The 71,103-nt window shown below is 45.7% G+C and overlaps 2 protein-coding genes across 4 annotated transcripts; one reads left to right on the top strand and one right to left on the bottom strand.

Annotated features, from left to right (window-relative positions):
- The first annotated feature begins 20,347 nt into the window (after nt 1-20,347).
- KRR1 (KRR1 small subunit processome component homolog) lies at nt 20,348-44,019 on the top strand. 2 transcript variants are annotated; one of them, XM_029078558.2, is made up of 10 exons: nt 20,348-20,561; nt 24,032-24,210; nt 25,449-25,583; nt 33,678-33,803; nt 34,092-34,175; nt 38,610-38,666; nt 39,355-39,525; nt 40,212-40,289; nt 40,402-40,495; nt 43,289-44,019. In XM_029078558.2, the coding sequence occupies exons 1-10, from the start codon at nt 20,480-20,482 to the stop codon at nt 43,426-43,428; spliced, it is 1,146 nt and encodes a 381-aa protein (XP_028934391.1). In that variant the 5' UTR covers nt 20,348-20,479; the 3' UTR covers nt 43,429-44,019. The 2 variants fall into 2 exon arrangements, with proteins under 2 accessions (XP_028934391.1, XP_028934392.1); XM_029078559.2 differs by lacking the exons at nt 33,678-33,803; nt 34,092-34,175.
- On the bottom strand, nt 43,989-70,882 carry LOC114816415 (glioma pathogenesis-related protein 1-like). 2 transcript variants are annotated; one of them, XM_029078564.2, is made up of 5 exons: nt 70,169-70,882; nt 52,127-52,372; nt 51,606-51,718; nt 50,731-50,816; nt 44,024-44,173 (listed from the first exon to the last, which is right to left on the bottom strand). In XM_029078564.2, the coding sequence occupies exons 1-5, from the start codon at nt 70,364-70,366 to the stop codon at nt 44,052-44,054; spliced, it is 765 nt and encodes a 254-aa protein (XP_028934397.1). In that variant the 5' UTR covers nt 70,367-70,882; the 3' UTR covers nt 44,024-44,051. The 2 variants fall into 2 exon arrangements, with proteins under 2 accessions (XP_028934398.1, XP_028934397.1); XM_029078565.2 differs by lacking the exon at nt 50,731-50,816 and having other exon boundaries at nt 43,989-44,173.
- Nucleotides 70,883-71,103: the final 221 nt, after the last annotated feature.

Raw genomic sequence — 71,103 nt, 5'->3', positions numbered from 1 at the left:
ACTCTACCAAGGACTTGGGAGAGCACATTATAACAATATAAAAGACACACTGAGGCCAGGCTGCTTCTCAGTTGTGACCGACCTCTGAATGCCTAGGGCAGGAGCAGTTCCCTCCGGGTGCCCTTTACAGGCAGACTGTTTGGGCACTTTTACCTTTCTCTTCTTCTATGTTGTTTCTGTATTTATAGGATTTTCTCTTTCCTAGTGTATCTATCATGGAACTTGATTCTTAGATTCTTAGATTGAGGGCCCCTGAAGGCCCAGAGACTGTGGCTAATTCTCATCCCTGTCGTTTTTTTCCCCAGTCCTGAGTACATTATGCTGCCCGAGAAATTCTACCGCTGTTATGCTATTGAGACGTCTTCACTCCCAATCAATTAATCAGTGGTATTTAGGGAGCATTCACTGGGTACCAAACACTGTAGTCAGCCGGTCAATCTATCGTATATTGAGTGCTTACTGTGTGCAGAGTACCATACTATGTTCTTGGGAGAGTAATAATAATGTTGGTATTTGTTAAGCGCTTACTATGTGCAGAGCACTGTTCTAAGTGCTGGGGTAGACACAGGGGAATCAGGTTGTCCCACGTGGGGCTCACAGTCTTAATCCCCATTTTACAGATGAGGTAACTGAGGCACAGAGAAGTGAAGTGACTTGCCCACAGTCACACAGCTGACAAGTGGCAGAGCTGGGATTCGAACCCATGACCTCTGACTCCAAAGCCCATGCTCTTTCCACTGAGCCACGCTGCTTCTCCAATATACAATATAATAGACACATTCCAGGCCCAACATGAGCTTACAGTCCAGAGGAGGAGAAAGACATGAAGATAAATAAATAAATTACACATCTGTACACAAATGCTGTGGGGCTGCGATGGGGCATGAATAAAGGGAGCAAGTCAGGGCGACAAAGAAAGGATTGGGAGAAGAAGAAAGGAGGGCTAAGTCAGGAAAGGCCTCTTGGAGGAGATGTGCCTTTAATAAGGCTTTGAAGGGGTGGGGAGAGTAATTGTCTGTAGGATATGAGGAGGGAGGGTGTTCCAGGACAAAGGCAGGACATGGGCAAAAGGTAGGCTGTGATATAGATGCTGAGAAGCAGCATGGCTCAGTGGAAAGAGCACGGGCTTTGGAGTCAGAGGTCAGGGGTTCAAATCCCAGCTCTGCCACTTGTCAGCTGTGTGACTGTGGGCAAGTCGCTTAACTTCTCTGGGCCTCAGTTACCTCATCTGTAAAATGGGGATTAAGACTGTGAGCCCCATGTGGGACAACTTGATTCCCCTATGTCTACCCCAGTGCTTAGAACAGTGCTCTGCACATAGTAAGCACTTAACAAATACCAACATTATTATATAGATGAAGTTGGGGTACGGTGAGAAGGCTAGCATTAGAGGAGCCAAGTGTGAGGCTTGGGTTGTAATAAAAAAGTAGCAAGGTGTGGTAGGAGGAAGCAAGGTGACTGAGTACTTTAAAGCCAGTGGTGAGGAGTTTCTGCTTGATGCTGAGATGGATGGGCAACCACTGAAGGTTCTTGAGAAGAGGGGAAACATGTCCTGAATGTGTCTGTAGAAAAATGATCTGGGCAGCAGAGTGAAGTACGGAGTGGAGAGGGGAGAGACAGGTGTCTGGGAGGTCAGCAAGGTGGTCGATACAGTAATCGAGGCAGGATAGGATAAGTGATTGGATTAACATGGTAGCGGTTTGGATGGAGAGGAAAGTGTGGATTTTAGTGATTTTGTTAAGGTCAAACCTACAGGATCGGATGGATTGAGTATATGGGTTGAATGAGAGAGAGGAGCCAAGGTGACAGATATTAATACAAATAAATAAATTACAGATTTGTACATAAGTGCTGTGGGGCTGGGAGGGGGAAGAACAAAGAGAGCAAGTCAGGACGATGCAGAAGGGAGTGGGGCTTAGTCAGGGAAGTGGGGCTTAGTCAGGGAAGGCCTCTTGGAGGAAAGGTGCCTTCAGTAAGGCTTTAATAATGTTGGCATTTGTTAAGCACTTACTATGTGCACAGCACTGTTCTAAGTGCTGGGGTAGATACAGGGTAATCAGGTTGTCCCAAGTGAGGCTCACAGTTAATCCCCATTTTACAGATGAGGTAACTGAGGCACAGAGAAGTTAAGTGACTTGCCCACAGTCACACAGCTGACAAGTGGCAGAGCCAGGATTCAAACCCATGACCTCTGACTCCCAAGCCTGGGCTCTTTCCACTGAGCCAAGGCTTTGAAGGGTGGGGGGGCAGGGGAAAGCAATTGTCCTCGGATTTGAAGAGGGAGGGAGTTCCAGGACAGGGGCAGGGCATGGGCGAGTGGTTGGCGGCAAGATAAATGAGATCGAGGCACTGTGAGAAGGTTAGCATTAGAGGAGAGAAGAGTGCATGCTGGGCTGTAGGAGAGTAGCGAGGTCTCCTCCCCCTCTAGTCTGTAAGCTTGTTGTGGGCAGGGAATGTGTCTGTTTATTGTTATATTGTACTCTCTCAACGCTTAGTATAGTGGTCTGCACACAGTAAGTGTTCAATAAATTTGATGAATGAATGAATGAATGAATGAATGAATAATAACGCCAAGGTTACGGGCTTGTGAGAAAGGAAGGATGGCAGTGTTGTCTACAGTTATGGGAAAGTCAGGGGGAAGGCAGAGTTTTGGTGGGAAGATAAAGAGCTCTGTTTTGGACATGTTAAGTTTGAGGTGACAGAAGGACAGCCAAGTGAGAGATACCTTGAAGGCAGGAGGAAAGGGAGAGAGAACCAGGCCTGGAGATGTAGATTTGGCTATCATCCGCATAGAGGTGGTAGGTGAAGGCCTCGTGAGCAAATGAGTTCTCCAAGGGAGTAAGTGTAGATAGAGAATAGAAGGGAACCCAGAATTGAACCCTGGGGGACACCCACAGTTAGGAGGTGGGAGACAAAGGAGGAGCCCGTGAAAGAGACTGAAAATGAGCATACAGAGAGATAGGAGGACATCCAGGAGAGGACAATGTCAGTGAAGCCAAGGTTGGATAATGTTTCTAGGAGAAGGGGGTGGTCAGCAGTGTCAAAGGCAACTGAAAGGTCAAGGAGCATTAGAATGGAGTAGAAGCCATTGGATTTGACAAGAAGGAGGTCATCTGTGACTTCTGAGAGGGCGGTACAGGTGTACCAGCTGGATCAGGTACCACTATAATCTACCACTGTACCAGGTGCTTGGGAGAGAACAGGAGAGGAAACTCTTTCCATTGGATCACTCAATCAATGTATGGTACTTATGGAGTGCTCAGTATGTGCGGAGCCCAATACTTAGTGTTTGTGAGAGTCCATACAACAGAAGCAGCAGACAGGTTCCCTGTCTAAAATGAGCTTTCTGTCTAGAGGGGGAGACCAACATTAACATGAATACATAAGTAATTTATAAATATATAATTTAAAGACAAGATTGCCATGGGGTTGGGGATGGAAGAATATCCAATGTGCAAAGTCACACATTCAAAAGCCTATTGGTTTTCTCTTGTGTTGGGGAGGGAACATAATGTACTCTCCCAAATGCTTAGTGCAGTGCTCTGCACCCAATAGCGCTCAATAGTGTACTGGATTAATTGAGCTCCATCAAGAGAGAACTATACGATGGGATTTTCTTCAACTAACCACCGCCCCCCAAGTTTTTAAAGTTAATCAATCTGTTTTAACTGAACTGCATTTTTTATCTTGTCAGTATCCAGCTAAGTCCCAAAAAATTAAACTTTAGAAATGTCACTGAATCTCTTGTTCATAATCATTTCTTTTATTCCCAATTATGCCATTCTAACCACATATTTTCAGTTAAAAAAAATGGAAAAATTGCTTTTGCTAGTTCTTTTAGGTGGGACTTCATCAACTTTAAGCACACCTGCTAGCCTTTTTCTCTTTTTTGTGGTGGATTCTGCTAAACTCTCAAGATTTTTTCCCAATGATGGGAATTCATTGCAGAAGGAGAGCAAGCTAGGGAAAAGAGGGCTTAATTGGGGAAGGCCTCTCGGAGAAGATGTTACCTCAATGATGCTTTGAAGGTGGAGAGAGTGGTTTGTGGTCTGGGGTAAAGGAAGTGGGAGGGAGTTCCCTCTTCTGTCCACTCTCCCCCATGACACATTAAGGCTTCATCAGTGGTTTGATCCTGGCAGACTAATTTAAATTCTGTAAATACTGAAAGGCGGTACAGGGAAATGAAGAATTTGTCCATTGACGTTCAAGAAATCGTATGGCATCAGTTCGCCCTCTAGTGACACACCTCTGTAAAGCTTTTCTTTATTGAAAAGTGCATCTTTGTCAGACATTTGAATTAAGGATTCGTTATGCAGCAATATCAACAGTAAAATAGGAAGAAGTTGCTCTGAACTTTCTTTATTCCAAACCTTAAGAAATGAGATTCCGAAGTGCCTTTCATAAGAGAGGTGTGACTCAACCCACAGTTTATGGTCTACTACCACCGTCTATGGCCATCCTGATCCTATCTTAAATGAAGAGGAGTTAAGGTAAAAGAGCTATTGACCTTAAACTGAGGAAGATTAGTAAAATGGAGGCTGGTAATAATCGCGTCCATTTTAGATACTTGCTTGGGGTTCAGCTCCCATAAAAGCAAGAGTTAGAAGAAAGCACACACCGCCCTAAACTCATGTTTCAAAGAATGTTTAGAGAGAGGAGTACTGACATCTGCTCCCAGCAACTTTATGGCCTCTCAGCATAGCTCCACAGATGCATCTGCAAACCTCTCAAGATTTAATTTTCTCTTCATTTCACCAAGATGCCTTCCCGTTCCCTCAGTACGATAAAGACAGAGAACAAAATGCAGTTCTATTAAACAAGAAAATGGCCCCCCTTTGTCAGCACAGGCATTACATTGTTCACATCCATTTAAATAGCATTCTTTTCCCTCTGCAGTTTACGTGGCTGTGACAGGCCTTGAATCCAAGGGAACAGTGGGTGGTAGCCCTCGGCAGGCCTCGGCTGCATCTGTGACAAGCCAGATTGATGGCCGACACACCCCAGGATGATTCTCAGATCCAAAATGTCTAAGAGCTAAAGCACCTTAAGTTTGCAAGTTTCATCAGCTACCACTACCTAATGCCACGATACGGTCTCCCAATTCAGCCAAGATGTTCTCAGTAAACATTGATCGCCACTTCCAATAGCGGATTCAGTAGTCACAGGTAAATTTGAAAACTGACTAGTTTTATAATGATAATAATAATAATTGTGGAATCCGTGAAACACCATGTTCCAAGCACTGTTCTAAGCACTAGGATAGATAAAAGGTAGTCAGGTTGGATCCAGTCCCTATCCTACGTGGGGTTTACAGTCTTATGCTGTTGAGTAGTCTCCGACCTGTGGCGACTCCATTGACGCATCTCTCCCAAAAAGTCTCACCTTCTTCTGCAATCATTCTGATAGTGTATTCATAGACTTTTCTTGGTAAAAATACGGAAGTGTTTTACCACTGTCTTCTTCCACAGAGTAAATGAGTCTCCATCCTCAATTCTCTCTCATGCCTCTGCTGCCCAGGTAAGTAATTACGATTAATATTTACTAAAAGCACAAATTCTACTGTGCTAAACAGCTTCACTGCTAAGGAGAAGAATCAAAATATTAAATACAAAAATCCCCACAGACTTTCTTGACTCTGGATTCTTCTCTAAACTAGGTTTACAGCATTTTGGTAGACTTGGTATTCTGGACACTGATCGGACAATGCGGTCGTTTCACTCACCGAACACACGACCACAACATCCTGACTAGCAAGATGCCTCAGAGTGCGTAATCTATATTAGTCATGGGAGTACAGGTGCATCTATGTTGCTAAGATGCAGGCTGCAGAGTGTGGCTGGAAAGAGATAGAGAGATGGGAAACATGTGCTAGTAAAGCAGAGACAAAAGTCATTAAGATGAGGAGAAAGCACAACAATACCTAATCTTCTGTGAATTTATTGAAGGCTGTCAATCAAGCAAGCAATTGTATTTATTGAGTGCCTACTGTGTTCACAACACTATAATAGATACTTAGGAAAACACAATACACTGGAGTTTGCAGACCTAATCCCTACCCTCAAGGAGCTTTCAGTCTACAGGGGAAACAGGTATTAAAATCATTACCGATAGGGAAAGGAGTAGAATATAAGGTTGGGGGTGTCATGTGTATCTTCTTATCTTCTCACCCAAACCCTGTCCTCCTCCTAACTTTCCCATCACTGTAGACAGCACCTCCATCCTTCCTGTCTCACAAGCCCGTAATCTTGGCATTATCCTTGACCACTTTCTCTCATTCAACACACGTATTCAATCCATTACAGAATCCTGTTGATTCCACCTCCAAGATAATGCTAAAGTCTTCCCTTTCCTCTCCATCCCAACTGCTACCACATAAATCCAATCACTTATCCTACCCCACCTTGATTACTAACCTCCCTGCCTCCTGTCTCTCCCCAGTCCAGTCCATACTTCATTCTGCTGCCTGGATCATTTTTCTATAAAAATGTTCAGGCTGCGTTTCCCCTTTCCTCAAGAAACTCTAATGGTTACCCGTCCACCTCGACATCAAACACAAATTCCTCACCATCAGCTTTGAAGCACTTAATCACCTTGCCCCCTTCCACCTCACGTCGCTCCTCTCCTACTATAACCCAGGCCACACATTTCGCTCCTCTAATTCTAAACATCTCACTGTACCTCGATCTTGTCTATCTTGTCCCCAACCTCTCTCCCACCTCTTGCCTCTGGCCTGGAACACTCTCCCTCCTCAAATCTGACAATTACTCTCTCCTCCTTCAAAGCCTTATTGAAGACACATCTCCTCCAAAAGGCCTTCCCCGATTAAGCCCCCCTTTCCTCTTCTCCCTTTCCTTTCTGCCTCACCCTGACTTGCTCCATTCATTCATCCCCCATTCCCAGCCCCACAACATTACATACATATCTGTAATTTCAGAAACGCTCTGGGTATGTCACTACCCTTCTTAAAAACCTCCAGTGGTTGCCTATCAACCTCCACACAAAACAAAAACTTCTCACTCTAGGCTTCAAGGCTCTCCATCACCTTGCCCCCTCCTACCCCTCCTCCCTTCTCTCTTTCCACTGCCCACCCCGCATGCTCCGCTCCTCTGCCGCCCACCTCACCGCCCCCGTTCTCGCCTATCCCGCCGTCAACCCCTGGGCCACGTCCTCCTGCGGTCCTGGAATGCCCTCCCTCCTCACCTCTGCCAAACTAATTCTCTTCCCCTCTTCAAAACCCTACTTAAAGCTCACCTCCTCCAAGAAGCCTTCTCTGACTGAGCTCCCCTTTTCCCTCTGCTCTCCCTCTACCCCTCCCTTCACCTCTCCTCAGCTAAGCCCTCTTTTCCCCCCTTTCCCTCTGCTCCTCCCCCCTCCCTTCCCATCCCTTCAGCATTGTACTCGTCCACTCAACTGTGAATATTTTCATTCCCCTATTTATTTAGTTAATGAGATGTACATCACCTTGATTCTATTTATTTGCTATTGTTTTAATGAGATGTTCATCCCCTTGATTCTATTTATTGCTATTGTTCTTGTCTGTTTGTCTCCTCCGATTAGACTGTAAGCCCGTCTAAGGGCAGGGACTGTCTCTGTTACCGATTTGTACATTCCAAGTGCTTAGTACAGTGCTCTGCACATAGTAAGTGCTCAATAAATACTATTGAATGAATGAATGAATAATTTATTTATTTATACCTGTCTCCCCCTCTAGACTGTAAGCTCACTGTGGGCAGGGAAAGTGTCTGTTTTTGTTGTATTGTACTCTTCCAATTGCTTAGTTCAGTTCTCTACATACAGTAAGTGCTCAATAAATACAACGGAATGAATAATTGAATGAATGAATGAGTATCTAAGTGTTTAAAAGTTATGGATCTAAGTGAAAAGGCAACACAAAGGGATGAATAGAGTGGGGAAAATGAGGAGTTAGTTAGGGAAGGCCTCTTGGAGGACACAGGATTTTAGTAGAGCTTTGAAGATGGAGAGAATGGTAGACTGTTAGATATAATAATAATGTTGGTTTTTGTTAAGTGCTTACTATGTGCAGAGCACTGTTCTAAGCACTGGGGTAGAGACAGGGTAATCAGGTTAGTAGTATTTAGTATTTATTTAGTATTTATTGAGCGCTTACTATGTGCAGAGCACTGTACTAAGCGCTTGGGATGAACAAGTCGGCAACAGATAGAGACAGTCCCTGCCGTTTGACGGACTTACAGTCTAATCGGGGGAGATGGACAGACAAGAACAATGGCAATAAACAGAGTCAAGGGGAAGAACATCTCGTAAAAACAATGGCAACTAAATAGAATCGAGGCGATGTACAATTCATTAACAAAATAAATAGGGTAACGAAAATATATACAGTTGAGCGGACGAGTACGGTGCTGTGGGGATGGGAAGGGAAAGGTGGAGGAGCAGAGGAAAAAGGGGAAAATGAGGGTTTAGCTGCGGAGAGGTAAAGGGGGGGTGGCGGAGGGAGTAGAGGGAGAAGAGGAGCTCAGTCTGGGAACGCCTCTTGGAGGAGGTGAGTTTTAAGTAGGGTTTTGAAGAGGGAAAGAGAATCAGTTTGGCGGAGGTGAGGAGGGAGGGCGTTCCAGGACCGCGGGAGGACGTGACCCGGGGGTCGACGGCGGGATAGGCGAGACCGAGGGACGGTGAGGAGGTGGGAGGCAGAGGAGCGGAGCGTGCGGGGTGGGCGGTAGAAAGAGAGAAGGGAGGAGAGGTAGGAAGGGGCAAGGTGATGGAGAGCCTTGAAGCCTAGAGTGAGGAGTTTTTGTTTGGAGCGGAGGTCGATAGGCAACCACTGGAGTTGTTTAAGAAGGGGAGTGACATGCCCAGATCGTTTCTGCAGGAAGATGAGCCGGGCAGCGGAGTGAAGAATAGACCGGAGCGGGGCGAGAGAGGAGGAAGGGAGGTCAGAGAGAAGGCTGACACAGTAGTCTAGCCAGGATATAATGAGAGCCCGTAACAGTAAGGTAGCCGTTTGGGTGGAGAGGAAAGGGCGGATCTTGGCGATATTGTAGAGGTGAAACCGGCAGGTCTTGGTAACGGATAGGATGTGTGGGGTGAACGAGAGAGACGAGTCAAGGATGACACCGAGATTGCGGGCCCGAGAGACGGGAAGGATGGTCGTGCCATCAACGGTGATAGAGAAGTCTGGGAGAGGACCGGGTTTGGGAGGGAAGATGAGGAGCTCAGTCTTGCTCATGTTGAGTTTTAGGTGGCGGGCCGACATCCAGGTGGAGACGTCCTGGAGGCAGGAGGAGATGCGAGCCTGAAGGGAGGGGGAGAGGACGGGGCGGAGATGTAGATCTGCGTGTCATCTGCGTAGAGATGGTAGTCAAAGCCTATGTGAGGCTCACAGTTAATCCACATTTTACAGATGAGGTAACTGAGGCACAGAGAAGTTAAGTGACTTGCCCACAGTCACACAGCTGCCAAGTGGCAGAGCGGGGATTCAAACCCATGACCTCTGACTCTCAAACCTGGGGTCTTTTCACTGAGCCACGCTGCTTGGAATGCCAGGCCAGAGGGAGGATATGAGCATGGGGTCAGTGTCAAGAAAGGTGAGATGGAGGGTCAGTGAGTAAATTGGTCTTAATCTGATCACTACAGTTGCTCAAAATGCCTTCAGTTTGGTCTGAATCTTGATGCTCTGCTCTCTACAAATTCAGTTTTGGAATTTTCCAGGGAACACAGTGTTGTTGATTTGCCCCCCTTTCTCCATCCTTCTCTATCCTTCAAACAATAGACAGTGGGCTCTCCAGGTGACGGAATTCAGTGAGAGCAGTTAATTCACTGTAGCTGATAATTGATCCTCAGTTGTGCATCAACCCACGTCTCTCTAGTGATTCGGAGATGTGACTCAGAACCATCTGACCGTCTTCTTTGCAAATCTGCTTCCAGAGCAAAATAATCAGGGTAGCGGAAGGCCTGCAAGAGGGACTCAAGCTGACTGAGTTGAACTTTGAAACCCGTGAGGACATTTTTTATTCTTCTGTAAACCTGAATAATATTAAACTCTAATTTCTTGGAAATAGTGTTTATTTTCAGACAAAAAAAATTGCCACCTACACTCTGCCTCTCTGGGATCGGTTCCAAGAGGAGAAGCTTGTTGCATTCCAGGCCAGAGGAGTGTTGCTTGGGAAACACTGTTAAGATGCAGCTGGAGGAGTTTCAGAGCTTAAATTCTGCTCCTCTCGTATAATAATGGACTAATGAAAGCATGTACAACAAAGAAGAACTCTTATTCCCACACTTAATCTGCATCTCAAAATAATATATTTAATGTAAATGGATTAAAATGATTTAAATACATCCACTGAATAATTCATTGCATGGGTACTAATCTACTATCCCCTACCTGCCCTTTCCTCTCCATCCAATCTGTCACCACATAATCCAAGCACTTATCCTGTCAGTCCGTCAGTCAGTCAGTCATATTAATTGAGCACTTACTGTGTACTGTACTGTGTACTGTATTAAGCTTTTGGGCAAGTACTTACAACAATGTAACATAATAATGATAATTGTGGTATTTGTTAAACTGTACTAAGCGCTGGGGTGGTTACAAGCAAATCGGGTTGGACATAGTCCCTGTCCCACGTGGGGCTCACAGTTTCAATCCCTATTTTCCAGATGAGGTAACTGAGGCCCAGAGAAGTGAAGCGACTTGCTTAAGGTCACACAGCAGACAAGTGGTGGAGTCCGCATTAGAACCCAGGACCTTCTGACTCCCAGGCCCGTGATCTATCCACTATGCCATGCTGCTTTATACACATTCCCGGCCCACAGTGAGCTTACAGTCTAGACGGGGAGACAGACATTAATATAAATGAATAAAATTATAGATTTGTACATAAGTGCTGTGGGGCTAGGAGGGGGGGTGAATAAAGGGAACAAGTCAGGAGTGGAAGAAAAGGAAAAGAGGGCTTAGTCAAGGAAGGCCTGTTGGAGGAGATGTGCCCTCAGTAAGGCTTTGAAGCAGGGAGAGTAATTGTCTGTGAGATTTGAAGAGGGAGGGCGTTCCAGGCCAGAGACAGGACATGGGTGAGAAAGAGGTCGGTGGTGAGATAGATGAGTGGGTTGGTTTTAGAGGTGCAAAGTGTGCGGACTGGGTTGTAATAGGATATTAGTGAGGTGACGTTGGCGGGGGCAAGGTATTCGATTGTTTTAAAGCTGATGGTAAGGAGCTTCTGTTTAATGCAGGGGAAGGTCAAATCCTGGAAGTTCTTGAGTAGTGGCGAAACATGGACTGAACATTTTTGTGGAAAAATAATTCAATTCAATCATATTTATTGTGTTCAGAGAACTGTACTAAGTGCTTGGGAAACTACAATACAGCAATAAAGAGAGACAATCCCTGCCCACAACGAGCTCACAGTCTAGAGGCGGGGAGACAGACATTAATACAAATAAACAGACATTAATATAAATAATAAAATGATAAATATATATATACTATATATATATAAGTGCTGGAGTGGGGAGAGGAGGAAGAGCAAAGGGAGCAAGTCAGGGTGAAGCAGAAGGGAGAGGGACATGAGGAAAAGGGGGGCTTAAACTGGGAAGACCTCTTAGAGGAGATGTGCCTTCAGTAAGGCTTTGAAGTCATTGGTGGATTTGAGGAGGGAGGAAGTTCCAGGCCACAGGCAGGACATGGGCCACGGGTCAGCGGCGAGAGAGGTGAGCTCAACGTGAAGTGAGAAGGTAAGCACCAGAGAAGCAAAATGTGTGGGCTAAGTTATAGAAGACAAGATCTGAGGTGAGGTAGGAGGGGCAAGGTGATGGAGAGCTTTGAAGCCATGAGTGAGGAGTTTTTGTTTGATATGGGGGTGGATGAACATCCTCTAGAGATTTTTGAGGAGGGGGGTGACATATCCTTAACGTTTCTGAAGAAAGATAATCCAGGTAGAGGAGTGAAATATGGACTGGAGTGGGGAGAGGCAGGAGGTTGGGCAGCACTTTGGATGGAGAGGAAAGGGTGATTTTAGTGATGTGAAGGTGAGACCAAAAGGATTTGGTGACTGACTGGCTATGTGAGTTGAATGAGAGAGTGGAGTCAAGAATAATGTCAAGGTTCCGGGCTTGTGAGATGGGAAGGATGGTTGTGCCATCTAAATGACGGGAAAGTTCGGGAGAGGTGATATTAAGTTTGAGGTGATGGGAGGACATCCAAGTAGACGTGTCTTGAAGGCAGGAGGAGATGTGAGTCTGGAGAGAGGGAGAGAGATCGGGGAGGAGATGTAGATTTGGGTATCATCCATACAGAGATGGTAGTTGAAGCTGTGGGAGCGAATGAGTTCTCCAAGGGAATGAGTGTAGATGGAGAACAGAAGGGGACCCAGAACTGAACCTTGAAGGGGCTCCCACAGTTAGAGGGTGGGGGGCAGAGGAGGAGCCCATGAAGGAGGCTGAGAATGAATGGCCAGAGAGATAAGAGGAGAACCAAGAGAGGACGGAGTCAGTGAAGCCGAGGTTGGATAACGTTTCCAGGAGAAAGGGGTGGTCCACAGTGTCAAAGGCAACTGAGAGGTCGAGGAGGATTAAGATAAAGTAGAAGCCATTGGATTTGGCAAGAAGGAGATCATGGGTGACTTTTGAGAGGGCGGTTTCGGTGGAGTTGAGGGGATGGAAGCCAGACTGGATGGGGTCCAGGAGAGAGTTGGAGGAGAGGAATTTGAGACAGCTGGTGTAGACGACTTCTTAAAGGAGTTTGGAGAGGACTGGTAAGAGGGAAATGGGGCGATACCTGGAGTGAGCTGTGGGGTCAAGGGTGGTTATTTTAGGATGGGGGAGACATGGGTGTGTTTGAAGGCAATGGGGAAGAAGACTTTGGAGAGTGAACGGTTGAAGATGGCTGTTAAGGAGGGAGGGAGGGGATGGGTAAGAGTTTTTATAAGGTGTGACGCAATGGAGACCGATGCACATGTGAAGGGGGTTTGCATTTGAGAAGAGGCAGGAGACCTCCTCTGGAGATACTGCTGGGAAGGATGGGAAAGTTGAAGAGGGGGCCGGGAGGATGGGGGACTGAGGGAGGGAGCTCACATCTGCTGGTATTCATTTTCTTAATAAAGTAGATGGTCAGATCCCTGGGGGCACGGGACAGGGGAGGCGAAGGGACAGGGAGCCTGAGGAGAAAAATGATCCAGCCAGCAGAGTGAAGTATGGATTGGAGTGGAGAGAGAGAGAAGGCAGGGAGGTCAGCAAGGAGGGTGATACTTTAATCAAGATGGGATAACATGGATTAATGTGGTGGGAGCAGTTTGGAAGGAGAGGAAAGGATGAATTCATCATCATCTTCATCATCGCTATTCTAATTATTATTATTATCATTGTTATGAATTCCCTAATTTTTATTAAGGATTGTTTATTAGCAAAGCTTGATAAGAGTCAACTTCACAATTCAGTTAACTTCCCTGTTTCTCAGTTTTCCTCAACTGGAAAATGAGAATTCAATACCTGCTCTCCCTTCTACTTAGACTGAGAGCCCTGTGCGTCAAGGATGTTTCCAACCTGATTAACTTGTACCTACCCCAGTACTTTCAGCAATGTTTGACACATAGTCAGTGCTTGAAAAAGAGCATCACAATGATAACAGATGTCTCTCTCGTTGTGGTCTAACCAGGGGACAGGAATTAGGCAGGAGATCTGCTCCAGGTGAGTACCAAAAACAGCAGGTATCACTTGAGAAAAGGGGAAGAGGGGGAGAAGGAGCCTCAATGAACTTGCCCCTTCCTACCTCACCTCATTACTCTCCTCCTACAACCCAGCCCAATACTTCATTCCTCTAACGTCAACCTTCTCACTCTACCTTGATCTCGTCTATCTTGCCGCCTTCTTGCCCATGTCCTGCCTCTGGCCGGGAATGCCCTCCCTCTCCACATCTGACAGTGACTCTCCCCTCCTTCAAAGCCTTATAGAGGGCACATCATCTCCAAGAAGTCTTCCCTAACTAAGCCCTCCTTTCTTCTTCTCCCACTCCCTTCTGCATTGCCTTGACTTGGTCCCTATTTATTCATCCCCGCTGCCAGCCCCACAGTACTTATGTGCGTATCTGTAATTTATTTATTTATATTAATGTCTGTCTCACCCTCTAGACTGTACACTTGCTGTGGGGAGGGAATGTGTCTGTTATATCGTACTCTCCCCATCACTTAATACAGTGCTCTTCACTCAGAAAAGGCTCAATAAACACATTTAGCATAAAGCTTTCGTGCACATCCTAGGTGGCAGAGCATGTTTATAAATACAAGTAGTAATTATCATCTTTATTATTGTTGTCATTGGTATTATTATGATATTATTATGGCATTTGTTAAGAGCTTATTCTGTATTCTAAGCACTGAATTAGAGGTACGATGAAGCCAGTGTGTCTTTATAAACAGAGATCCTCCTATCTGGTGAATTTCTTAAAGACTGGCTGGCTTTCCCTGCGGCCGCCTCCACAGGCAGATTTGCCCACCAATCAGATCCTGCCTTGGGGGAAACCAATCAAATGAGGGGGCAGGAGGGGTGGCTCATCAAGCAATGGGGTAACTGGAGGCAACCAAACAATAGAGCACTCCCACAAGCCTTTCAGATGAAAAGGGAGTCACAGATCAGCAAACCGCGCACCCCTTTCATGTCCCTCTGTTATTGTGTGCCCATATCAGGAAACTGAGGCACGGAGAAGTTAAGTGACTTATCCAAGGCCACCCAGGAGACGAGTTACAGGGCTAGGATTAGAATCCAGCTCCCCTGACTCCCGGGTTATACTCCTTCCACTAGGCCCCGCTGAATCTTACCCTGTTTTTCCTTTAAAACAGGCCATTCCTCTAGGCTCTAGGTTCCCTCTAGACTGTCAGCATGTTGTGGGCAGGGAATGTGTCTCCAACTCTGCTGTACTGTACTCTCTCAAGCACTTAGTACATGCTCTGCACACAATAAATGCCACTGTCTCATTGATTCCTGAAACAAGGTTCAGCTGTGAATCCACTAGGGGTCATCCTACTCAAGTGAGATACCACTGGAAGAGAAAAAATCCCAACTTCAATCCAGCTTTTAAAAATTATTTTAACCATGATTTTTGGATGTTTACCTTTAATTGATTGCTTACTGGATTATTTGAACGATGGGGAGATTTGTGGTCCGTCGGATATGAATGGGGAGGGAGCTCTGGACCCGAAAGGAGGACACGGGCGAGGGGTCGGCGGAGAGACAGATGAGATGGAGGTACAGAGTAGTTTGTTCATTCACCTACGTTGTCATCCCCACAGCCATTTTCCCTCCATACTGCCTTACCCATGCCCTCCTTAGCCCCCTGGACACCCCTACAGCACATATGTACTTATCCTCATTCTCAATTAGCTATGTGATGACCAGTTCCACTCGCCTCTACACTTAGGAGAGGGAGGAGGAAGCTAGGTATCCGGTTCCTAGGGAAGTGTAAAGACAACCAAGTCAATCAGAGAAAAGGATTTGGGAAGGAGTAGCCAGATACATGAGGAAGACCCTCTGTCACCTTGAAGGTGACAGACCACAACTCTGCCCACCTTCAAAACCCTCCTAAAATCACATCTTCTCCAAGAGGCCTTCCCTAAGTCGTCCTTTCAACAACCCATCCTCTCCTTTGCATCACCTGTACATTGGCTCTGTACCCCGTGGCGCAGTGGAAAGAGCACGGGCTTTGGAGTCAGGGCTCATGAGTTTGAATCCCAGCTCTGCCACTTGTCAGCTGTGTGACTGTGGGCAAGTCACTTAACTTCTCTGTGCCTCAGTTCCCTCATCTGTAAAATGGGGATTAAGACTGTGAGCCCCACGTGGGACAACCTGATTCCCCTGTGTTTACCCCAGCGCTTAGAACAGTGCTCTGCACATAGTAAGCGCTTAACAAATACCAACATTATTATTATTATTATTACCCCTTAGGAATTTGACATTCACCCCACCCTCAGCCCCACAGCACTTATGTAATGGTTTGTACCATTTTCCCCAGCTGCAATTTGTTTTCATATACCCTCTAGACTGTAAGCTCTTTGTGGGCAGTGATCATGTCTACCAACTCTATTGTTTTGGACTCTCCTAAGCACTTAGTACAGTGGTCTGCACTCAGTCAGTGCTCAATGGATACTATTCACTGATTTAGAGGTAGCAAGCTGGGTGTCTGGGAGAGCGGGGCACAGGGAAACTTGTGCTGTGGACTCAGGGCAGACTATGGGGCTTAGGGAGGGATTGGAGAGAATCCTGGATTTGGATTGGGATACGCTGCAGTAAATCTCCTGGATCTGCCACTTGCCTGCTGTGTCACCTTGGGAAAGTCACTTAACCTCTCTGGGCCTCAGTTTCATCATCTATAAAATGGGGATTAAGACTGTGAGCCCCATGTGGGACATGGCCTATGTCCAATCTGATTAATATAGGATAGCACTTAGTATGCACTCAACAAATACTGCCTCCCCCCAAAAAGAGAGTACTGGGGTATATGCACATTGTAGCTCTCCCAAATCCATGTGACTTAGTCAACCCTCCCCCAAAATGCTGCAGTCCTAGACCAATCCAGTGGAGCCTTCATGTCAAACCAACATAGCAGTTCAAGAGCGTATGGTGTGGAAAGGTCACAAGCATGTGAGTTTGAATCAAGCTTTCTATTAATGTTGAGAAAAAAGGGCAATTCCCATATGTGCTGCTTAATTCCTTTCCCAAATGCTTGTTTAGCTGCACTGAAAACATGGCTCAGATGTTTCTTTGTATTATTACTTTTAAATTTTAAGAATGTGAACTCTTGGGGAAACATAGACTTTTTTATTGTCTTTATATGGCATCTAATAAAATGCACCCCAAATCCAGTGCGCACTCAGGTCTTTAATGAATTTTATTTTGATTAATTTGATTGAGCTGCAGAGGAAAAGATTTAGGTTAGTTAAAAAGATCTTTCCGTGTTAAACACCGGATAGGGTTCCTGAGAGGATATAGAATTTCTTTTCCTGGAAAATCATATTTCATTTATTCGTTCAATCATAGTTATTGAGCGCTTTCTGTGTGCAAAGCAATGTACTAAGCACTTGGGAGAATACAATATAACAACAGACACATTCCTGCCCACAACGAGCTCACAGTCTAGAGGGGGAGACAGATATTAATATAAATGAATAAATTGCAGATATATACATATGTGCTGTGGGGATGGGAGGATGAATGAATGAAAGAGCAAGTAAGAGTGGCAAAGAAGGGAATGGGAGAAGAGGAGGGCTTAGTCAGGTAAGGCTTCTTGGAGGTGTGCCCTCGATAAGGTTTTGAAATAGGGGAGGGCAATTATCTGTCTGATATGAGGAGGGAGGGTGTTCCAGGCCAGAGGTAGAATGAGGGCGAGAGATCAACTGGAAGACAGACGAGATCAAGGTACAGTGAGGAGATCAGCATTAGAGGAATAAAGTGTGTAGGCTGGGTTGTAATAGGAGAGAGTAGCGAGATGAGGTCAGAGGGGGCAAGGGGACAATGGTGAGGAGCTTTTGTTTGATGTGGAGGTGGATGGGCAACCACTGGTGTTTCTCGAGGAGTGGGGAAACACGGTCTGAACGTTTTTGAAGGAAACTGAGTTGGGCAGCAGAATGGAGTATGGACTGGAGTTGGGAAAGAAAGGCAGGGAGTTCAGCAAGGAGGCTGACACAGTAATCAAGGCAGGACAGGATAAATGCTTGCATTAATGGGGTAAAGTTGGGACAGAGAGGAAGGGGTGGATTTTGACAGTGTGGTGAAGGTAGAACTGACAGGATTTAGTGATGACTTGAATATGTGGGTGGAGCAAGAGAGAGGAGCCCAGGAAAATGCCAAAGTTAAGGGCTTGAGAGACAGGAAGGATGGTGGTGTCACCAACAGTGATGGTTGAGCATTTATTGAGCAACAAATTAGTGGACATGATCCCTGCTGTCAAGGAGCTTACAATGTAGTGGGAGAGATAGGTAGTAAAACAAATTATAGAGAGGAGGAGAGAATAGAGTATGAAGATATATACAGAAATGCTACTGGGGGTTCTGAGTACTGCATGAAATAATATTAATTGTATTTGTTAAGCGCTTTCTGTGTGTCAGGGACTGTACTAAGCGCTGGAGTGGAAACAAGCAAATCGGGTTGGACACAGTCTCTGTCCCACTTGGGGGTCCCAGTCTCAATCCCCATTTTGCAGATGAGGAAACTTCCTCATGAGGGAGATGGGGCAGTAACTGGATGGAGCCATGGGGTAAAGGGAGGGTTTTTTTTAGGATAGAAGTGATATGGTCCATGATTCTATTTATCTTGATGTTGTCTTGTTTTGCTTTGTTCTGTTTTACTTTGCTGTCTCCCCCGTTTCGACTGTGAGCCCATTACTGGGCAGGGATTGTCTCTATCTGTTGCTGAATTGTACATGCCTAGCGCTTAGTACAGTGCTCTGCACATAGTAAGCGTTCAATAAATACTATTGAATGAATATGGTCTTTTTAAAAGCAATGGGGAAGAAGCCATTTGAGAGTGAAGAGCTGAAGATGGCAGAGAAGGGGTGTCTTGATGAGATGTGAAGGAAGGGGTCGGATGCAGAGGTGGAGGGGGTGGATTTTGAGAGATTTGAGATTTTGTGTGTAGCGAATATGTCTACCAATCATACTGTATTCTCCCAAACGCTCAGCACATAGGAATAAATACCACTGCCTGATTGGTTGATTGACTCCAAGATGCTTCGAGTTTCTCTGCTTACTATTAATACCAAGGAAAATGGTGTGGAAATGATAATCCCATCACTTTTCTTGCTGTATTTCTAGGGAATATATCAAAATAACATAAATACACAATTTATGGAAAGCCCACTAATACCATTCCTGAGAGCCTGTGGAGCGCAAGGGCAATATCATGAGTAACTTGGGAACCTAGAATGTAGAATGAGTGTGGTATTTGTTAAGCGCTTACTACGTGTCAGGAATTGTACAAAGTACCGGGGGGAGGGGAATACAAGCCGACTGGGCTAGACACAGTCCCTGTCCCACATGGGGCTCACAGTCTTAATCCCCATTTTACAAAGGAGGAGAAGCAGCGTGGCTCAGTGGAAAGAGCACGGGCTTTGGAGTCAGGGCTCATGAGTTCGAATCCCAGCTCTGCCACTTGTCGGCTGTGTGACTGTGGGCAAGTCACTTAACTTCTCTGTGCCTCAGTTCCCTCATCTGTAAAATGGGGATTAAGACTGTGAGCCCCACGTGGGACAACCTGATTCCCCTATGTCTACCCTAGCGCTTAGAACAGTGCTCGGCACATAGTAAGCGCTTAACAAATACCAACATCATTATTATTATTATTATTAAAGGAGGAAACGGATGCACAGAGAGGTCGAGTGACTCACCCAAGGTCACACAGCAGACAAGTGGTGGGATCGGGATTAGAACCTGTGGACGTTCTGACTCCCAGGCCCGTGTTGTAGAAGACAAAAGTACCTGTCCTCCTTATGGTGGAAACAAAAAGGGAGGCTGTGAGCTCCGTGTGGGACAGGGAATGACTTTACCCAGCACTTCGTACAGTGCCTGGCGCATAGTAAGTGCTTAACAAAAACCACAAGTATAACTAGGCAACTAGTAGGAAAAAAAGTAAGCCCATACTGTAAAAATGACTAAAGAAATCAGTTACTTCTCTGGGTGTTAGAGTGAGTCGAGATGAAGGGGTTGGGCAGATTTAAGAGGGGAGCTCGTTGCTGGGCAGGGATTGTCTCTGTTGCCGAATTGTCCATTTCAAGCGCTTAGTACAGTGCTCTGCACACAGTAACCGCTCAATTAATATGACTGAAGGAAGAGGGGGTTTACAAAGTCTACGGGCCAAAATAGATCATTTTAGGCCAGCCAAAGGATTCATTCATTCAATAGTATTTATTGAGCGCTTACTATGTGCAAAGCACTGTACTAAGCGCTTGGAATGGACAATTCGGCAACAGAGTCCATCCCTACCCAATGGCGGGCTCACAGTCTAAACGGGGGACGCAGACGGCAAAGCCAAACAGGACAAAAGAAAACATCATTAGGATAAATAGAATCACGGAGATGTACACCTCATTAAGAAAATAAATAGGGTAGTAAATATTACATACAAATGAGCACAGGGCTGAAGGGAAGGGGGAAGAGCGGAGGGCGGGAGGAGGATTAAACTCGGTATGTTTGCTGATATTTAAATGGAGTAATCGTTACCAAAATGGGGTGGCTGCAAGAGGGAGCAAAATTGTAAATTGCCGCACATGTCCTGGGCAGCCGGCTGAGGGATTCCGCAGCAATCTTCCCTCGCCAAGTTTTCTTCCCCCGAAAACTACAACTCCCAAGATGCACCGCTAACCGCTGGGTCACGTGCGGTCACGTGCGGCCGCGGCCTCCATTTTCCTAAGTTGGAAGGGCCGGCGAACTGGTTGCCCCGCGGTGGCGTGTCCCCCTCCGGCGGACCCGGCTGGGTGGCGCTTCCGGGACGTCGGCGAGAGGCTGAGGGCGCCAGGGGGGGCAGGATGGCGTCCCCTTCGCAGCCGCTTGAAAAAACGAAGGAGAAGGCCGCCGGCGGGTTTCGAAACCAGAAGCGGGGGAAGCAAGGTGAGGCTGGGGCTCTTGTGCCGGAGACCCTCGGTCGGGAAGCCCTGAGCGCGGTGGGGACGGACACTGAACGGGAAGGCGGCAGAGGCGGGAGGTCGCTGACTGGAGCCTTGGCGTGCGCATGCGCGGGGGCTCGCTTGCTGGGGCGCGCGCATGCGCGGGCCCTCGCTTCTCCCGTGCTCTCTCGCTGGGGCGCGCATGCGCGGGCCCTCGCTTTCCCCCGTGCTCGCTTGCTGGGGCGCGCATGCGCGGGCCCTCGCTTCTCCCGTGCTCTCTCGCTGGGGCGCGCATGCGCGGGCCCTCGCTTTCCCCCGTGCTCGCTCGCTGGGGCGCGCATGCGCGGGCCCTCGCTCCCCCCCGTGCTCGCTCGCTGGGGCGCGCATGCGCGGGCCCTCGCTTCCCCCGTGCTCTCTTGCTGGGGCGCGCGCATGCGCGGGTCGCCCAAAGCGTCCTCCCCACAGCCCCGGGCGGCCATGGAGTCGCTTTGCCGAACACAATGTTGGTATTTGTTAAGCGCTTACTATGTGCCGAGCACTGTTCTAAGCGCTGGGGGGGATACAGGGTCATCAGGTTGTCCCACATGAGGCTCACAGTTCATCCCCATTTTACAGATGAGGGACCTGAGGCCCAGAGAAGTGAAGTGACTTGACCAAGGTCACACAGCTAACGGGGGGCGGCGCCGGGATTCGAACCCATGACCTCCGACTCCCAAGCCCGGGCTCTTGCCACTGAGCCACGCTCTGCTCCTTCCCGGCGTGGGACGAGGGAGGGCGGGCGGGAGGTGCCCTTTTCTAATGAGAGCAGACAGTCATCTCTGGGACGGTGCTCTTGGCTGTTGGCTGATGGCTTGGTTTTTAAGGTATTAACACGGAGGTTGGCCGTCTACGTCCCATGGGATAAAGTGAATAGTAAGAATGGTGGCATTCGTTAAGCGCTCACCCTGTGCCAAGCACGGGACTAAGCGCTGGGGTAGACACAAGCCACTTGTCTGCTGTTTGACCTTGGGCGAGCCACTTCACCTCTCTGGGCCTCGGTTATCTCATCTGTAAAATAGGGATGAAGACTCTGAGCCCCACGTGGGTCGACCTGGTATTTACCCCAGTGCTTCGAACGGTGCATGGCACTTAGTAAGCTCTTAACAAATACCGTTCTTCTTATTATTACTGTTGTTATTAAGCAAATTGGATGGACACATTTCCCGTCGCACTTGGGATGCACAGTCTCAATCCGCATTTCACAGACGAGGTAACCGAGGCCCAGAAAAGTGTTGCCAATCGTCCATTCCAAGCACTTAGTACAGTGCTCTGCACGTAGTAAGTGCTCAATAAATACTATTGAATGAATGAAATAATAATGTTGGTATTTGTTAAGCGCTTACTGTGTGCAGAGCACTGTTCTAATTGCTGGAGTAGATACAGGGTAATCAGGTTGTCTCACATGAGGCTCACACTCTTAATCCCCATTTTACAGTTGAGGTAACTGAGGCACAGAGAAGTTAAGTGACTTGCCCAAAGTCACACAGCTGACAAGTGGCAGAGCCGGGAATCAAACCCATGACCTCTGACTCCCAAGCCCGTGCTCTTTCCTTGAAATGACTTGCCCAAGGTCACAGAGCAGGCGAGTGGTGGAGCTGAGATTAGAACCCATTACCTTGAAGCAGCATTGCTCAGTGGAAAGAGCCCGGGCTTGGGAGTCAGAGGTCATGGGTTTGAATCCCGGATCTGCCACTTCTCAGCTGTGTGACTGTGGGCAGGTCACTTAACTTCTCTGTGCCTCAGTTGCCACATCTGTCAAATGGGGATTAACTGTGAGCCTCACATGGGACAACCTGATGACCCTGTATCTTCCCCCGTGCTTAGAACAGTGCTCTGCACATAGTAAGCACTTAAATACCAACATTATTATTATTATTACCTTCTGATTCCCAGGCCCGTGTTCTATCCACTCTGTCTCTGTAGGGACTGAACATGACGCCCCTGCAAGATGTGAGCCCGTTGCTGGGTAGGGATAGTCTCTTGCCGAATTGTACTTCCCAAGCACTTAGTACAGTACTCTGCACAGAGCGCTCAATATATATGACCAAAGGAAAGAAACCCCTCCCAAGTGGTGCAGTGTGGTAGTCCTGCGAGCCGTTGGGATGTTTATTCCAAGGCCGAGGAGGGAGACCCCGGGGTCAGCTTGCCTATCCCAGCTCCTCACGTCTGCCCCAGCCACCCCCGGGGACAGTCAGGTGGGGCAGAGGGAGCCACCAGTCATTTTGGCCAGTGAAGGCCAGCGGGAGAACTATCCCAGCTGGACACGGGGGTATAAAGAAAGAGTGGTGGGCGAAGGCCCTGATGGAGTGGTACCAGATGTGAGAGTGCGGCTGATGGTGGCCAGGCTACAGCGGGCTGGATTGGAGCGAGGCCCCTTAACATCACTCTCCCGACCATGTGGTTAGTCGATTAGACTGTAAGCCCGTCAAACGGCAGGGACTGTCTCTATCTGTTGCCGACTTGTTCATCCCAAGCGCTTAGTACAGTGCTCTACACATAGTAAGCGCTCAATAAATACTATTGAATGAATGTGGTTCAGTTCTTATTGGCCTTCGTGTTCGACGGTTCCTCACCCGTTCTGTTCATTTATTGGCTCGTCAGTATTTATTGGGAGCCTCCTGTATGGGAACACTCTTAGGCACTGGGAGCAAACGGTAAAAGCGAGACTCGGTCCCCAACCTGTGGTCGAATCGAGGTGCAAATATTAAGATTGTTTTTTGCTAAGATGGAAATAATAATTGCAGTATTTAAGCCCTCCTGCCCGCTGAACACGCCGCTGTGTGCAGAGGTAGATATAAAGTCCCTGTTCAGGGGCTCACAATCTAAAGGGGGAGAAAAAGTAGGTATTTCATCCCCATTTTACAGCTGAGGAAACTGAGGAATGGTCAGAACCCACCTAGGGCTTCTGACCTCAACCCCTGAGCTCTTACCAAGTCTCATTTACCATCAGTATTTCTCAGATGCTGTTGACTTTGTGCTTGGTAGATCCTGTCCTTTTTTTTCTTTTTTTTTTAACTCTTTCTATATTCTGTTTTTGAAACTTTTGCTGGAAAAGAGTGTCTGATGGTTGGCTCTCCTCTTAATTCACAATTTACCCTGTTTTTGTGCTAGACAGTTATCTTCTACTTGCCAGGTTAGCTTTAACTTGCTCCCCTGGGCTTTGGCAGGATACCGATAGGTGAAAATAGATGCAGTTAGTCTTGGAGTGGAAATGGGTGGTTCATAGTACTTTAATCACTTCAGAAAAGAACAGAAGAGGGAGGAGAGGTGTGCGTGCGTACGTTCATTCACTGCTTTGGCCCATTCCTCCTAGACCTTCAGGAGCTCTTTCTGGGCCACAGTAGGTGGGCGTCGGGACTGCATACATGTATGTTCGAACGCCACATATTTTTATTGCAAAGGGAGTCTTAAAGGAATGTTATCAATATTTTGCAGCTGTAGATGAATCAGAGCTGCTCACTGTACCTGATGGATGGAAAGAACCAACTTTTACCAAAGATGACAATCCCAGAGGATTATTGGAAGAAAGCAGTTTTGCAACTTTGTTTCCAAAATACAGGGAAGCCTACTTGAAGGAATGCTGGCCACTCGTGCAGAAAGCTCTCCAGGAACACGTAGGACTTTTCCTTTAGTTTTGTAATGCAGACATTTAATCATCTGTTGTACAGTGCAGTTGTTTTGTTTGTATTTTAAAGTGTTAACACCAATTTTGGTCATCTACGTCCCACAGGATAAAGTTGGTCTCATTAGGGATTGAACATGACGCCCCTGCTAAATCCCCGCTCCTCATGTGCGGAAGCTCTGTGAGCCTTTGAGATGTGTTGTCCTGTACAAATGGCCAGGCTTGAGTAGGGCTATGGAATCCGCCCAGCCAGGCATGAAAAATATCACCCGTAGGACATATATATAGCTTCTTCCTTTCTCTCCCTCATCATTTCTTCCCTCTCCAACCATCAGACATGGCCAGGCTTGGGCCAGTGGGATCCACACTCCTGAAGTTTGCCCTAGGTCAACTTAGGGCCACAAGATCTGCGCCCTTGCAGGAGACGACGGAGTAATGGGTCCAAGCAGTAGACTGTTCCTCCTCTGGCTGCCTTAGCTACGTTCCTGGAACCTTCCCACACTTGAGAGCCCAACTCCAACACTGCATCCCCATGACAGTATATTGCAGGTTGAAACTGAACAACATATAGGTGCTCTCGGTACCAGATCACTTCCGTTAGTCACAGAGAAGATTAGCCTTTTGTGGGTAAGGAATTGTATCATTTAAAAGAAGGAACCTACATTAAAAGGAAATTTGCCAGAGGAAGACGTGAAAATTTGGAAGATGGAAAGCTGACAGTCAATCCTCTGACAAGCCAGGGGTTGTGATCTTTAACTGCATGTCAAGGAAAGTTTGGATGGTCATGCTCTGCTGCTTGCCTGCCTACAACTGCTTTTGACAAGCACATCATCTGTGCAGCAGAGCAATATGTTGAGAGAACACTCTCTAGATCTGCCATTTCATCATCTCTAATGTGTGTTAAGGCAGAACTGACTCTGTTTTATTAATAATCATAATAATAATGGCATTTATTAAGTGCTTACTATGTGCCAAGCACTATTCTAAGGGCTGGGGAGGTACAAGGTAATCAGGTTGTCCACATAGGGCTCACAGTCTTAATCCCCATTTTACAGATGAGGTAACTGAGGACCAGAGAAGTGAAGTGACTTGCCCAAAGTCACACAGCTGACAAGTGGCGGAACCGGGAACCTCTGACTCCCGAGCCCGAGCTGTTTTGACACGACAGTCTCATTTTAAAAGTCTTACGTTGCCTGACTGATCACTCTTTTTTTCCATACTCTTCCACAGCATGTGAAGGCTACACTGGATTTGATTGAAGGAAGTATGACTGTTTGTACCACTAAGAAGACTTTTGATCCATATGTGATCATCAGGGCCAGAGACTTAATAAAACTTTTGGCGAGAAGTGTACCCTTTGAGCAGGTAAGCACCTTAACCCCCTTCAATTCTTATTTAAATTTTGTTGCGTTAATCCATTAGTTACAATCATTTATCAGTGGTATTGAGGGAGAGCTTACTGTGTGCAGAGCAATATACTAACTGCTTGGGAAAATACAAAACAGAGTTGGTAGATACAAGGGAATCAGGTTGAACATGGTCCCCGACCCACGTGGGACTCACAGTCGTAATCCCCATTTTACAGATGAGAGAACTGAGGCACCGAGAAGTTAAGCGACTTGCCTGAGGTCACACAGTGGCCACGGGTTCTAAATCCGTGTGGCAGAGCCGGGATTAGAACCCGTGTTCTTGACTCCCAGGCCCGTGCTCGACCCAGCCCAGGCTTATCTCTAATTCCAGCCTACTCCTAGTCCAGTTGCCTTGCCCTGACCCCTTTCCCACGTACTCCCTCCCTCCTCCTTTTGTACATATCCATTTCCCGTATTTGTAATTCCTTTGAAGGTCCAACTTCCCTTCTAGACTATAAGCTCCTTGCGGATGGGAATCATGCCTACCAATTCTATTTTATGGTGTTTATTGAACACTCACTGTGTGTAGAGCGCTGTGCTATATGCTTGGGTGAGTACAACAAAACAGAGTTGGTAGACATGTGCCCGGCTCATAAGTACGGCCTAGTAGAAAGAGCGGGGACCTGGGAGTCAGTTCTAATCCCAGCTCCACTACTTGTCTGCTGTGCGACCTTGGGCAAGTCACTTCACTTCTGTGCCTGAGGTATCCCATCTGTAAAATGGGGATTGAAACTGAGCCCTATGTGGGAAAGGGAGTTTGTCCAGCCTGATTAACTTGTATCTACCCCAGTGCTTAGTACAGGGCCTGGGACGTAGCATTCGCTTAACAAATGTCATTTAAAAATATTAATAAGGAACTCACAGTCTAGAGGGAGAGCCCGGTGTTGAAATAAATCATGGTTTCATACCTAAATACTGAGGGTGAGGTGAATATCAGGAGGTTGAGGGGTAAAGATCTAAGTGAATAAGGGAAATGAGGGTGTAGTTAGAGAAGGCCTTTTGGAGGTGTGATTTTATAGGGTTTGGTAGGTGGGGAGAGTAGAGGTCTGCCTGATGTTAAAGGGGAGGAGTTCCAGGCCAGAGGGAGGAAGGAGGGCGAGGGGCAGTAAGGAGAGATGGAGATACAGTGAGTAGGTTGGCATTAGAGTAAAATGTGTGGGCTGGTTTATAGTAGGAAAGTGTGGAAAGGTAAAGGGAACAAGCTGATTGAGCTTTTGTGCAATGCTGAAGTGGACAGGCAACCACTGGAGGTTCCTACGGAGTGGGGAGTTATGAACTGGATGGTTTTTCAGAAAAATCTGGGACGCAGAGTGAAGTAGGAACTGGAGTGGGAAGAGACAGGAGGCAAGGACGTCAATGAGAAAGCAGATGCTATAGTCAAGGCAAGATGTAAGTACTTGGATCGGCATAGGAGCAATTTGGATGGAGAAGAAAGGGTGATTTTAGTGATAAGGTGAAGGTAGAACTGACAGGGTTTGGTGACATATTGAAGATGTGGGTTGAATGAGAGAGGTCAATCAAAGGTAATGCCCAGTTTACGGGTTTATGAGACAGGGAGGGGAATAGAAGTGTCTACGGTGATTGGATGGACAAGATTTGAGTGGGAATATGAGGAGTTCTGTTTTGAGCATGTTTCACTTGAGATACCGGCGGGTCATACAAATAGAGTTGTCCTTAATGCTTAGGGTAGTGCTTTGCTCTCAGTTAATACAATTGACTGAGGAGGATATTAGATTTCATTCATTCAATAGTATTTATTGAGCGCTTACTATGTGCAGAGCACTGTACTGAATGCAGCTTGGAATGCACAGTTTGGCAACAGATAAAGACAATCCCTGCCCAATGACAGGCTCACGGTCTAATCGGGGAAAAGAGAGACAGCAGAGCAAAACAGAACGAAACAAAAACAAGACAACATTATCATGATAAATAGAATCAAGGGGATGTACACCTCATAAAATAAATAGGGTAATAAAAATATATGCAAATGAGCTCAGTGCTGAAGGGAGAGGGGGAGGAGCAGAGGGAAAGGGGGAAGCTCAGTCTGGGAAGGCCTCTTCGAGGAGGTGAGCTCTCAGTAGGGCTTTTAAGAGGGGAACTGAGTTAGTTTAGCGGAGGTGAGGAGGGAGGGCATTCCAGGACAGTGGGAGGACGTGGGCCAGAGTTCTGCAGCAGGATAGGCGTGAATGGGGGACAGTGAGGAGGTGAGTGGCAGAGGACGGGGCATGCGGGATGGACAGTAGAAAGGAGGGAGGTGAGGTAGAAGGGGGCAAGGTGAAGGAAAGCCTTGAAGCCAAGAGTGAGGAGTTTTTGTTTCTTGCAGAGGTTGATAGGCAACCACTGGAGGTTTTTAAGGAGGGGAGTGACTTGCCCAGAGCGTTTCTGCAGGAAGATGATCCGGGCAGCAGAATGCAGAATAGCCTGGAGTGGGGAGAGACAAGAGAAGGGAGATCAGAGAGAAAGCTGACACAGTAATCCAGCCGGGATATTATGAGAGCTTGTACCAGCACGATAGCCCTTTGGATGGAGAGGAAAGGGCAGATCTTGGCGATATTGTGAAGGTGAGACTGGCAGGTTTGGTGACAGATTGAATGTGTGGGGTGAATGAGAAAGAGTCAAGGATGACATCGAGGTTGCGGGCTTGTGAGATGGGAAGGATGGTAGTGCTGTCCACAGTGACAGGGATTTCAGGGAGAGGACAGGGTTTGGGAAGGAAGATAAGGATCTCAGTTTTAGGCATGTTGAGTTTTAGGTGGCCGGCAGACATCCAGGTGGAGACGTCCTGGAGGCGGGAGGAGAGAACCGGGGAGGAGATGTCGATTTGGGTGTCATCTGCATAGAGATGACAGTTGAAGCCGAGGGAGCGAATGAGTTCACCAAGGGAGTGAGTATAGATGGAGAACAGAAGAGGGCCAAGAACTGATCCTTGAGGAACCCCTACAGTTAAAGGGTGGGAGGGGAAGAGGAGCCCGCGTAGGAGACCGAAAATAAACGGCCAGAAAGATAAGAGGAGAACCAGGAGAGGATGGAGTCTGTGAAGCCAAAGTGAGGAAGTGTGGAGAAAGGGGATGGTCGACAGAAAAGGCAGCTGAGAGGTCGAGGAGGATTAGGATGGAGTAGGATAACCCGGAGAGGATAATGTCAGTAAAGCTAAGATAGATAATGTTTCATTCATTCGTTCATTAGTATTTATTGAGCACTTACTATGTGCAGAGCACTGTACTAAGCACTTGGAATGTACAAATCGGCAACAGACAGAGACAGTCCCTGCCTATTGACGGGCTTACAGTCTAATTGGGGGAGTCAGACAAAAACAATAGCAATAAATAGAATCAAGGGGATGAACATCTCATTAAAACAATAGCAATAAATACAATAAATGTATTAATGTAATAAATGATGTACATCTCATTAACAAAATAAATAGGGTAATAAAAATATGTACAATTGAGCGGTCAAGCACAGTGCTGAGGGGAGGGGAAAGGAGAGGGAGAGGAGCAGAGGGAAAGGGGGGAAAAGAAGGTTTAGCTGAGGGGAGGTGAAAGGGGGGGGGAAGAGGGGGAGCAGAGGGAAAAGGGGAGCTCAGTCTGGGAAGCCCTCTTGGAGGAGATGAGCTCTCAATAGGGCTTTGAAAAGGGGAAGAGAATTAGTTTGGCAGAGGTGAGGAGGGAGGACATTCCAGGACAGTGGGAGGATGTGGCCCAGGGATCAACAGCGGGATAGGTGAGAACGGGGGACGGTGAGGAGGTGGGCGGCAGAGGAGCGGAGCATACGGGGCGGGGAGTAGAAAGAGAGAAGGGAGGAGAGGTAGGAGGGGGCAAGGTGATGGAGAGCCTTGAAGCCTAGAGTGAGAAGTTTTTGTTTTGTGTGGAGGTTGATAGGCAACCACTGGAAGTTTTTAAGAAGGGGAGTGACATGCCCAGAGCGTTTCTGCAAGAAGATGAGCCGGGCAGCAGAATGAAGAATAGACTGGAGCAGGGAGAGACAGGAGGAAGGGAGATCAGCGAGAAGGCTGACACAATAATCCCGCCGGGATATTATGAGAGCCTATACCAGTAGGCTGTACCTGTACCTGTTTCCAAAAGAAGGGGGTGGTGGGCAATGTCGAAGGCACCCGAGAGGTTGAGGAGAAGTAGGACGGAGTAGAAGCTGTTGGATTTGGCAAGAAGGAGACCATTTGTGACCATTGAGAGGGAGCTTTCTGTGGAGTGAAGGGGGTAGAAGCCAGATTGGAGGGGGTCAGGGAGACAACTGGGGGAGATGAAGCGGAGACGGCGGGTTTTAGGCAACTCTTTCAAGAAGTTTAGAGAGAAATGGTAGGAGAGAGATGGCACAATAACTGGAGAGGGCCATGAAGTCAACTGAGGTTTCTGGGGGGATAGGGAAAGAATGAACAGGTAGAAAGCAGTGGAGAAAAAGTCTCTGAAGATTGAACAGGTGATTAGGGATGGGGCAAGTGCGTTGATAAGGTGCAAAAGGATGGGGTTGAAGGTACAGTTGGAGGGGGTGGATTTTGAAAGAAGGCAAGAGATCTCCTTTTGAGATAGTGCTGGGGAAGATAGTATATGAAAAGGGGGCATGAGGAGGGAAGGACTGCAGAGGAGCTGAGAAGATTTACGGGAGAACACTCCTGATAGTTTCATTTTTATTCTATAAAGTACGTGACCACGTCGTGGGACAAGAAATGGCTGAGGCAGGGGAACAGGAGGTTTGAGGAGGAACTTAAACATTTAGAACAACTGATGAGGGCAGTGGGCATAAGGATGGAGAAATAATTTTGCCAGACAGAGGAGGGGGAAGAGTTAAAGCAAGCAGTGATAATATGAGATGTATGAGGTTGATTTGATATCTGGATTTGCACCAGCAGCACTCAGAGGCTTGTGCGTGGGAACCAAGGAAGTGGACTGTGGAATTGATCCAGGGCTCTATTGTTGATGACATGAGATTGACGAAGGGATAGGGGGCAAATGAGCTAAGTTCAGTTGAGAGGGTGATGTTGGCGGGCATAAATTTGGTTTGGATATGGAGACTAAATGGGTCATCTCCAATTTAGAGATCGAAAACTTAGAGATCTCTGTGGTGAATGGGACAGATTGGTGGGGAGGAGGCATATGGACGAGAAGGCAGTTGAGGAGGTTGCGATATGATAGAGGGATTTCAGAGTTGGTGAAATGTTACTGCAATAGAGATAAATGGTATTTGTTAAGTGCTTACTATGTGCAGAGCACTTTTCTAAGCGCTGGGGGATACAAGGTGATCAGGTTGTCCCACGTGGGGCTCACAGTTTTAATTCCCATTTTACAGATGAGGTAACTGAGGCACAGAGAAGTTAAGTGACTTGCCCAAAGTCACACAGCTGGCAAGCGGCGGAGCCGGGATTCGAACCCATGAACTCTGACTCCCAAGCCCGGGCTCTTACCACATAGTGAGATATGTAGAGATGGTGAGATCGAGTATGTGTCCAGTCGGTGAGTGGGTGAGATGAGGTGGAGTGGGAGGTCAGTGGAGTTGAGAAGTGATAGAAACTGGGCAGCGGAAGGGTTGTTAGGAACATCTCTGTGGATATTGAAGTCCCCAAGAGTCAGTGTAGGGACGAAGAAAGAAGGAATGTGAGAAAAGGATTGAAATCATTCAGAAAGTTGGAGGTGGGGCCTCGTAGCGGTAGATGATCATGATCAGTGTCTGGGTTGGGTGAGAAAGGCAAGTGATATGGGCCTCAAAGGAAGGGAAAGAGAGATGTGAGGGAGGTGGAATGGAGTGAAAGTGGCACCGGGGAGCAGGAGGAAAGCCAACTCTTCCCGATGAGTTTGGGGGAAGGGGTGAAGATTAAGTGCTTAGTAGAGTGATCTGCACACAGTAAGCGCTCAATAAATACTATTGAATGAAAGATGAGGCCCCTTCTAGAGAGGAGCAGGAGAGATCATGTCCTGTGGGGAATGCCGGATTTCAGTGATGGTGAGGAGGAGCAGGGTCAGGAATAGGTCAAGGATGAAGGGAAGCTTTCCCAAACTGGAGCAGGGTCCCACAGCCCGCATTCGGCTGAGGCTTTGAGGGGGCCCGGGGTGGGGAGTGGTTGGATGGGAGTGAGCTCATGGGGGCAGGTGCAGGGGGAAGGGAGGGTGACGCTGGGACAGGATAATGGGGATGGAGTCAGTGAGGAAGGTGGGGGCTGCAGAATGGGTCGAGAGGAATTGGATAGAGGGAGCTGCTGGGAAAGGAGGACAGGGATGGCATGATTGGATGGAGGGGTTATGGTGAGGTCAGAGATGTTAAAAAGTTGTAGCTGAGTTTATTAACAGGCAGGAACGGCTTAATCCCATGGTTCCATGCTTAAATTGCTGAATTTTATGTGGGTCCTTTGGTAAAAAAAGTTGTCACAAATTCTGTCATCTACTTGGTCGCCTTCATTGTTGAAGGTGGTGCTTAGTGCCGTCTTTGAAACTATGTGGAATTTAAACAGTTTCATAGCTTGAAGGAAAGTCCTCATTCCCAAGCAGTTCAGCCCTTCCTTGATTGTAAATTTCAGTAGGTGTGTCATCATTGGTTTTAGTCTGTCCCTTAAGATAAATACATCTGTCTCTCCACCTTTGAAATTAATGTAGCGTAGCAAACCTTCAGTCTCTTATAACAAGCTTATTGTCCCATTGGTTTTTCCTCTATTTCACAAATCTATCTCTTCCTCCCTACCCTTAAAACCCCTATGCTGAGGATACAGGGTCCTCTGACCCGAGTGGATAGTTGTAACAATCTCCTTATAGGCCTTCAGCTTCTCCCCATTACCGCCTATCGTGAGTATAGTTGCCCATCACTTTCTGAAACATCAACTGGAGCATTTACCCCCCCGCCCCGCTTGGAAAAGCAGCGTGGTCTAGTGGATAGAGCATGGGCCTGGGAATCCTTAGTTCTGATCCCAGTTCTGCTGCTTGTCTGCTGGGTGACCTTGGGTGAGTCACCTAACCCCCCTCTGCCTCAATTACCTCATTTGTTAAAATAGGGATTAAAACGGTGAGCCCTGTGTGGGACAGGGACTTTGGTTGTATCTACCCCAGCATGTAATATAGTCCCTGACACATAGTAAGTGCTTAAGAAAAACCACAATTATAATTATTAACTCTATTTGCTTCCCATTTTGGCCTAAAATAAAAACCTCCTGTCTTCTTTAAAAAAGAGGCTGTAAGGCTTCAGTTTCCTGTCATCTGCTCTGATCTGCTCCAGTTGGTTTCTGCACTTCTAATTGTTCCCAACTGTCAACTCTTCCACCTCCAGCAAATCATTTCCGTTTTTCTCCTTCACATGGACTGCCCTCCCGCCTCACCTTTGCCAGACCACATTTCTTCTCTCTTTCAGAGCCTCTGAAAAACCATTTCCTCCTTGAGGCATTCCTTGATTATAATCCACTCATTCTTATATGTGTTGTTCCCTCAGCCATCTGAGCAGTCCTGTGTACTTACCTGTTCATTTGTTACTGATTTACATACTTGTATTTCTTATTTGTAGAGTATCCTCCCACCCCAAGGTAATGTATAACCATTACTTTATGGTTCTTGCCACTCTCATTGGTTTGTAAACTCCTTGAGGATAGGGATCATATCTTGTATTTCTGTAGATTTTTCTAAGTGTCTAATACAAAGTAGGCATCAGATGAGTATTGATTGTGCTGATAATGTTTCTATTCTTAGGATTCATTAAGTTTCAACTATTTATGGTGGTATTTGTTAAGCGCTTACTATGTGCAAAGCACTGTTCTAAGCGCTGGCGGATACAAGGTGATCAGGTTGTCCCACATGGGGCTCACAGCCTTAATCCCCATTTTACAGATGAGGTCACTGAGGCACAGAGAAGTTAAGTGACTTGCCCAAAGTCACAAAGCTGACAAGTGGCAGAGGTGGGATTCGAACCCATGACCTCTGACTCCCAAGCCCGGGCTCTTTCCACTGAGCCACGCTGCTTCTCTATTTCTTCATCGTTCATAGGTGTATTAAAATGAGTTTGAAAAGCGTATCTGTAAAAATCACAAGGTAGTTTTTTTCTTGCTTTAATTCTCTGTCAGGCAGTACGAATTCTTCAGGATGACACAGCCTGTGATATTGTTAAAATCGGTTCTCTAGTCAGAAACAAAGAAAGATTTATAAAAAGACGCCAGAGGCTTATTGGACCCAAAGGATCTACTCTGAAAGTAAGTGAGATGCATTGAGTTCTCCCAAAATATGGGGAATCATGATTGCGATAAACTCTGCTTTCCAGAAAATTCACATACGGGGACCACATCCTGTGGGTGGGAACAGACGTTTCTTCCAACATTGCCTCATGTTCTGTTACATACACTGTCGGACAAACGTCCCCTAATTCTCTAACAGCATCCAGAATAAAGAGTAAAAATGGGTTATGGAAAACCTGAGTGTAATCTTTGTTTTTTTTGTCATCAGTATTCAGCTACTGAATTTCTACTTGCATTTTTTTGTAGGCTCTGGAGCTGTTGACAAATTGTTATATCATGGTTCAGGGGAACACAGTTTCAGCTCTGGGCCCTTTTAATGGCTTAAAAGAGGTAAGGCAGCTTAATTTCTGGTTCCAAGAACGCATAGGGAGTCTCCTGGGTTAAAGTACTTTACATTTTTTACCTGGTTACAATTTGCTTATAAGGGCAGCAGTTTGCATTATAAAGTTTGGTCTTTCCAAGTTCAGTGAACTCTTGCTAAATCACCCCAAATTACTTAGTGACATCTTTGTGCCATAATTATTTCAGAGGTTCCTGACTTTAAAGAATTGTGAAATAAATTGTATAGGCTTTTATTTCCAAACCCTCTTGAACATTTAGTATTTTTAACGTAGTTTGGACAATTCATGTAATTTAGAGGACCAGCGTAGCGTAGTGGATAGAACACTGGCCTGAGAGTCAGAGGACCTAGGTTCTAATCCTGGCTCCGCCACTTGCCTACTGTGTGACCTTGGGCGAGCCACTTCATCTCTCAGTTACCTCATCTGTAAAATGGGGATTCAGTACCTCTTCTCCTTCCAGCTTAGACTGAGAGACCTGTGTGGGACAGAAATTCTGTCTGACTTCATTATCCTGTATCTTTCCCGGCGCTTAGAACAGTGCTTAACACATTGCTCAACTCCAGCTCTCTCCTGGATTCCCCTCCAATCTGGCTTCCATCCCCTCCAACTCCACCGAAACTGCCCTCTCAAAGGTCACCAGTGATCTACTCACCAAATCCAATGACTCCTACTCTATCCTAATCCTCCTTGACCTCTCAGCTGCCTTTGACACTGTCGGCCCTCCCCTCCTCCTCAACACATTATCCAACGTTGGCTTCACAGACTCCATCCTCTCTTGGTTCATTCTCGGTCTCCTTAGCGGGCTCCTCCTCCCCCTCCCATCCCCTAACTGTAGGGTTTCCCCAAGGGTCAGTTCTCGGTCCCCTTCTGTTCTCCATCTAGACTCACTCCCTTGGTGAACTCATTCGCTCCCACGGCTTCAACTGTCATCTCTAGGCAAATGACACCCAAATCTACATCTCCTCCCCTGTTCTCTCCCCTTCCCTCCAGGCTCATATCTCCTGCCTTCAGGACATCTCCACCTGGATGTCTGCCCTCCATCTAAAACTCCACATGTCCATGACTGAGCTCCTTATCTTCCCTCCTAAACCCTGTCCTCTCCCTGACTTTCCCGTCACTGTGGGCGGCACTACCATCCTTCCCGTCTCACAAGCCCGCAACCTCAATGTCATCCTGGACTCTGCTCTCTCATTCACCCCATACATCCAATCCGTCACCAAAACCTGCCAGTCTCACCTTCACAACATCGCCAAGATCCGCCCCTTCCTCTCCGCCCAAACTGCTACTTTGCTGGTACAATCTCTCATAATATCCCAATTGGACTACTGCATCAGCCTCCTCTCTCATCTCCCTTCTGTCTCTCCCCACTTCCATCTATACTTCACTCCACTGCCCAGATTATCTTTCTGCCGAAACGCTCTGGGCATGTCACTCCCCTCCTCAAAAATTTCCAGGGTTGCCTATCAATTTTCACATGAACCAAAAAACTCCTCACTCTTGGCTTCAAAGCTCTCCATCACCTTGCCCCCTCCTACTTCACCTCCCTTCTCTCCTCCTGCAGCCCAACCCACACACTCCGCTCCTCTGCTGCTAACCTCAATGTGCCTCGTTCCCACCTGTCCCATCGTCGACCCCCATTTTAATTGAGGCACAGAGAAGTTAAGTGAGTTGCCCGCGGTCACACAGCAGATACCCAAATCTACATCTCCAGCCTTGACCTCACTCCCTCTCTGCAGTCTTGTATTTCTTCTTGCCTTCAAGACATCTCTGCTTGGATACCCTGCCGTCACCTCTGGTTTAACGTGTCCAAAACAGAACTCCATATCTTTCCATCCAAACCCTGTTCTCCCCGTGACTTTCCCATCACCAAATACGGCACCACCATCCTTCCTGTCTCACAAGTCCGGAACGTTGGCGTTATCCTTGACTCCCCTCTCTTTCAACCCACATATTCTGTCCATCACTAAATCCTGTCAGTCCCGCCTTCACAACGTTGCTAATATCCACCCTTTCCTCTCCATCCAAACTGCTACCAAGTTAATACAGTCACTTATCCTATCCCACCTGGTTACTGCATCAGCCTGTTTGCTGATCTCCTGCCTCTCCTCACTCCAATCCATACTGCAATCTGCTGCCTGGATCATTTTTCTCTAAAATCATTGAGCATGTCACCTCACTCCTCAGAAAACTCCAGTGGTTTCCCATCCAGCTGAGCATCAAACAACAACTCCTCACCGTTGGTTTTAAAGCACTAAATCACCTCGCTCCCTCCTTCCTCAGCTTGATACCTTCCTACTACAACCCAGCCCGCATACTTGGCTCCTCTAATGCTAACCTTCCCACTGTGCCGCAGTCTCATCTAACTTGCCGCCAACCCCTGGCCCTCGTCCTGCCTCCTTAAATCCGACAGACAATTACTCTCCCCCCTTTCAAAGCCTTATTGAAGGCACATCTACTTCAAGAGGCCTCCCCTGATTAAGCCCCCCCCGTTTTCATTTTCTCCCACTCCCTTCTGCTTCACCCTCAGTTCTTCCTTCCTACCAACCCCACAGCACTTAGGTACATATCAGTAATCTATTCTTATTAATACCTCTCTCCCGCCCCACCTTCTAGACTCTAAGCTCGTTATGGGCAAGGAATGTGTTATTGAAATGTACTCTCCCAAATGCTTTGTACAGTGCTCTGCACACAGTAAGCGCTCAGTATATGCGATTGAATGAATGAATGGTCATCAGTGGTATTTATTGAGCGCATACTATGTGCAGAGAACCACACTAGGCACTTGGGAGAGTACAGTACATCCAAGAGAATTGGGAGGGACGTTCCCTGCCCCATTCACGCTAGGGATCTCCTGAAGTGGGAGCTACTGAGTGGCTACCTGCTACCGGAACTTGCCATGGTCGCTCTTGCCTTACGCTGTCGAGTTGTCTCTGACCCACAGCGATGCCATGGACACACCTCTCCCAGAACACCCCACCTCCACCTGCCATCGTTCTAGTAGGGGATCCATAGAATCCATCGGTCACTAACGCTCCCAAAAATGAGCTGCCACAGCACTGGATTTTGTTTCTTGAATGCTTTTGTCTCACCCCTGTCCCCCATTTCCTCTGAGTCCCTTCCCTCTAGTCACACCACCCCTGCCCCACTTGGCTCATTTTTCTAAAAAAAAAAAAATTCAGTACACATCTTCCTGCTTCTCACACACCCTCAGTAGTTGCCCATCCATCTCTGTGGCAAACAGAAACTGCTCCCCATCAGCTTGAAAGCACTCAATGAGATTGCCCCCTCTTAACTTACCTCACTTATCTCCTACTCCAGCCCAGCCCACTCGCTCTGCTCCTCTAGAGCCAGCTTGTCCACCCCTTACCCATTTCCTCCCTATCACCTGGAGCTCCCTTGAGCAAGACATTTAACTTCTAGGCCTCGGTTATCTCACTGCAAAATGGGGATTGAGTGTGAGCCCCATGTGGGACGTGGACGGTGTCCAATTGGATAAATTTATATCTATCCCAGTGCTTAGTACAGTGCTTGGCACATAGTAAGTGCTTAAAAAATATTTTTAAAAAAAAAGTGGTCATTCCTCACCTCATCATCGCAAATATAGGTCCTCTCTCTGCCTACCACACTGTTTTTTAATTGCGTTAATTTATTGCTTACTGTGTGCTAAGGACTGGGATAGATACAAGAAAATCAAGTCAGACACAGTCCCCATTCCACAAAAGGCTCACAGTCTGAGAGAAAGTTGCATTCCCATTTTACAGGTGAGACAACTGAGACACAGAGAAGTTAAGTGACTTGCCCAAGGTCACAGCAGGTACGTCACTCTGCCGAAATTAGAACCCGGTCTTCTGACTCCCAGGCCCATGCTTCATGCACGCTGCTTCTCTTGGCTGTGAAAACTGATTGCTGCCATTTCAGGAATATTCTTTTAGGCCTTTGACTTTTTTTCAAGTGATGTTTTTGGGCGTATAAAATCCTGATGAATAAACCCATAAATTATGTTGTATACGTTGAAGAGAAGCAGCATGATTTAGTGGAAAGATCAAAGGTTTGGGAGTCAGAGGTCATGGGTTCTAATCCCGGCTCCACCACTTGTCTGCTTTGTGATCTTGGGCAAGCCACTTTACTTCTCTATGCCTCAGTTACCTCATCTGTAAAATGGGGATTAAGACTGTGAGCCCCACATGGGACAACCTGATTACCTTGTATCTGCCCTAATGCTTAAAACAGTACTTGGCACATAATAAGTGCTTAACAAATGCCATAGTTATTATTATTATTTGCCCTATGCTTTAGAGTTTTAATTCATCTGTCACTGCCATACACATTGAGTGGTTTTGAAATATTCTTTAACCACTTGTTTGACTCAGTATTCATAAGCTAATATTTTTGCATTTAATAAATGTCATTCCTTTCATTTCAGGTAAGAAAAGTCGTCCTGGATACAATGAAGAATATTCACCCAATATATAACATTAAAGTGAGTATGTGACTCTTGATACTAAGTCTGAGTCATCATGTACTGCAGAAAAGAAAGGAACACATGCTTTTTTGGCAGAAGTTATTTATTGTTAATGTTATTTATTGAGTGCTTACTGTGTGCAGAGCACTGTACCTAGGTGAGAACTGTACAATTTAATCAGTAGACATGACCCCTGCCCACAAACGGCTTGCCGTCTAGTTGGGGCAAATCTATATAGTCTGGCTGTTACATCTTCTCCTACTCACATATATATAGTTAGATTATAGACCAGTCTGCTGGACCCGTTTATCTTGGAGAGAGTTGTAGGCTATTGTCATGCTGAGAAGGGACTAAAGTTACACCCATTTCTCATATAACATGCTCCCTGAAAATATTCTGCTTCTTTTGAAAGCAACTTGTGTGAGGAAACCGCGAAGGCTTTTTATACAGTTTATTAGTACAGTAAATCCAGAACAGATTTTCAAGTACTAAGAAGACAGTGGAAAAGACCGTGCTTAGTGGCAAAACAGTTTTTGTTTAAATTTAACAGTGCCTCGATGTTCGATCATTTCTTACTGCTAACAATCACTTTTTTAGTTTTTACCATTGAAACTAAATTCATCTAAGGCTCCAAAACCTTGCTGTGGGCCCTGAGTTGTCTTGTTTGGTAATTGCTATTTTCTACAAATTTTGCTGGGAATTGAAGACTTTGATGATTAAACGGGAACTGTCAAAAGATTCTGAACTAAGAACACAGAATTGGGAAAGATTTTTGCCAAAGTTCAAACACAAGAATTTGAATAAACGCAAAGAGCCTAATAAGAAAAAGGTCAAGAAAGAATATACGCCATTCCCACCTCCGCAACCAGAAAGCCAGGTCAGTTCAAGCTTTGAATTATTTTGTTGGGGGAAAAAATATTCATTAACTCTCTTCTGAATCCCTGTTTGAGGGCATTCCAATTTCCATGTTGCAGTAAAACACCTCGACCTAGTTCTACTCAAAAAGAAGAATCGGGTGTTTGTTTTTGAAGAAGGGAGCCAACTTAATGCAAATAAGGCTCAAGCTCAGTGTTCTGAGTGATAAATGTCTGATTACGCTTTGATGTAGATGCATTTTTTACAGTGACTTTCTGCATTTACATTTCTTCATTTATTACTGAGGCATTAAGAATCCACATCAGAATTGCATCCTAAAATCAGTCAATCAGTGGTAGTCATTGAGTGCTTATCACATGCAGAGCACTGTACAAGATTCTTGGGAGAGCACAATGCAGTAGATGTGATCTCTGCCCACACGGAGCTTACAGACTAGAAGGGGAGACGGACACTTAAGTAAATTACAGGTTGGGGGGGAAGCAGTAACTTTTCACATCTTTCATTCAATAGTATTTATTGAGCGCTTACTATGTGCAGAGCACTGTACTAAGCGCTTGGGATGAACAAGTCGGCAACAGATAGAGACAGTCCCTGCCGTTTGACGGGCTTACAGTCTAATCGACATCTTGCGTATTGTCATCGTAAACGTTTCCTCTGGAGTAATCAATCATTATGTCATTTTTATAGATTGACAAAGAATTGGCCAGTGGTGAATACTTTTTGAAAGCAAGCCAGAAAAAAAGGCAGAAGATGGAAGAGATAAAGGTAAGACCATCTAGGTGGATCTAATTTGCTCACAACCTCAGTGAGAGGTAAAGTTGACGTTTGTTTGTTTTTTTAAACTGACTTGCCTGCTATTTTGTATTCATTATTGCAGGCTAAACAAGCTGAAGTGCTTAGTAAAAGACAAGCAGAAAGAAACAAAGCCTTTATTCCACCAAAGGAAAAAATAGTTGTGAAACCTAAGAAAGGTAATGTACTTTTTTGGATGTATACTATCATAACTTTATTGCTGAATTGTACTTTCCAAGCACTTAGAGTGTTCTGCACACAGGAAGTGCTCAATAAATACTACTGAGTGAATTTGATAACTATTGAAGATCTAGCATGAATAGTAACACGTTAGTATTTAGTAACTTAAAAGGGGGAAGTCAGTATTGTACTACCATATAGATTTTATTTTTTTTCTGAAAGAAATCCCTCCCAGAACGATTCAATTCATTTAGTAAATAATAATGCCAGTATTTGTTAAGCACTTACTCTTGCCAAGCACTGGGGTAGGTACAAGGTCATCAGGTTGCCCACATGGGGCTCACAGTCTTCATCCCCATTTTGCAGATGAGGTAACAGGCACAGAGAAATTAAGTGACTTGCCCAGGGTCACACAGCTGACAAGCAGCGGAGCTGGGATTAGAACCCATGACCTCTGACTCCCAAGCCCGGGCTCTTTCCACTTTTGGGATGTCCCCTCCAGGGCTAATCTCACTTTGTTCCAGGTGTTCTTAATCAACAATCAGGAGGGTCAGTTGTGATGCAGAGATTCTTAGCAGGAACTAGCCAGTGCTAAAACATAGAAGGCAGGTCACTTACTTAGAGGTGCTATAACATAATCTCATATTTAAGGATTCTGGTATTGGGGTTGTTTTGGTTGGGGAAGCAAGGGAGGTTAGTGTTGTTTTTTTTCCAACTTTGCCCTTAGTACCCCTCCCTGATTCCATAGGAAGGATTAGAAAGGCAATGAGAATCTTACCATCTCCCTTATCTCCTGGGAAGAATCTTTCTATTAGTAGTATTTATTGAGCTCCACTTGTGTGCAGAGCAGTGTACTGAGCGGTCAGTCATTTATTGAGCACATACAGTGTATGGAGAACTGTGCTAAACACTTGGGAGTGTACAGTATAGTGATACAACAGAGACATTGCCTACCTACAACAAGCTTACAGTCTAGAGGGGGAGGCAGACGTTAATAATAAGTAAGTTACAGATCTGTACCTACGTGCTGTGGGGCTGAGGGGGGGGTGAATAAAGGGAACAAGTCAAGGTGTCGCAGAAGGAAGTGGGAGGAAAGAAAATGAGGGCTTGGAGGAAGTGTTTCTTCAGTAAGGCTTTGAAGGCGGGGAGAGTAATTGCTTGTCGGGTATGAAGTGGGGGGCTGTTCCAGGCTAGAGACAGGACGTGGGCAAGAGGTCCGCGGCGAAGTAGATGAGATCCAGGTACAGTGAGTAGGTTGGCACTAGACAAGCGAAATTTGCCGGCTGGGTGGTAGTAGGAGAGTAGTAAGGTGAGGTAGGAGGGTGCAAGGCGACGGAGTGCTTTAAAGCTGATGGTGAGGTAAGCTCTTGGGAGAGTGTAAAACAGGATCCTTGCCTTCAAGGAGCTATGGAAACCAGCATCATCCGAGTAGTCGGTCACAGTTCCAAAGGATTTCTGTTTTTTAACCGTTGTTTTTGTATTACTGCAGGCCAGCTTACCAATTTGTATTAATACTGTACTCAAAGAACTCTCAAGCTTTGCTTCTAATTATAGTCTTTTGTGAGATGGGTTTGAACAGAATGATTGCAAGATGTTTATTTTAGCATTCAATGCCTAAAATTTCAATCACATTGAATAATTTGTCCATCTGTTCAAATCCCTACCTCTTTGCCCTCGTGTCTTAATAATCTAGAGTTGGCTACAATCTCCAACAAACACTTTTGAAAGGGAATCTAACCTAATTTTTTTAGAAAACTTTTCATTTGGTATCCTGATAGGGTTGTTCCCCGCCCGCGGCAGGCAGATTGAGTTATTTGGGTTGGTTTTTTTTCCTTTTAATCCCTGCGTCCCACTGATACTCTACTGTCCTACATGTTCAACAAAATTGGCATGTGCTGTCTTCCCTCTTAGATCATAATCAGTGGTGCTTATTGAGTTCTTACTGTGTACAGAGCACTGTATTGAGCGTTTAGAGAAGTATAATGTAACGGAGTTGATAGGCACAAGCCCTGCCCTCAAGGAGTTTACAGTCTACAGGACATAAGTATTTAGCTTTGACTTTACCATAATTGGTCAACATGGCTTGATCAGTGCAGTCATTCTTGGGGGTGGGGGACACTGAAATCTCTAGGGCCAACCTCAAGTAACCGCAGAAGCAGCTAGTGGGTAGAGTGTGGGCCTGGGAGTCGGAAGGACCTGTGTTCTAATCCTGGCTCCACCATTTGTCTGTTCTGTGACCTTGATTAGGTCACGTAACTTGTCTGGGTCTCCGTTACCTCATCTATAAAATCAGCATTAAAACTGTGAGCCCATGTGAGACAGGGACTGTGTCCAACCTGATTTGCTTGTATCCACCCCAACGCTCATTACAGTGTCTGGCAAATAGTAAGTGCTTAACAAATACCATTAGTATATTATTATTAGATTAATTTACTTTTAACTTATTGATTCATTTACTTTTCAAATCTCTATCAGTAATGGAAGCTTTTTCATCCTGCATGTGGAATAGACAAACTCCCAGAGGAAACCCCCAGTAGTGATTGAAAGAAAATTCACTTTTCAGTTTCAATTTTCTGTTTCAGTTCATTAAAGTAAAATATGTGTAAAGACAAGGATAGCCTCATAATAGTTCATGTAAAAAATACTTTTTTGTAGCTGAATCCAGCAATTGACCTAAATGGCCTTTACACATACAATTAGGTTACTTCAGTTTTGGATTTGTGAAACCTTCTTTGGTAACAAGATCCAATTGTCTTTTTGAAAATGTAATAATATGTTTTTTATTTATGCAGTTTCTGAAGATAAAATTAACATAGCAGCCATCAAGGAAAAGGTAAAGAAAGCAAAGAAAAAGAAACTGGGAGCACTTACAGAAGAGGAAATTAAACTCAAGATGGAAGTAAATGAAAAGAATAAGAAGAGAAAAATGTGACAAACAAAAATGGACTTAAGCTAAAATTTCTGTACATTCTTCCTTTTGTAAAGGATTATTGGACTAAAGGTCTTCGTTTCCTCAGCTGTCAAAAGAAAGTGTTTTGAGGGATTCTGTGATCATTTTGGGCTCCAGGGATTAAGGTCCTCTATAGCTATCATCCACATATTTGCTACAATAATTATGAAGACATTTCTAATATGGGGGAATTTCAAATATGAGGCTACAAGGCATTTTTACCTATGGCTCGTCCTTTCCTTGCCCATCACTTCTTCCTACAGAGATGTGAAGCAGCCTCCTTCCTCCCTGTTCCATGCCCCACCTCCTTTTCTCTCTCTCCCCCTGCATTTTTCTCCCTCCCTCCACTCTCCTTCCTTTCCCAGGACTAGAATCCCAGCAGAGATAGGAAGGCAGGAGACCAGTGAGGTTGTCAGCTAGCAACCTGCTTCCTGCATGCTTGAGTCTCCCGGCTCCTGATTACTCTCCCCTTCCCCAGCCCAGGACAGAGGTTTCAAGATTTTTTTGCAGGCGTAAGCTAGGACACACCTTTATTTGGTACAGAAGGATTTTTAATAAATCATCTTATATTCATCTATGGGACTCTCTCATCTGTCCTGCCTGTATTATTTTGCCGAAATGGAAGCTGCGGTCGACAGGACCAGAAATATTGAAATAGCGATGAGGACAAAACCTAGGGTCCGATTCCGGGTGAATGATTCCCAGTCCGCTTTCCAACTGGAGTCTCCTGTTGGATGAAAACAAACATGTTTGTAAAGAAAGATTCTGCATCCTGCTACAGGTGCCCCAAAACATCATTTTTTAGCATGCGATTAGGATAGAATCTAAAAGGAGAACAGAGAGGAAATCCATTAGCAGGCAGGACAGCTCTGCAGGAATCCTTAGGCAAAGTTGGATCAACAGATTGTTCAGTGACACTATCGGCTTGCTAGCATTGCAAGATTCTACCCATTATTTAAGGGAAACCAAAATTTAAGCAGTTGCTAATGGTTACCAGTGTCAAAAAGATGAATGGTCCAGTTGGAAGGTGAGGATGCGTCCATGAGGTTGCGTGTCTCCCAGGGACCACAACCTTCTTAAATACATTTCAATCTCACCTGGTTACCCCTCTGACTTTTGACTGATGAAACTACAGCTGACCCGATGAAATTTTGATAGCCGTAGCCTTTCCAAGAAAAAAACCACCATTATTATAGCACAGATGCTATAACTTGATTTTTAATAGTGCAAGGTTTTGGTGGGCGTTTGTCTTGCATTGGACTTGCTACTGAGGGAAGATATAATAGGAATATTATATATTGGTTATCTGTTGAAAATCCAGAATCAGTGGTATCAATCACCCGCTTACTGGCAGATCATTATACTGAGCACTTGGGAGAGTGCAATACAACAGATTTAGCAGACACGTTCCCTGCCCACAAGTTTACTGTCTAGAGGAACAATAATAAACATGGTATTTAAGTGCTTACTACATTCCAAGCACTGCTGGGGTAGATTCAGGATAATCAGGTCCCAAATGGGGCTCGTGTTAAGTAGGAGGCAGGACAGGTGTTGAATCCCTATTTTGCAGATGTGGGAAGTGAAGCACAGAAAAGTGAAGTGACTTGTCATGGGTCACAGCAGATAAGTGGCAGAGCTGGGACTGGAACCCAGGTCCTCTGACTCTCAGGTCCCTGCTCTTTCCCCTAGGCCACACTGTTTCTTATGGATTATGCATATATACATCAGTGTTATGTGGCGTGAATATCAAGTAAATTCAAGTGCTTGTATGATGCAGAAAAGGGAGAAAGTTGGGGGAAGGGCTTAATGAAGGAAGGCCTCTGGGAGATGATTTAGATAAGGCATTGAGGGTGGGGAGAGTGATGGCCCATTGACCAAGAAGGAGGGAGATCCAAGCCAAAGGCTGGATTGTGGGTGAAGATCAGTGGTGAGATTGACCATGGCACAGTGTTCATTGTTCATGTTCACAATGTTCACACTGTTCATGGCACAGTGAACAAGCCAGTGATAGAGGAGCAAAGTGTGCAGGCTGGGCCGTACTAGGAAATAAATGAAGTAAGGGGGGCGGGGGGAGTGAGCTGATTGAATGCTTTAAAACCAATGATTAGGAGTTTCTGTTGGATGCGGAAGTAGGTGGGCAGTCTTTGGAAGTTCTTGGTTCTCAAGAAGTGGGCTGAACGTTTTTGTTGAAAAATCCAGGCAGCGGGGTGAAGACAGAGCTGAAGTGTGGAGAGACAGGAGGAAGGGAGGTCAGTGAGGAAGCTGATGCAGCAGTCTAAGTGGGGTAATAGCATAATAGCAGTTTGGATGGAGAGGAAAGGATAGATTTTAATGCTCTTGGGAACATAGCGACCAGTGCTTAGAACAGTGCTTGGCACATAGTAAGCGCTCAACAAGTACCATTATTGGTTTAGAACCAAAATAATTTGTTTGAAAGTGATGAATTGAGGATAATGCCATGATTACTGGCTTTTAAGATTGGATAGTGATGTCTACAGCGCTGAGCAAGACAGGGAGAGGACATGGTCTGGTTGGTAGGATAAGGCGTTGTGTTTTGGACGTGTTAAATTTGAGGTGTTGGCTAGACAACCAGGTAGAGATATGCTGTAGGTAGGAGGAGATGTGAGACTGCAGAGGTTGGGGTTGGAGAGGTAAATTTGGGAATCATCTGGATAAAAATGGTAGCTGAAGCTATGGGAGCAAATGAATTCTCTGAGAGTGGGTGTGAATAAGTGAGAGGTGGTCGCGGAACTAAGCCATGAGGGACCCCCACAGTTTGGAGGTAGGAGGCCAAGGAGAAGCCTGCAAGAGACCGAGAAAATGGTCAGAGAGCTAGGAGATGAACCAGAAGAGGGTGGTGCTAGTGAAGCCAAGGTTGAATAATATTTCATGGAGAAGAGCGTGGGCCACGGTGTTGAAGGCAGCTGAGAGGTTGAGAAGGATAAGTTGCACTAGAGGCCATCGGATATGGCAAGAAAGTCTTTGGTGACCTCAGAGAGGGAAGTTTCTTTGGGGTGATGAGGGGGGGAAAAACCATATTGAAGGGAATCAAGGAGAAAAATAGAGGAATGGAAGTGGAGACAGTGAGTGTGTAGGCAACTCGAATTTGGAAAGGGATGGGAGGCGGGAGTTGAGATGATGACTGCAGGGAGCCATGGATCAAGGAAGGGATTTTTTTTAGGATGGGGAGACGTAAGCTCGTTGTGGGCAAGGAATGTGTCCGATGTTATATTGTACTCTCCCAACTGCTTAGTAAGCGCTCGGTAAATATGATTAATAATAATAATGAACACATTTGAAAGCAGGGAAGAAGCCACTGGAAAGTGACTGGGTGAGCCAGGTTTCAATAATGGTGAGGAAGAGCAGTGTCTGGGTCAAGAATAGGTCCAGGATGAAAGGAAGCTTTCGCACGATGAAATGGGGGCTCCACAAGCTGGGTCTATAGGGGAGGTGTTGAGGAAGGAGATGGCAAAAGGAGTGCGGAGTGGGGGTGTTGCGTGGGAGCAGCTTAGGGGGAGGGAGATGAGGGGCGGCACTGGGACAGGATAACGGATGGGACAGAGGCGGCTCAAGGAGTGGGTTGGATGAGAGTGAGCTGAGGATGGCAGCTGTGTGGGGAGATGATGGGGGTGAGGCTGGGCAAGAGGAGCAGGGTCGGGGAGACCAGATGTGTGGGACTGAGAGGACATGGTGGGCTAGAGCGTTCAATAAAGAAAGCCCAGAGCTGCAGCGGCTGATCTGGAGCACTCAGTGACCAACACCTGCTCCTCTAGTAGGCAGAGACTCAGCAGCTCCCAGTTGCTGGTAAGAATGTAATTATCAGAACCCAAAATAACTAATGGTCACACTCCACATAACCTTCGTGGCTCAATTTTTGCTCCTTGGATGTTTTACGTTCTTCTAATGCAGCCTCGTTACCTATTTGAGTAACCACTTTGGGCACGGTTCCTTACTCATCACACAACTTCAACAGTATAATTAAGGGCCAAAAGAAGGCATGAATGAAAAACGTCTCCTCCAGTCGGGTGGAACCAGCTGAAAGCTCATTATTTTTCCTGTAGCCTTTGAGCTGAAGTTAGAGACACTGGGATCAATTGCTGTTGACACAGATTACCCACCCGAAACTGCACAACACTAAAAAACACAAATTACGCCTCACAGTGAAGAAGCTATGTTTAAAAGTGAGCAAATCTCAACACAGAAGTTTGATGCCTTAAATCAGTGGTGATCAAATGAGGCAGCCTGACTAAGGTTCCAGATACTGAATGGTTAAAATTCTAATTGCCACGCCTCTTCTGTTCGAAACCAAGACAGAAACTGCATAATTATTGAAATCTGGTTTTGCCTGAATTGCTACCTCAGTTTCCTTAATCACTTGGTCAGTTATTGAGCACGTACTGTATGCACACCACTCTACTAAGCGCTTGGGGTAGTATAGTATAACTGTATAACAGACACATTCCCGGCCCACAATGAGTTTACAATCTAGAGGTCTTGATCTTTCCAATAGAAAAAGAGAATGTGATCTCCAGAGGCTAGTTCCCGGTTTGAATTCTAAAATAATTTTGGGCTGAAGATCAGGGAACTGCAGCAAGGGTATCCCGGAAGTAGGAAAAACTGTTGAGGCACTGGGAAAAGTCTCTGGAGGCCAGGACGGTTCCCGAGCTGACGCTGCACTTGGCTATTACAGCCATAGGAGGGGCTGGATAGCAGGAGGGGAAGCGTCAGGGCTGAGGATGAGTTGAGCACTGGGCTTCATCCCCCACTCGCTGTCTCCCCTTTCCCTCCCACCACCTCTTTTCCCTCTCGTCCTGTTCTCCATCCTCCCCTTTCTTAAGAGTGTGGAACTCCCAGAGACATAGTAAATGCTGGCCAGACCAAATCCCCTCACCCAACTTCTACTGGCACTAGTGTGGCCTGACAAGTTCCCGAGTCAGTCCCAGAACACACTGCCTTGTGGGCCAGGCAGGAGCCAGGGTCAGCTCTGTCCACTCAAAAGGTTCTGTGTCCCTGGAAGTGTCCAGGATGGACAGAGATTCCCCTTCTTCCAGTAGCCATGAGGGGCAGGAGGAAGGAGCACCCTCTCTGCCCAGTTTTCGATGCAGTTTTCCTGGACTGAAAGACACAGGGCAGGAACCAAGTCTGTGACTTTCTGGGGTTGGTGCCTCTTCCCTGGCAGAGGGCTCTGGGGAGGACTGCCCGCATATTTCATGGTTTTGTAAACTTCAGTGACATCCCGTCAGCTTTCGTTTTTGACAGATGAAGGAAGGACTCGTTTTTACAGATAAGGTAAGGGTTATGTTAGTGGGAGTCCATGGGGGAAGACTAGAAGAGTTGTCCAGTTGTCCAGAAGAGAGAGAGGAGTTATTGCACTGAAGCAGCATGGCATCAAGGATAGAGCACGGGCCTGAAAGTCAGAAGGTCATGGATTCTAATGTCAGCTCCTTGACTTGTCTGCTGTGTGATCTTGGACAAGTCACTTCACTTCTCTAAGCCTCATCTGTAAAATGGGGATTGAGACTGTGAACCCCACATGGGACAGGACAGCGTCCAACCTGATTTGCTTGCATCCACCCCAGCGCTTAGAACAGTGTCTGGCATATAGTAAGCACTTAACAAATACCATCATTATTAATGCAGGATGGAGTGAATTTATGACAGAAGTCGGGCCACTGCCTAGATTCCCGCCAGCCAAATTCAGCTACATAAGCGTGAAAGCAGAGGCAGAGAGCTGAAGGGAGATCCAGGGCTGTGGGCTGATGTGAGAATGATGAAGGGGCAGGGCAGGAATTTGGTTTGGTGGACATGGCTGAATTGAGGGCATATATTTCCACACCAAGGGAAAGGAGAGTTGGTAAGGAGCCCGGGAGTGGCACGATGTTCTGGGAGAGTGGAATGGGGTCCCCAGTATGGAGGGCATGGTAGGGGGTGAAGTTTGAGCTAGTGGGAGAAAGAAGGGAGGGGAGAAAGGTGGATTGTATGCTTTAGTCAGTCCATTCTCAGCCCTTTAGCATTTATGTTCATGTTTGTATTTTCTTTTAATGTCAGCCTCCCCCTCTGTATTGTAAGATCCTTATGGGTAGGGAACATACCTTCCTACTCTCTTCTATTTTATTCTCCCAATCTCTTAGTATAGTGCTCTGCACACAGTAAGGGCTTACTAAATATCAATTGATTAGACATATCCCGGAAATGTGAGACTGCAGAGAAAAGAGGTCAGGGTTGGAGAAGTAGATTTGGGGAATCATCGATGCAGAGATGGTAGCTGAAGCCATGGGAGCAAATCACTTCTCTAAGGGAGTGTGTGTAGATGGGTGGGATGCAGAGGAGGAGACTGAGAATTAGCAGCCGGTTAGGGGTAGAACCAGGAGAGCAGTGTCAGCGAAGCCAAGGTTGGATAATGTTTCCGGGAGAAATAAGGCATCAGTGTGGCCTAGAGGAAAAAGCACGGGCCTGGAAGTCAGAGTGCTTTGGTTCTAATTCCTGCTCCGCCACCTGTCTGCTGTGGGAACTTTAGTTAGGTAAGTCACTTAAGTTTCTTCGTGTCTCAGTTTCCTCATCTGCAAAATGGGGATTCAATACCTGTTCTCCCTCCCACTTAGATTTAGAGCCCTATGTGGGACTTGATTATCATGTATCTATCACAGCACTTAGTACAGTGCTTGGCACATGGTAAACACATAACTATTATCACAATTATTATTTCTTGTTCTCTGCTTTTGAGTCCCATCTTGTGAGGTGCCATTTCCAACTCCTTGACGGATCAGAGCCACTCAACTTCCTGAGGGTGGAAGATGCCCTCTTAACATTGAAATCTCAAGTTGCTTCGCACTTCACGTGGGCAGGGAATGTGTTTTGATTCTGCTGTCCTTTCCCAAGTAGAGTGCTTTGCAATCAGTAGATTCTTAATAAATATCACTAATTGATTTCCTTTGGTTCTAGGATAAAAAAAAAGAAGCACAGTGACCCATGTGTGATTCCAATGCAACTCAGGATAATTGTTGATGGGGATATGAATTTCCCAAATTAATAACTTCTGAGGATCTAGTGAAAAGCAGAATGAAGTTATTTCCATTTGGCTGGGCTCAGCCTGCCTATTGAATCAAAAAGTCACCATTTAATCAACTCAGGTAAATCCTGGGCCCTGCCAACCTCTGACTTGAAATGAGCTCATTCTAGAAATGAAGGTCTTGATTGCTGCCTAATGTGCATTTCTTAGAAAAAGAGCTGCAATGTTGAGGTCTTACTGCAAAGAAAGCCAATCTTTGACTTATTTACACTTACTGCAGAGCTTGTTCACACATGTTTCATTTTCACTGCAGGCACTGCAAGCTGCTCCTGATTTATATGGGTGTGTCGGGTAATTTCCACTACAAAGCAAAGATTGTCTATTAAATGAGGCTTTGAGATCATGAATTGAGCAGGGAGTGGGGCTTGAAGGGGGTGTGGGGAGAAGAGGAAAGGAAACATTAGGGTTGAGAAGACAGGCCACCAGGATTAGTTCTCCGTGAGAACAACACAGAGAAGCAACAGGGTGCTGAGAAGTGAACGTTTCTTCAAAAGTAGGTCTAAGGTTCAAAAAACAAACCCAAATCGTTGGCCTGCCATTGCTGATTACCATATTAGGTCACGTATACATTGAGGCGTTCCAGCTATAAATGCAGATTGTATATTGGTCTGGGATTTAAAGCATGATGTCTACAGTAAAAAGGATGTCACCTAGTCACTTCACTTCTCTGTGCCTCAGTTTCCTCTTCTTTAAAATAGAGATTAAATACCTGATATCCCCCCCACTTACACTGTGAACCCCCTATGGGATGGACTAGGTCTGACCTAATTATTTTGTATCTGCCCCAGTCCTTGGCACATAGTAAGCTCTTAACAGATATCACCATTATCGTCATCGTTGGTATTTTTCTACTGCTTGGGAAACGCTGTTCAGGGTTGGGCTGAGTACATCTGGAACAGTTCTCAGATTCCCCAGTTTGTAATCATCGAAGGGATTTTTGATCAGAGTAAATTTTTCTCTAGATAAAAAGAGGGGGACTCCACATGCGAAGTCCGTGAAACCTCCAACAAAACATTACAGTATTTCAGAGCGATTTGGGTTTCTTCCAGTCACTCAGAGGATGAAATCAGGTTAAGCCCAATTAACCTACCTGGGTCCATAGTTGCAAATGAAATGAGCTGCATTGGTCAGTCCTTTATGGCCAAAAACTTGAGGGCAGAATTGAACTGCACAGCCAACTTTATAACTGGTTGCCCAGACAACCTGAAATTGGAATTTTAATTTAATAAACCTGATGCAATATTCAACATAATATTGTTGGGTTGTCATGAAAACTCAGTTTATGCAAATGCAAAACTCTGGCACTGACTTGAAAATAGAATTTGCTCTCTTACAATTAAACCAAATGGCATTTCGTTTATTTATTGTGTGTCACCTCCTTTCTCTAAGGAGTACAAGCCTTTCTCATTCATTCCGGCAGCAGCTTTTCTAGTATTTCCCCAGGGAAGATATGGGATTGAACAAGGTGCAAGTCTGACCCAGAGTTCAGATAACACCATTTCAGTTTACTGGCAGCTCTACAAAAACTGATGAGGAAATATGCCTTCCCTGAGCAAGGAGTAATTGCTGGCAGCATTTTAATCCATAGAGCGGTGGAGTGAACAAACATACCTGAGTGTAATGGCCGCACACGCCTGAGCAGTAGTGAGTCTCATAGGTGTAATGATGGACCTCATTGTACCAGTTTTGGATGGCCGAGCTCACAGAGAAGAGTCTGAGAGATCCCGTCCAGATATTTTCTCCCACGGATGAGAAGCTAGGATGGAACTTCTTTGCCTCTTTCAAATCAGTGTTATGTTTAAACTGGCAGGTTTTAACCCAGGCCCTGGCAGTCTTAGCTAAATCTGGATCCCAGGTCTGCAATGGAAAGAGTCAGCCGTGAGTAGAGCCTTCAGAAGATCAGGCAAGCTGAAACTGGATTGGAATGGTTCATTTTTAAGCGGTTTCTGCATAGGTAGTTACCAGAAGCCAAACAAGCAACATAAAGGGCTTAGAACAACTTCTGCCTCAACTCCCCCTCCACTGACAATCCATACAACAATGGTACTTACTGAATGCTTACTGTGTGCAGAGCACTGTTCTAAGTGCTTGGGAGAGTAGAGTACAATAGAGTTGGTTGACCTTAGTCTCATGAAACTTACAGTCTTGTTCAGGAGACGGACACTAAAATGAATTAGGGGTAAGGGAAGCAGCCAAGTATAAGGATATGAACATAAGTTCTGTGGGGTCCAGTGAGTATCAAAATGCTCAAGGGGACAGACCTAAAGCCATGGGCAATGCAGAAGAGTGGAAGAATGGGATGAGAAAATGAGAAGTTAGGGAAGACTTTCTGGTGGAAATACGTCTTTAGTAGGGCTTTGAAGTTGAGAAGAGTAGTGGTTTGGTGGATTTAAAGAGGTGGGGTGTTTCAAGCTAGATGCGTGATGGGAGCAAGGGGTTAACGGTGGGAGAAATGAGACAGAGGTTCAGAAACTGAGGGGTTAGGGGAGTGAGGTGTGTGGGCTGAACCGTACTGAGAGAGGAGTGAGAAAAGGTAGGATGGAGAGAACTGATAGAGTGGGTGCCTTTAACGCCAAGGGTAAGGAGTTTCTGCTCCAACCCCTTCTAAACTGTGAGCCCATCGTGGGCAGGGATTGTCTCTATTTGTTGTTGAATTGTACTTCTCAAGCGCTTAGCATAGTGCTCTGCACACAGTAAGCGCTCAATAAATACAATTGAATGAATGAATGTCTCTGCAGAGGTAGATGGGCCAACATTGGAGGTATTTGAAGAGGGGGAGACATGGCCTGAACTTTTTTTAGAAAAATCATCTGGGCAGGAGAGGGAAGTATGAATTGGAACTGGGAGAGTATGGAGATAAGAAAGGATGTTGATGCTGCAGTTGAGGCAGGATACGATAAATTCTTGAACCTTCAAGGTATGGTAATAGTTTGGGTGGAGAGGAAGGATATTCAAGAGATGTTGTGAAGTTAGAACCAGTAGGATTTGGGGATGGACTAAATATGCATGTTGAATAAGGGAGATGAGGAAAATGCCAAGGTTTCGGGCTTTTAAGAGAGGGATGAAGGGAGTTTTGTCTACAGTGGTTGGAAGGTTGTGGGGAGGAGAAGATTTGGGTGGGAAGACAAGGAATTCTGTTTTGGACGTGTTAAGATTGAGGTGATGGCAGAACAGGAGACTACAAAGACGGAGAGCCGTAAGGGCTGGCGAGCCCATCTACCTCCACATCAAACAGAAACGCCTTACCATTGGCTTTAATCCCCTTGCCCCATCCTGCCAAACCATGTTGACTTCCTATTACAACTCAGCATGCTCACTTCACTCTAACGCCAGTCTATGCATCATACCTCAATCTTGTCTATTTCACAGCCAGCCCCTGCCTCTGGTCTGGAACTCCCTCCCCCTTCATATCCAACAGATGATCACTCTCCCCAACTTCAAAGTCTTATTAAAATCACAACTCTTCCAAGAGTCCTTCACCAAGTCCTCATTTCTCTTCCTCCCTCTCACTTCTGCATCACAATTGCACTTGAATTTGTATACTCTATTGACCCCACCCTCAGCCCATAGCACTATGTTTGTATATTTAATATATTTCAATGTTTCGCTTCCCCTGTAAGGACTGTAAGCTCCTTGTGGGCAGGGAACAGGTCTACTATCTCTGTTACATTGTGTTCCCCCAAGTCCTTAATACAGTGCTCTGCACACCATAAGGGTTTAGTAAATATGATTGATTGATTGACTGATTAGATTTGGGAGTTATCCCCATAGAGATAGTCACTGAAGCCATAGGACTGAATGAGTTCTCCAAGGGAGTGGTGCAGATGAAGAATAGAAGAGGACCCAGAACTGAACTTTGAGACCCTCCTAGTTAGTATTTATTGATCACGTGTACTAAGCGCTTGGCAGAGTACAATATAACAGAGTTGATAGACACATTCCCTGGTCACAGGGAGCTTACCATCTAGATGGAGAGACAAAGATTAAAATAAATCCAAGCTCAAGGACAACAAAGAAGGAAGAGGAGTAGGGGAAATGAAGGCTTGCCTTCACTGATTCTGTTCTCTCCTGGTTTTCCTCTTTATCTCTCTGGTTTTCCATTCATTCTCAGTTTCCTTCGCAGCTCCTCCTTTGCCTCCCACCCCCTCTCTGTAGGGTTCCCTCAAGGTTCAGTTCTGGGTCCCCTTCTTTTCTCCATCTACACCCACTCCCTTGGAGAACTCAGCCGCTCCCACAGCTTCAACTACCACCTCTATGCAGATGATACCCAGATCTACATTTCCATCCCTGATGTCTCTCCTTCTCTGCAGACTTGCATTTCTTCTTGCCTTCAAGATATCTTTACATGGATGTCCTTCTCTCACCTCATGCTTAACCTTCCAAAACAGAACTCATCTTTCCACCCAAAACCTTGTCCTCCCCATGACTTTCCCATCACTGTAGACAGCTCCACCATCCTTTCTATCTCACAAGCCCATAACCTTGGCATTATCCTTGACTCCTCTCCCCATTCAACCCACATATTCTATCTATCACTAAGTCCTGTTGGTCCCAGCTTCACAACATCACTAAAATCTGCCCTTTCCTCTCCATCCAAACTGCTCCCACCTTAATACTCACCCTATCTTTCCTCGATTACGGCATCAGCCTCCTTACTGACCTCCCAACTTCCTGCCTCTTTCCACTCCAGCCCATACTCCAGTCTGCTGCCCAGATCATTTTTCTGCAACAACGTTCAGGATATGTCACCCCACTCCTTCGAAAACTCCAGTTGTTGCCCATTCACTTGCACATCAAAAAAACCCCATCACCACTGGCTTTAAAACACTAAGTCACTTTGTCCCCTCCTAACTCACCTTGTAATCTCCTACTACAACTCAACCTGCACACTTTGCTCCTCTAATTCATTCATTCATTCAATTGTATTTATTGAGTGCTTACTGTGTGCAGAGCACAGTACTAAATGCTTGAGAAGTACAGTTCAGCAACAAATGGAGACAATCTCTGCCCACAACGGGCTCACAGTTTAGATGTTAACCTTCTCACTGTGCATCAGCTATCTCACTGCCAACCCTTCATCCACAGCCTGCCTCTGGTCTAGAACACCCTCCCTCCTCAAATCTGGCAGACTCTCCCCGCATCAAAGCCTTATTGAAGGCACATCTCCTCCAGGAGGCCTTCCCTAAGTGCTCCCCCTTCCTCTTTTCTCACTCCCTTCTGCGTCCCCTACCAAAGAGGTCAGCCCCTTCTAAAGCTCCCAGGCCCTTCTGGCAGCTCCTCTGGCTCTTCCCGTGGTAGCTCCTTCCCAATTCAGAGTGCACCCCTGGACTCCCGGCTTCAGTATATACTCCAGGCTTTCTCACCACCTCTGCCCTGGGCCCTCAATCAGATTCTGATACTGGTCTGGTCTCTGGGAATGCGGGATTCCATCCCCAGGCAGCAGCTGTCAATCATCTTGGGTAAATCATGGGGAGAATTCAGTCTCCCCGAAGTGTTATCGGGTCTCCAGCACCTCACAAGAGAGTGTTGGAGCCCTCCATGCTGTTAGCTGGTTAGTTTTGTAACACAATACACTGCCTTCAGTGAGAGAGCTGGAGGGACAAGCAAATGTCCAACCTTTGGCCAGGGTGTGGTGCAACCTCTGGGAGGCTGATGGCAGCACCTGTAGCTGATTGCATCTGGGGAGATGCATTACATCAGCCACAGCTGTCAGTTTCCTGGGTTTCCGCTGCCACTTCCTTCCTCCATCCCCCACAGAGAAGAGCTGCTGACTGTCTCCGGGCAGGGCATCACTGGTGGGAGTCTCAAGGAACAAGTTGCTGACTGCTGGACTACAGTGCTGCCATTTCTTACCTCCTCTCCTCCTGTTGCAACTTGACTTTACCCCAATATGCAGTTACCACCTTGATTTAAAAAAAAAAAAACCAATAACCAAGAATGAGAAGCATAAATAGCGCTTCATCAATCCAAGTATTCCAAAGGAATAAAAGAGATGTGAATTGCAGGCAGAATTAGAAAAGGGAACTCTGCCTGAATACTTTTAAGGACTATAAAACTTTAATTATATAAACAAATAATATTTTAATCAATGGTGAGGAGTTTTTCAAGCAGAGATTTAAAGCCACAACCTAAGTTCTACACCAGAAAACTCCAGAATAAGCCATCAATCCCCATTTCCCTGGCCTATCCTCCCATCTGCTTAATTAGGGAATAGGGACTTCCTATCCATGTGGAGCCAGCTCTGCAAAGCCAGATTAAGCCCCTCCTCAGGGAGAAAGACAGAGGGCTTTTCCTTCATTTCTACCAATAAAACTCGGTGGGGGGTGGGGGAGAGGCCTCCATCCACAGCCACCTCTTACTGTGGTGCAGAAAGGTGGAGCAATGTGGACTAGAGAATAGAGCATGGGCCTGGGAGTCAGAAGGACCTATGTTCTAATCCTAGCTCTGCCACTTGTATGCTGTGTGACCTTGGGCAAGTCATTTAACTTCTCTGTGTTTCAGTTGTCTCATCTGTAAAATGGGGACTAAGACTGTGAGTCCTATGTATTCATTCAATAGTATTTATTGAGCACTTACTATGTGCAGAGCACTGTACTAAGCGCTTGGGATGAACAAGTCGGCAACAGATAGAGACAGTCCCTGCCGTTTGACGGGCTTACAGTCTAATCGGGGGAGACGGACAGACAAGAACAATGGCACTAAACAGCGTCAAGGGGAAGAACATCTCGTAAAAACAATGGCAACTAAATAGAATCAAGGCGATGTACAATTCATTAACAAAATAAATAGGGTAACGAAAATATATACAGTTGAGCGGACGAATACAGTGCTGTGGGGATGGGAAGGGAGAGGTGGAGGAGCAGAGGGAAAAGGGGAAAATGAGGCTTTAGCTGCGGAGAGGTAAAGGGGGGATGGCAGAGGGAGTAGAGGGGGAAGAGGAGCTCAGTCTGGGAACGCCTCTTGGAGGAGGTGATTTTTAAGTAAGGTTTTGAAGAGGGAAAGAGAATCAGTTTGGCGGAGGTGAGGAGGGAGGGCGTTCCAGGACCGCGGGAGGACGTGACCCAGGGGTCGACGGCGGGATAGGCGAGACCGAGGGACGGCGAGGAGGTGGGCGGCAGAGGAGCGGAGCGTGCGGGGTGGGCGGTAGAAAGAGAGAAGGGAGGAGAGGTAGGAAGGGGCAAGGTGATGGAGAGCCTTGAAGCCTAGAGTGAGGAGTTTAGGTCAGGGACTGTATCCAACTTGATTAGCTTGTATAATAATTATGGCATTTGTTAAGCCAGTCACTGTACTGGCTGGGATAGATACCAGCAAATCAGGTTGGACACGGTTCCTGTCCCATGTGGGGCTCACACTCTCAAATCCCATTTTAGAAGCCATAAACCTCTGACTCCCAGGCCTGTGTTCTAACCACTATGCCATGCTGCTCTTCTTCTTCTCTCCTGTACCTACCCCAGGGCTTTGTAGAATGCCTGGCACCTAGAAAACACTTAGAAAATACCGTTAAAAAACTCCAAAAACGCAGTGAATCCACCCCATTGCTTATTAGGAAACGCAGTTTTTCATTTCCTCTTCTGCAACTCCCTTGCCAACCTGCAACAAGACTGACCCATGCTTTGAACACACATAACTCTCACCCAAAACTGACTAACTTAGAAGAGGCTAATAAATCCCTGTGTGTCTGGGTATATCTATATATCTGTACACATCAATCAGTCAATCAATCAATCACATTACTTAAGATTTTATCTTGTGCAGAGCACTGTACTAAGCCTTTGGGAGAATACAATATAGTTAGTATATTACAGTAGAATTTGCATTATACAATATTATTAGTATTATTATTGTACAACTGTACTATAGTAATAATGGAGTATTGCATGATCAGGTTTAGTACGATTAGTATTGTAGTATTAATATAGAGAAACAGTGTGGCTTAGAGGAAAGAGCCTGGACCTGGGAGTCAGAGGTCCTGGGTTCTAATCCCTGCTCTGCCACTTTTCTGCTGTGTGACCTGGGGCAAGTAACTTCACTTCTCTGTATCTCAGTTCCCTCATCTACTTAAACTATGAACCCTGGGTGGGATCTGATTGTCCTGTATTTATCCCAGGGCTTAATGATAATAATAATAACAATAATAATAATGGTATTTGTTAAGCGCTTACTATGTACCAAGCACTGTTCTAAAAGCTGGGGTAGATACAAGATACAAGGTTATCCCACGTGGGGCTCACAGTCTTAATCCTCATTTTACAGATGAGGTAAGTGAGTCACAGAAGAGTTAGATGATCTGTCACACAGCCCACAAATGGTGGAGCCAGCATTAGAATCCAGAGCCTTCTGATTTCCAGGCCTATGGTCTATCCACCATGCTGCTTCTCATGATCCCATGGCTCCTTCCCCGCTGCCTTCAAACATGCCCACATCTCTCCCATCCTAAAAAAACCCGCTCTTGACCCCACTTCCCCCTCCAGTTATCGCCCTATCTCCCTACTACCCTTCCTTTCCAAAATCCTAGAACGAGTCATCTACAATCGATGCTTAGAATTCCTTAACTCCCATTCTCTCCTAGACCCCCTCCAATCTGGCTTCCATCCCCTCCACTCTACCGAGACTGCTCTCTCTAAGGTAACCCATGACGTCCTTCTTGCCAAATCCAATGGCTCCTACTCCATTCTGATCCTCCTTGACCTCTCTGCTGCCTTTGACACTGTCGACCATCCCCTCCTCCTCCACACGTTATCTCACCTTGGCTTCACGGGCTCCGTCCTCTCCTGGTTCTCCTCTTACCTCTCTGGCCGGTCATTCTCGGTCTCCTTCGCTGGAGCCTCCTCCCCCTCCCATCCTTTAACTGTTGGAGTTCCTCAAGGGTCAGTTCTTGGCCCTCTTCTGTTCTCCATTTACACTCACTCCCTCGGTGAACTCGTTCACTCTCACGGCTTTGACTACCATCTCTATGCAGATGACACACAGATCTACATCTCCGCCCCGTCCTCTCCCCCTCCCTTCAGGCTCGCATCTCCTCCTGCCTCCGGGACGTCTCCACCTGGATGTCGGCCCGCCACCTAAAACTCAACATGAGCAAGACTGAACTCCTCATCTTCCCTCCCAAAACCGGTCCTCTTCCAGACTTCTCTATCACCGTGGATGGCACGACCATCCTTCCCGTCTCTCAGGCCCGCAATCTCGGTGTCATCCTTGACTCGTCTCTCTCGTTCACCTCACACATCCTATCCGTTACCAAGACCTGCCGGTTTCACCTTTACAATATCGCCAAGATCCGCCCTTTCCTCTCCACCCAAATGGCTACCTTACTGCTACAAGCTCTCGTTATATCCCGGCTAGACTACTGTCAGTCTTCTCTCTGACCTCCCTTCCTCCTCTCTCGCCCCGCTCCAGTCTATTCTTCACTCCGCTGCCCGGCTCATCTTCCTGCAGAAAAGATCTGGGCATGTCACTCCCCTTCTTAAACAACTCCAGTAATTGCCTATCAACCTCCACTCCAAACAAAAACTCCTCACTCTAGGCTTCAAGGCTCTACATCACCTTGCTCCTTCCTACCTCTCCTCCCTTCTTTCTTTCTACCGCCCACCCCGCACGCTCCGCTCCTCTGCCGCCCACCTCCTCACCGTCCCTCGGTCTCGCCTATCCCACCGTCGACCCCTGGGCCACGTCCTCCCGCGGTCCTGGAACGCCCTCCCTCCTCACCTCCGCCAAACTGATTCTCTTCCCCTCTTCAAAACCCTACTTAAAACTCGCCTCCTCCAAGAGGCCTTCCCAGACTGAGCTCCTCTTCTCCCTCTACTCCCTCTGCCACCCCCCCTTTATCTCTCCGCAGCTAAACCCTCTTTTCCCCCTTTCCCTCTGCTCCTCCCCCTCTCCCTTCCCCTCCCCTCAGCACTGTACTCGTCTGCTCAACTGTATATATTTCCATTACCCTATTTATTTTGTTAATGAATTGTACATTGCCTTGATTCTATTTAGTTGCCATTGTTTTTACGAGATGTTCTTCCCCTTGATTCTATTTATCGCCATTGTTCTTGTCTGTCCGTCTCCCCCAATTAGACTGTAAGCCCGTCAAACGGCAGGGACTGTCTTTATCTGTTGCCGACTTGTTCATTCCAAGCGCTTAGTACAGTGCTCTGCACATAGTAAGCACTCAATAAATACTATTGAATGAATGAATGAATGAATGAATGAACCCTGCCCTCAAATAGTTTACAATACATTGAAGCAGACAGTCACTAAAATGAAGGAGGAAATAATAAGAGAGCATAAAACTATGCAAACTATGCTTATAAATTGTGAGTACTTTAGTGCCCAGGTGGCATCAAAGGATTGATGCAGAGTTTGAGAGATGTAAAATGTAGAAAATTAGATTTAAATTGGGGGAGGTCGCCCAAAAGATATGTGATTTCAGAAGTGCTTTGAAGATTGGGAGATCTGTGATCTGGTGGATTTGGAGAGGGAAAGAATTCCAGGCCTGAGGAGGCCTGAGCAAGAGGTTAGAAGCAGGAGAGATGAGAATGAGATACAGTGAGTAAGTTAGCTTGCGAGAAATGTGTTAGTTTGGGTGAAGCCGGAAAATAGAATGGATAAATGAAAGGGAAAAAACTGACTGAGTACCTTAAAGCCAGTGTTCGAAATTCTCTGATTGATGAAGAGAGGAATGAGCACTCACTATAGATTTTTGAGAAGTGGGGAAAAGTGTGAAGAATAGTATTTTAGAGAACTGATCCAGGCAGGAGACTGATGTATGGAATGGAGTGGGGAGAGGCTGGAGGCAAGAAGATCTGTGAGGAAGCTGATGAAATCATCCAGACAAATGTCCGGACCAGTATAGTAGCCATTTTGGATGGAGAGGAGGAGAAACATCCTGGAAATACTGTGGATGAAGAATTGACAGGGAATGGCTCTCTTCCATCACAGCTGTGTGTCTATTTTTATACTGTAAAATAAATGGTGGTATTTGTTAAGCGCTTACTATGTGCCAAGCACTGTTCTAAGCGCTGGGGGGATACAAAGTGATCAGGTTGTCCCACATGAGGCTCACAGTTTCCCATGCGCTCAGTACACTGCTCAGCAAACAGTAAGCACTCAATAAATATGATTGAATGAATGAATAAATGAATCAAACGTGGTCCCTATACATCCTTGCCCTCCCACCAGCCCCCTCCCACATGGCTGAGAAATTCTCTGCCTGGCCCCGGCAAGCTCTGTGCATGCTGTGTTGGATATAAAAGCCACTGTGAGCCCCTTGAGGGATGGGCTCCATGTCTAAATCCCACCAGTGTGTTCTTTTCCAGCACTTATTACAGTCAGTATACGGTGAGTGTTTAATAAATAATATTACTATATTTTGGTAACAGACTGAATATGAGGGTTCAAAGGGAGAGAGAAGATCTGTTAAGGAAGATGAAAAGTTCAGTGACATATATATTGAGTTTAAGGTGTCCCTTGGACTTCCATGGAGAGAAATCCTGGAGGCAGGGCAAAATGCAGTGTTGCAAAAAAGAAAAGTTCAAGCCTAGCATGAGAAGCAGCATGGCCTAATGTCAGAAAGCCTGCACTTAAAAATCTACCGCTTCCACCTGCACCTCCCACCCCATCCCTCTGCAGCTAATGGAAACGCTTGTCCCGTTCCTTTTTCCCTCTCTGACCACCATCCTTAACTCTTTATTCTCCAGTAGCATCCTCCCCACAGCTTTCAAACATGCTCATGTCTCCCCTCTCCTAAAAGAACCCTCTCATGACCCCATCTCTCCTACTAGTTATCGCCTCATCTCTTCTCCAAACTCCGTGAGAGAGTCGTCTACATACCCCGGCTCCACTTCCTCTCCTCCATTTCTTGCCTTGACCACTCCAATCTGACTTCCAGACCCTTCTATGCATGGAAAGGTTACCATTAATCTCCTTCTTCTCAAATTGAACAGCTTCTATTCCATTCTAGCTGCTTTTGAAATTGTGCCCTCTCCTGTAAACATTTTTTAACCTTGGATTCACTGTCACTATCTTCTCATGGTTCTCCTCCTATCTCTCTGGCTGCTCATTCTCAGTCTCTTTTGAGGGTTCCTCCTCTGCCTCCCACCCCACTAACTGTGGGGTCACTCAGGGCTCAGTTCTGGGTCTCCTATTTTCAATCAGTTGTATTTATTGAGCTCTTATTATGTAGAAAGCACTGTACAAAATGCTTGGAAGAATACAATATAACAATAAACAGACACATTCCCTGCTCACAACAAGCTCACAGTCTAGAAGGAGAGACAGACATTAATATACATAAATTAATTAATTAAGTATACATACACAAGTGCTCTGGGGCTGGGAAGAGGATGAATGAAAGGAGAAAGTCAGGGCAGTGCGAAGGGAGAGGGAGATGAGGAGAGGAGGGTTTAGTCAGGGTAGGCTTCTTGAAAGAGATGTGCTTTCATTAAGGCTTTGAAATGACAGAGAGCAATTGCCTGTCTGATATGAGGAGGGAGGGCATTCCAGACCACAGGCAGGATGTGGGCGAGAGGTCGGCGGAGAGATAGATGAAATCAAGATACAGTGAGACGATTAGCATTAGAGGAACGAAGTGTGTGGGCTGGATCACAGTAGGAGAGTAGCGGGGGAGGTCACTGTAGGCAGCACCACCATCCTCCCTCTCTCAATATATCATAAACTTGGTGCTATCCTCAACCCATACCTCTCATTTAACCCACATTTTCAATGTGTCACCGAATTCTGTCCATTCAAGCTTAACAATGTCTCTAAAATCCTCCCTTTCCCCTCCATCCAAACTGCTATCACATTAATCCAAGTACTTGGATTACTGCATCAACCTCCTTACTGACCTCCCTTCCTTCGGGCTCTCCCCATTTCAGTTCACACTTCATCCTGTTGCCTGGATCATTTTTCTACAAAAACATTCAGTTCATATTTTCCCACTCAACTCGAGATCATCTCTTTCATTCGACCCACATATTCAATCTATCCCCAAATTCTGTCAGTTCCATACCTTGACAACATTACTAAAAATATTATTATTATGGTATTTGTTAAACATTTACTTTACATATGGTATTTCTTAAGCAATATCAAGAGCTGTTCTAAGTGCTGATGTCGATACATGATAATTAGGTCAGACACAGGCCCCTTAGAAGATGAGAAGAAATGGGATCAGAGGAAAAAGTAGAGCCTTTTCAATTTTGAAAGCAGGTAGAAAATGTTAACTTGAGATTTGGCAGAGAAAGATGAGACAGTAGATGTGGGAATGGGAGAGAGATGGGAAGTAAAGGGAAAATTGGAGGGAGGTACTGCTTGATGGTTTTGATTTTGCAAAAAGGTAGTTGGCAATATCATCAGGAACAAGAGGGCCAGAGGAGAAAAACAGGGAATTTAAGGAGGAAATTGGTCTGGATGGGCCTGGGAAGCGATAAGGGAGGAGGAGAAGTAATGTTGCTGAGGTCAGAAGGTCGGAATTATACTAGGGAAGGAAGACTAAAAAGGGCTGAAGTTGTCCTGGTGCCTAGATTTCCTCAAGAGGTGTTTTGTGGCACAAACTCATTCATTCATTTAATTGTATTTATTGAGCGCTTACTGTGTGCCAGGCACCGTTCTGAACACTGTTATGGATACAATCAAATCGGGTTGGACACAGTCCCTGTCCCATGTGGGGCTCACAGTCTCAATCCCCATTTAACAGATGAGGTAACTGAGGCCCAGAGTTGTGAAGTGACTTGCCCAAGGTCACACAGTAGACAAGTGGCAAAGCCGGAATTAGAACCCATGACCTCTGACTCTCAGTCCCGTACTCTATCCACTATGCCATGCTGATCCATGTGCTTGTCAAATACACGGCAGGGGTGGGGGATACCTAAACTACGTCTGATTGGAATTCAACCATCCAAGACACCCCTAATTATTTTTCAAATGATGTTAGTTGAGCATTTAAATTGTTCCAGGCACTGTACTAAACGCTGGGGTAGATCTATGCTAATCAGATTGGACACAGTCCTTGTCCTACATGGGACTCACAGTCTTAATCCCCATTTTACAGATGAGGTCACTGAGGCACAGAGAAGCGAAATGATTTACCTAAACAGACTATATGGTTGAGGGGATTAATTTACCGCACAGTTATGAGCTGCATTTTTTTGCTTCCTTATCCCCAGCTCTATTGACCCTGCAGTGGGAGGGGTTTGGAGTCTGGCTCTTCCTGACAGCAGGATCTAAATCCTCATTAAAACTTTATTAGAGATGGAGAGAAGGAGAGAAAGTGTCTGAAGAATCCAATTCAGTATCCATTCCCATACCTAGTCCCACGGGACTGCTATGGGGAGAGGAGGCGGGATGAGGAGGAGGTTGGAGCCAAGGTTGCTGCTTCTCTGCTCCCCCAGCCATCCTGGTTCCTAGGGGCAAAGAATCACAAAAGAGGCAGAGAAGAAGCTGAGAGGGGGCGGGGTGGGATGTGCTAAAAGGAGTAAACCACGGCCTCACCAAGCTGGGCTTGCCCACAGCTACTGCTGCTACTTGCAGAGCAGAGCCATGGAGGGGAACCCAGAGGATGCAGAGTGGGAGGGCCGGAAGGGGCAGAAGCCAGGCTCACCAGTGTCAAAGGATTCATTTTGTATTCATTTTTAAATAAAAGGAATGCCCACTGCCACCCTGGCCCCCCACAGACCAGGGAGTTCCGGCTACAAACTGTGGGGATCAGCTCCAGGTTCACCCACACACACTTCAATTTCAGGGAGAATCCTGCCATCATCCTGGATTCCTACTTCACCAGTTTAAATGGAAATTTCCCACCCCTTCCCTATCCCACTCTTTTCCCTGGCTCCTCCTCCTGCTCACTGGATCCAGTGACCTTATCATTTAAATTGACAGATTGTCCCAGAGACATTCAAAAACACAGCCTGACAGATCATCTTGGAGGATTTCACCTGAATAATGTGTCATACTGAAAAAAGTGCCTCCCTGTTGTGGAAACTCCCTGTCTAAATGTTTATGATGGAAGTGAGTACTATCCTCAAAAATGGCATAAAAACCTGACAAGGGCCCAGCTGTAACTACTGTTGAGGAGAGCCTGCAGTGAGATTACATTCTATGACCCTAGATTTCATCTTTAATCCCAACCAGCCACCACCCCACAGTGTTTGCCAAAGTTGATAAGGAACTAGGGAGAGAGTAAGAGGAAGGGGAGGAGGGATGGAAGGTGGGGAAGGAAAGAGGAAGGAGGAGGGGGAGGGGGAGGAGTGGGAGAGGAAGGGGAAGAGTAAAAGGAGAAGGAAGAGGAGGAGGAGAGGGGAAGAAGGAGGAGGGGGAAGTGGAGGAGGGAGAGAGGGAGGAGGAGGAAGAATCTTATTTATTAAGCCTATTATTGAGTTATTGTATTATTGAGTGTAAAGGAGAACAGTACTAATTGTTTGGAAGTAATATAAGTATGAGGGTTAGCTATGGTTCCAGGCCCTCAGATAAGAGTAAAAGGGGGAGAAGGGATTGGTCACAGACAGGTAGGGAAAGATGAATGATAAAACATACAAAAATAACATATAATTATATTAAAATTATAAAAATAAAAGTAAAAGGCAAGGACAAAAGTAGAATTGAGTCATGGAAGTGCAGCAATCATCTTTGGCACTTTAGAGAAGCAGCGTGGCTCAGTGGAAAGAGCACAGTCTTGGGAGTCAGAGGTCAGGAGTTCGAATCCCGGCTCTGCCACTTGTCAGCTGTGTGACTGTGGGCAAGTCACTTAACTTCTCGGTGCCTCAGTTACCTCATCTGTAAAATGGGGATTAACTGTGAGCCTCACGTGGGACAACGTGATGACCCTGTATCTCCCCCAGCGCTTAGAACAGTGCTTGGCACATAGTAAGCGCTTAACAAATACCAACATTATTATTATTACAAACTAATGGGCTATGGAGTTCATTCATTCAGTGGTATTTATTAAGTGCTTACTATGTGCAGAGCACTGTACTAAGCACTTGGCATGCACAATTCAACAACAGATAGAGACAGTCCCTGCCCAACAACCTTGGGCAGTGACCTTTGAGCCGTTGTTGGACTCAAAGTCTAAAAGACATCCCAAAATTAAGTAAAACAAGACTTCCTAGAGGGGAGTTTACAGTAATATGTGCTAAATTCTTCTTCTGTAAATCTTTATTTTTCTTTAGCACTGAGATGATTATTATCACCATTATTATTATTAAGAAGAATAATGATGTTAAACTGTATTAGTCAAGCACTTAAACACCACACTAAATGCTGAGACAGGTACAGGATAATCAGATTGGACACCATCCCTGATCCACATGGGCCTTACAGTCTTTCACATCTTCTGAATCTAAACTCATAAGGTAGGTTGTTGCTTCCAGACGCAAAGCTTCCACATTTGCCCAGAGGCATTATTGAGTGTTTAATGACCCTAGGCTTACTCTAAACAGAGGTGCTATGCTCCAATAACTTTTATAAATGGGAAGAAAAGAAGATTTGACCAAGATATGGATGAATTGTACTCTTCCGAGCACTTAGTACAGTCTTGTGCACACAGTAGGTGCTCAATAATTTAGAGAAGCAGCATGGCCTAGTGACAAGAGCGCCATCTTAGGAGTCAGAGGACGTGGGTTCTAATCCTGCTCCACCACTTGTCTGCTGTGTAACCTTGGATAAGTCATTTAACTTCTCTGTGCCTCAGCTACCTCATCTGCAGAATGGGGATTAAGACTGTGAGCCCCATGTGGGACAACTTGATTACCTTGTATTCCCCCAGGCGCTTAGAACAGTCCTTGGCACATAGTAAGCGCTTAATAAATGTCATTATTATTAACAAATACCTCAAAAAACATATCATCTGGGACTACGATTTAAAGGATGCTTTTTATCACTTTTCTCTCACTGTGGTGTCAAATGCCTGATATATTTTAAACTTTAACATTAAAGCCAATGTATCCTTGAAAATAACATCCAAATATGGCGCTCAGACCACTCAAACTCCTGAAGCATGAAGTAACTTGGAAAAAATGTGTGCAATCCATTAGAGCAGTCCAAATGGATCAAATAAATCCTCAAAACAAACAAAAGTCTCTAGTTGCTTCTTCCTCCCAGATCAGCGATTGGATTTCTCTACAGGACACTCCCTACCTACGGGGAAGCCTTCAAAACTGAAGGTGGTTCTGAAAGAAAACACTGGGCCTGGTTTGGGAAGAATGACTGTAATATCAAAGGATGGCATGGGAGTGTAGCCTAAGGGAAAGAGTATAGACCAGCTAGTCAGAGGACCTGAGTTCTAATCCCAGCTCTGCTACTTGCCTGCTGAGTGACCTTGGGCAAGTTACTTCTCTGTGCCTCAGTTTTCTCAACTGCAAAATGAGGATTCAATTCCTGTTCTCCCTCCTACTTAGACTGTGAGCCCCAGGTGGAACAGGAATTCTAACTGGCCTGATGAACTTGTATCTACTCCAGTGCTTGACACATAGTGTTTAATGAATATCATAAAGAAAGAGCTACTAGCTGCAAATTTATCAATTTTTTGAGAACACCTTTTGTGGCTTCCAAACCATGGCCAAAGGGATGCCTGTGTCATGGGATAAAAAGATGCTAGGAAGCACACAGGACAAGTGGTGGGCTAACCAGTTTGGAAGAGCCTGTGCTGATTCTGCCTGACTCCTGGGAAATACACAGAAGTTCTGAGTAATCCAGGTTTAAATCCCGTTAGACTAATAAACTGTTGCTGGATTTTCTGCTAGAGTTTTATCTAAAGTGATGGTGACCTGAATATCTAGGTAGGGGCTTGTGTGATTCAGGATTTCCTGCCAATTTTCTTAATTTTTCCCCTTACTGTTTTGTGAATTATAAATTAATATTAATTAATTAATTCATTCAATCATATTTTTAAACTCTTACTGTATGCAGAGCACTTTACTAAGCACTTAGGAAAGTACAATATAACAATCTCTGCCCACAGTGATGTATTACAGGAACACCAGTTTCTCTGAGGAACCGGGGAATTGTGTGGGCCCATTCGTTCATTCAATCAGTCATATTTATTGAGCGCTTACTGTGTGCAGAGCAAAGTACTAAGCAGTTGGGAGAGTACAATACAACAATAAACAGACACATTCCATGTCCACAATAAGCTTACATTCTAGAGGGAGGTGAGCCAGACATTATTGTAAATAAATAAATTGCAGATCTGTAAATAAGGCTATGGGGCTGGGCCCGAGGGGGCAGATGAACAAAGGAAGCAAGTCAGGGTGACACAAAAGGGAGTGGGAGAAGAGGAAGGAGGGGTTTATTTCTCCACCCTTATTTCTTCTCCCTCTCTTCTGCATCACCTATGCACCTTGGTGGATACCTTTTGAGCAGCTTGTTGCTCATCCCACCACTAGCCCCTCAGTCCTTATGTATATATGCCTATACTCTGCCATTTCTCATAGCTGTAATGTATTTTAATGTCTGTCTCCTCTACTAGACTTTACAGCTTCTTGTTCATGGAGATCACGTCTACTGACTCTATCATGTACTCTCCCAAGTGCTTAGTACTGTTTTCTGTCCCCAGAAAGAGCTTCATAAATGCTATTGATTAACTGATTGATTGAAAAGATATTCACCTCCTCTTCTAGCCTTTAAAGATGCCCAGGCTGCTGGATGGGCAGTGACGCCTGTTCTCATTAATCATTTACATCTATCAATTTGCATTTGGAATTACTTTATGATGTGACCTTTCCCTTCAATCAATAGGATTTAATGAGTGCCTGCTCTTCCTAGATCTTATGCAAGGCACTTGGGAGAGAATAATAGAGGTAAAAGACATTATCTCTCCCTCAGTTAGCTTACCAACTAACAGAGCGGACAGATACAAAATTATTTTGTTTGGAGGAAATTGAGAATGGAAAATGGACAAATGGAAAATGGATAAAGATGAATAAATACTTAGTGAAGTACATAATCCATATATATTTTCAAAAGTGTCACAGTGTACTCAGCTGTGGGTTCAAAACTGCTAAGATGGCAACTAGGAAAATACAACTGCGGAGAAGAAAATTAATCGTGGAGGTAATGGCAAATAAGTCATCTAATTAGTAGTATTTATTGAGATCTTTCTGTGTGCAGAGCACTATACTAGGCATTTGGGACAGTACAATAGAGCTAGCAGGTATGATCCCTGCCTTCAAGGCGCTTGGAATCTCCTGAAGGAGACAGACACTAAAATAAATCACTGACAGGGAGAAGCAACAGAGTTTAAAGGTATGCTTATAAATGCTGTGAAGAGGAGGGGTGGGGATGAAGCGGGTGAATAGGTAATGCAGAAATGTCTAAGTGGTATTGTGTGGGGGCATAGATGTGGAGAGGAATAAGTTGGGGAGAGGAGAAATCAGACAGGGAAGAATTCCTGGAGAAAAAGTGATTTCAGAAGGGCTTTGAAGAAGGGGAGAGCTGTGGTTCAGCAGGTGTAAAGGAGGAAGAAGTTCTAGGCAGAGAAAAGAGAGTGGAAAAGGTGGGTGATGGTGGGAGAGGTGAGAATGAGAAGCGAAGGTTTGCTTGGGAGGAGAGCAGACTGGGAAGTAGCAGGTGAAGAAAGAAGGTAAATGAGAGAGAAAGCTCGTGGAGAGCACTGAATGCTGAATTTTTGCTTAATATGAGAAAAATGAATAAACATTGAGTATCCCTTACCATATAGAGCATGTTGCTGGCTGGTGGATTTACCTCTGATCTCAGCTTGTTATGAATTTGAACACAATCTTTGATAAAGTCTTCGTTTTCTATGTCAGGCAAGGAATCCTCTTTGTCTGAGTAACCGCAGATGGAGAAAACTGAGAATGCTATCACACCGAGTCTCATCTCCATGGCCAACCAGGTGCCCAAGATCATAGAGGAAGCTGCTCCCAGGATGAATTTTATATTACTGTGGGTTTCTTTGTACCATTTGAACTTCAGAGGCTTTCCAATATCCCAGTTGATGAAGCAACAGAAGTGAAATTGAAATGGCTCAAACTACTTGATTATGAAATGATAAAACTTGTACTTTCTCTTTCACATTTCCGGGTTAAAGCCTGCTGTGTTTAACTCTTTGTTGGTTCTTCAGAAGAACTCATTCCCTTGGGGCAAGTGTCGTTTGGTTGGAGCCATATTGAGCCATTCACTTCACCTGGGGAGATGCACAGGAATCTCTTGGATTCTTTGGGAATCTTCCCATATTCTTTCTTGCTGTAGTTTAATTAATCAATTAATCAATCAATCAATTGTATTTATTGAGAGCTTACTGTTTGAAGAGCATTTTACTAAGCACTTGGGAGAGTACAATACAACAGAGATGATAGACATGTTCCTTCCCCAGAGGAATTTATAGTCTGGAAAGGATTACGGACGTTAAAATAAATTATGGATTCATTCCTTCCTTCCTTCATTCATTCATTTCTTCAATCATATTTATTGAGGGCGTACTTTGTGCAGAGCACTGTACTAAGCTCTTGGAAAGTACTATTCAGCAACAGAGACAATCCCTTCCCACAATGGGCTCACAGTCTAGAAGGGAGAAGACAGGCATCAAAACAAGTAAAGAGGCATCAATATCATCAATACAAATAAATAGAATTATAAATATATAC

This window comes from Ornithorhynchus anatinus, chromosome 14, assembly GCF_004115215.2.
Source record: "Ornithorhynchus anatinus isolate Pmale09 chromosome 14, mOrnAna1.pri.v4, whole genome shotgun sequence".
In the NCBI taxonomy this organism is placed as follows: Eukaryota; Metazoa; Chordata; class Mammalia; order Monotremata; family Ornithorhynchidae; genus Ornithorhynchus; species Ornithorhynchus anatinus.
The sequence above is the reverse complement of the archived record's forward strand: the minus strand, read 5'-3'. Positions and strand labels throughout refer to the sequence as shown.

Coding starts and splice junctions, on each gene's coding strand:
- KRR1 (XM_029078558.2), top strand. CDS start 20,480: ATGGCGTCCCCTTCGCAGCCGCTTGAAAAAACGAAGGAGAAGGCCGCC. Junction 24,211..25,448: donor AGAAAGCTCTCCAGGAACAC/GTAGGACTTTTC, acceptor ACTCTTCCACAG/CATGTGAAGGCTACACTGGA. Junction 38,667..39,354: donor ACCCAATATATAACATTAAA/GTGAGTATGTGA, acceptor TGGGAATTGAAG/ACTTTGATGATTAAACGGGA.
- LOC114816415 (XM_029078564.2), bottom strand. CDS start 70,366: ATGATCTTGGGCACCTGGTTGGCCATGGAGATGAGACTCGGTGTGATA. Junction 52,373..70,168: donor CCAGCAACATGCTCTATATG/GTAAGGGATACT, acceptor TTTCCATTGCAG/ACCTGGGATCCAGATTTAGC. Junction 50,817..51,605: donor ATTTGCAACTATGGACCCAG/GTAGGTTAATTG, acceptor TTTGCTTTGTAG/TGGAAATTACCCGACACACC.